General features: G+C 36.7%; 7 protein-coding genes, 2 long non-coding RNA genes and 1 pseudogene across 10 annotated transcripts in view; 7 read left to right on the forward strand and 3 right to left on the reverse strand.

The window, feature by feature from the left end:
* Positions 1 to 2428, forward strand: part of LOC18788898 (sugar transport protein 10) — a 2484-nt gene extending 56 nt beyond the window's left edge. Inside the window, exons 1-4 of the mRNA XM_007226522.2 lie at positions 1 to 80; positions 323 to 648; positions 964 to 1593; positions 1804 to 2428. The exon at positions 1 to 80 is cut by the window's left edge and continues 56 nt beyond it. Coding sequence (XP_007226584.1) covers positions 1 to 80; positions 323 to 648; positions 964 to 1593; positions 1804 to 2256 — 1489 coding nt within the window. The 3' untranslated portion in view covers positions 2257 to 2428. The remainder of the gene's footprint in view (positions 81 to 322; positions 649 to 963; positions 1594 to 1803) is intronic.
* On the forward strand, positions 3356 to 7253 carry LOC18791673 (U5 small nuclear ribonucleoprotein 40 kDa protein). The gene is made up of 2 exons (XM_007222337.2): positions 3356 to 3490; positions 6002 to 7253. Exon 2 carries the CDS (start codon positions 6056 to 6058, stop codon positions 7088 to 7090), a length of 1035 nt encoding a protein of 344 aa, XP_007222399.1. The 5' UTR covers positions 3356 to 3490; positions 6002 to 6055; the 3' UTR covers positions 7091 to 7253.
* LOC18792415 lies at positions 12501 to 16475 on the forward strand. Its single transcript, XM_007225212.2, has 5 exons — positions 12501 to 14726; positions 14859 to 15009; positions 15103 to 15250; positions 15344 to 15589; positions 15902 to 16475. Exons 1-5 carry the CDS (start codon positions 13067 to 13069, stop codon positions 16178 to 16180), a joined length of 2484 nt encoding a protein of 827 aa, XP_007225274.1. The 5' UTR covers positions 12501 to 13066; the 3' UTR covers positions 16181 to 16475.
* Positions 18506 to 23723, forward strand: LOC18793657. Of its 2 annotated transcripts, none has more exons than XM_007226001.2 (8): positions 18506 to 18695; positions 19458 to 19550; positions 19763 to 19830; positions 20783 to 20855; positions 21546 to 21658; positions 21764 to 21865; positions 22498 to 22597; positions 23408 to 23723. In XM_007226001.2, exons 2-8 carry the CDS (start codon positions 19467 to 19469, stop codon positions 23582 to 23584), a joined length of 717 nt encoding a protein of 238 aa, XP_007226063.1. In that variant the 5' UTR covers positions 18506 to 18695; positions 19458 to 19466; the 3' UTR covers positions 23585 to 23723. The 2 variants fall into 2 exon arrangements, with proteins under 2 accessions (XP_007226063.1, XP_007226062.1); XM_007226000.2 differs by having other exon boundaries at positions 18506 to 18660.
* On the reverse strand, positions 26817 to 31196 carry LOC109948544. Its single transcript, XR_002271172.1, has 2 exons — positions 31085 to 31196; positions 26817 to 30904 (listed from the first exon to the last, which is right to left on the reverse strand). It is a non-coding gene; the product is annotated as an uncharacterized LOC109948544 (long non-coding RNA).
* LOC18789894 (probable WRKY transcription factor 11) lies at positions 34882 to 36336 on the reverse strand. The gene is made up of 3 exons (XM_007222139.2): positions 35679 to 36336; positions 35461 to 35586; positions 34882 to 35339 (listed from the first exon to the last, which is right to left on the reverse strand). The coding sequence occupies exons 1-3, from the start codon at positions 36236 to 36238 to the stop codon at positions 35180 to 35182; spliced, it is 846 nt and encodes a 281-aa protein (XP_007222201.1). The 5' UTR covers positions 36239 to 36336; the 3' UTR covers positions 34882 to 35179.
* On the forward strand, positions 53243 to 54075 carry LOC109946692. The gene is made up of 2 exons (XR_002269785.1): positions 53243 to 53746; positions 53828 to 54075. It is a non-coding gene; the product is annotated as an uncharacterized LOC109946692 (long non-coding RNA).
* On the reverse strand, positions 54687 to 56677 carry LOC18793287 (protein RETICULATA, chloroplastic). Its single transcript, XM_020555657.1, has 5 exons — positions 56552 to 56677; positions 56444 to 56498; positions 55971 to 56173; positions 55555 to 55653; positions 54687 to 54865 (listed from the first exon to the last, which is right to left on the reverse strand). Exons 1-5 carry the CDS (start codon positions 56675 to 56677, stop codon positions 54848 to 54850), a joined length of 501 nt encoding a protein of 166 aa, XP_020411246.1. The 3' UTR covers positions 54687 to 54847.
* Positions 58658 to 62452, forward strand: LOC18793949 (annotated as a pseudogene).
* On the forward strand, positions 65799 to 69757 carry LOC18789692 (auxin efflux carrier component 2). The gene is made up of 6 exons (XM_007227557.2): positions 65799 to 67952; positions 68229 to 68508; positions 68732 to 68817; positions 68910 to 69067; positions 69308 to 69384; positions 69486 to 69757. Exons 1-6 carry the CDS (start codon positions 66671 to 66673, stop codon positions 69550 to 69552), a joined length of 1950 nt encoding a protein of 649 aa, XP_007227619.1. The 5' UTR covers positions 65799 to 66670; the 3' UTR covers positions 69553 to 69757.

Consider the following 71015-nt stretch of genomic DNA (forward strand, 5'->3'; position numbering starts at 1 on the left):
TGTCACCATCTTTGTGCTCTTCACTTGTATGGCAGCTGCCATGGGAGGTCTCCTCTTTGGATATGATCTTGGAATCTCAGGTAATTGGAACACCACTTCAGAAACACACAAACACATCAATTAATTGTGTTTTTTTCTCTATGTTTAAGAGAATTGAGATTACATTGCAAGGGGTTTGTATGTATCTCAAGAGATTAAGAGCAGTTACCCCGCACCTGAAGTTCTGTGTTCGAATCCCCTCTCCCCTAATATCGCTTGTATCAAAAGAAAAAAAATGAACAAGAGAATTGAGATTACATTAAAACAAGTTTTCTCTATGCAGGAGGAGTGACTTCAATGGAGTCGTTCTTGAGCAAGTTCTTCCCCTCTGTGTTCCACAAAATGAAGAATGAGTCTGCTGATCAAAACCAGTACTGCAAATTCGATAGCGAACTCCTCACGTTGTTCACCTCTTGCCTCTACATTGCAGCATTGGTGGCTTCCTTCTTTGCGTCATCAGTAACTAGGAAATTTGGCCGAAAGATCTCCATGTTTGTGGCTGGCCTTGTTTTTCTTATTGGCTCTGTCCTAAATGGTGTTGCCAATAACATTGTGCTCTTAATTATTGGTCGCCTGCTGCTTGGTATTGGTGTTGGATTTGCTAATCAGGTATACAACAAATCTTCTGTCTTTAATTAATTTTCTTTATAGCTCTCTATATATCTCGCTTACACATATGATTAAAGAATTAAACGTACAGGCCTTAAGAGATATCACATTTTTAGACCATATTCGTTTACTGCATTATGTGGCAGGTGATGTGTTGATTATCAATGCAACATAAAAATTTATGTGATAATAGGACCCCATCTACCATATACTGTAGTTCGCCAATGTGATGTGAAAATATGATCTCCCTACACTACTTGAAGTTTAGAGGTAGCTAGCTAGATAATTACTTTGTAATCTCCATTTGGTTTGTAGTCTGTTCCTGTTTATCTAGCGGAAATGGCTCCAACAAAGATTCGAGGAGCACTGAACATGGGGTTCCAAATGGCCATTACCATTGGCATTCTAGTGGCAGGTCTTGTTAACTTCGGCACTGCCAAGATCAAGGGTGGATATGGCTGGAGAGTCTCTTTGGCTCTTGCAGCCGTCCCTTCCTTGATCTTGACTGTCGCTGCAATCTTTCTCCCCGACACTCCAAATTCCATCCTAGAAAGAGGTCACCCTGAGAAGGCCAAGAAAATGTTGAAAAAGATTCGTGGCACCGATGACGTCGATGAGGAATTCCAAGACCTTCTTGATGCTACTGAGGTTGCAAAAAGAGTGGAGAACCAATGGAGCAACATCACACAACCAAGATATAGGCCTCAGCTTGTCATTTGCCTTCTTGTTCCGTTCTTCCAGCAGCTCACCGGCATCAATGTGATTATGTTTTATGCACCTGTTCTTTTCATGACGTTGGGGTTTGGAAATGAAGCTTCCCTCATGTCCACCGTCATCACCGGCAGCGTTAACGTGGTTGCTACCCTAGTGTCCATTTGCACAGTCGACAGGTTTGGAAGAAGAGCCTTATTCCTTCAAGGTGGTGTGCAAATGCTCATCTGCCAGGTACTTAATTCCATATGCTCAATTCAATGAAATTAATATAAAAAATTTCGCATCAAAGGACATAGCTTGCACAGAGGGTTGTAGCTTAAGTGGTTAAGAGCAGTTATCCATGCACTTGAAGTCCTGTGTTCGAATCCCACCTCCCCCAATATCACTGTTATGAAAGAAAAAACAAAAGAACTTGCACTAACATTTACACATACATTGCAGATTGCTGTTGGAGTTATGATAGGCATGAAGTTTGGTGTGAGTGGAGAAGGAGCATTTTCAAAAGGTGAAGCCAATTGGATCTTGTTCTTGATCTGTGCATATGTAGCAGCCTTTGCATGGTCTTGGGGGCCATTGGGGTGGCTGGTGCCCAGTGAGATCTGTCCTCTGGAGATCCGATCCGCCGGACAAGCCATCAACGTCTCGGTGAACATGCTGTTCACTTTCATCATTGCCCAAGTCTTCCTTAACATGCTTTGCCACATGAAGTTTGGCCTCTTCTTCTTCTTTGCTGGCTTTGTGGTCATTATGACCATTTTCATCACATTCTTCCTGCCTGAGACAAAGAACGTGCCCATTGAAGAGATGAACAGAGTTTGGAAGGCACACTGGTTTTGGGGCAAGTACATCCCTGATGAGGCTGTGACTCATGGCAGGCAAGACAGGGCTGTGTAGTTTGTTTGATGAGAGCAAATTGATTAAAGATAAGAGAAAGAAAAACAATTTTGATTGAGAGGCAATTAGGGGATTCGGGGATATTGAAGTTGTAACACAAGAGAATTACAGCCCTTATTTGCCTCTTCTTTCCAAACAAGAGCTTGATTTGGAGCTTAGATTGCAGGATCAGTTTAATGGATTAAGAATATTGGAATATGAACAAATTCTCGTCAAATCTAATTGAATCACACATTTTGGTAGATGCAAATGAAAAATAGAAGTTAAATGCTAAAGGAAAGTATTTTGATTCTATGGTGTATTAGACGTTGTTGCATCAAATGACTTAAATTGTTCATAATATATTCAACTCTAAATGCATATAAGAGCATCTCCAACCGATATATCAAACGTGCCACATAGACATTTAACAACTAAAAATGACATCTCACATCACTCCAACCAATATGTCAAAGCTGATGTGGAATGAAAGCTAGAGGTTGAGATGTTATTTTTGACATCCCAAAAGCAAGATGTCAGATGAATATTTTATTATTTTTTCTTTTCTTTTTAAATTAAAAATGAATCAACACTAAATGTAATAAAATAATAATTTAATTTGACATATCGGGTAGAGTGTAGAGCTGTGTAAGATGTCAAATTGCCACATCAGCCATCAAATTTAAATTTGATATTTGACATTTGACATCTCCCTTGGAGATGCTCTAAGAAGAGAAAAAAAAAAAAACATTAAACCAATTGGGCACAAGCAAATCCGTCAACTAATCCAATCATGTTGATTATTTGATTTAAGGATTCGATCATATTCACCTAACTATCTAAACCGATCAAAATTGGATTAGATCGGTCAATTTAAGCGGATTAAATTGGATCCGTCAATTTAGGCGGAGTTGATATGTATTGAGTAATATTGAAAAAAATATTCCTTATATTTTAGAATCAGCCGTTGGATTTGATTTTTAGCCTTTGAGATTGAATACAATTAATATAGGCCGTTGGATTTCAAAACTCTAAATTTGGTTTGGGCTTGGGTGGCACTTGAGCCCAATGAGCCGTAAACCGTTCGAAACGTACAGTACAGTCGTATAGTGGATCAAACAGTGGTATATTAAGTGAAGAAAACGACGACGTTGCCATTATGTCGGATGCAATTCGAATAGTTTCAGGACAGATCGAGCTCTGCTGATAGGAAGAAGAAGCAGCCTCTAGGGTTTATCAGATACAGCTCTACCAGGTTCTCTCTCTCTCTCTCTCTCTCTCTCTCTCTCTCTCTCTCTCTCTCTCTCTCATTCTGTGAGGTGCTTTGTGCAAAACCCTGTGCCCTAAGTTCCTAACTGAGCTCTGTAAAGGCATCCCTCATAAACTATAATAAGAAACTACGGAGAATTGAGGGAAAATCTGTTATGCTTTCACATAACTGTTGCAAAGAGGAATTAACAAGAAACTAGGGTTTGTTATGTTGTTCTTATTGCTCTACTCTATGGGCTTGTGCTAACTTTAATACTCCACATTATGGGCTTACATGGATTTTGGTTTCTGTATTGTGCCTTGAATTATGCGAAATGGCCATATATTGACATCAATATCTGTTAGTTTGTTAATTGGGTTTGAATTTTTGGATGGGGAAGGTTGGGTAGACTTGTAGGCTTCTTCTATTGAATAAATGGTACATTTTGTTTATGAGATAGTTCGTAGAAAATTAAAAAAAGAGTATTGGGATAGAAAATGGGACTGTCCGGGATAACTTCTCTGGATTTGCATGAACTAGCAGAGTGGATACTAAGTGGGGATGCTATAACTTAGTGTTTGTACTGACATTTGAGAATCCCTCTGTCTCAGTGAGATCAGGGGAAAAAGTTTGAGTACATTGTAAGATTCTTTACCTGTTTTTTAACCTAGGATTGTAACATTGACACACAGACACAGACACACAGAGATATATGTATGTGTATATTTTGCTATTTCTGTCAATGGGTTGATGGTTTTAGATTGTAGAGGCCGTTTAGTGCTTAGGTTTAAACTCTTAGGTTTGGGGATGGCTCAAAGTCCTAGTGGTAGAACCTATACCCTAAGCCCTAAACTTCTGTGTCTTGGTCAATTTTAAAACTCTTTAGGAGAGCTAGAGGCACAGTTCAAATGTCCTTGGTCCTGCTAAAGGGGTTCTCATTAGAAGAAGCCATCTCTGTGTATATATCCATATGATGCATATATGTATCTTGTGTTGTCAATGTAACTACCAATCCTTCGGTGTTGCTCTTTGTATTATTTTCTTTTAGCACCTTTATTTTCTTAAGGCTTCTATTTTTTTCCCAAGTTTCAAAAGGTTTCTATTTGTATTTTGTATTTTTGGTTGAATCTGTTTTGAGTTTTCAATGTGTAAACTTGGGATGGTTTCAAAAAAAAAAAAAAAGAAGAAGGAAACCAAGTAGTTTCGATTTGGTTTGGTACCAACTTCTAAATCCAGTTTTGTTAAAGGGGCACTTGTTCCAAATTGTGGAGTGATATTTAAAAGTCAGATGTAGCCACTTTCGCAATCTAGATTAAGCTTTAGCTCATGGCATCCAGTAATTTAGTGTGTGTTGTGCTGCCCTGCCTTTTATTTACTGCGTTCACCCAGTCTTTGTTTTAACTAATTTGGTTTATTTGTGGCCATGTTTGAGCTCCTGTGAATTTTATGACTAAATGGATTGATGCATTTTTCCTATATCTTGGTCATAATGAAGTTAGTGATGTTTGATTAGTTGCTTCAATCTGGTAGACGATTATCCTTTTCCCCTGGCTTATGGAATGGGGTTGTGTAGGAAAAAGAGGGGCAATATTTTCTCTCTTTTATTTGTGCTTTTCTCGACTGATTGGGTGTTTCTCTTTCTTTTTTGGACTGAAAGGTTCTCTCTTTCTATTGTGCTATTCTTGTGGAGGAAGTTTTTGCGCTGAATTGGAGGCAAATAGTTGATTCTTCTAAAAGTCCCGCCAACACCTATTTCTCCATTGCAAATATCACTTCTTTGAAACAACAAATTCTTCAGATATATACTTTCACTGATACCTAGACCAGTAATGCAACCCAAGCGTAAAAGTTTATACCTATAACCTGAAGTTGGAATACAACAGAAGCAATTCCTTTTTTCTTATTTTTTTCCCGTTGATAAATAAGATCTTCAAAACTCAGTTTACAAATTTGATAACCCGTCATTGTAGTTGAATCATGGAAATGAAAAAAGAAAGCTTCAGTTTTCTGAAGAGAATGTCAGATTTTTTAGGCTTCATTTGTCTTTTTCACTTTCTTCATAAACCTGGTTCACAATAGGTTATTTGCCTTTTCTCTTTTCAAAAGTTAATCGTAGTTCTTCTTTGAAAACACATGGTTTGGATTATAAGACAACGAGCTATACGCTCCATATGTGCATAACCTGTATGCTTAGGAGAGGAAAACTGCATATGACCTCTTCATCAATGAAAGACAGGAAAAGTAAAAGAAGTGAGTAGACGAGGGTAGTTTCTGTCTTTAATCGTGTCTATCAGGATGTGCAGTGGTTTAGATTGTTATGTGACTTGAGTTTTATAATGTTGTCAGGTGTTAGTCTATCTGTACCTGCCGTCATTTCTGTTGTCTTAATATCTTGTTAGCGAGTTCTGGTTTTTCTCACTGTGTTATAAGCTTATATCATATCATTTGACAGATGTAGGTTGTGATAAGTCATTTATGCTATGACAAATTTGCTTATTCATTTCATTTGTATTGCAGGATTTGAACTCATAGAAAATAAATCGTTTGCTATTGAAATACCAAACAGAGGCAATGATGCAATTTGCTCCAAGTGAGGGTGAAACTGCTTTGTCCGTCGTTGGTCCAAGGCCAATGGAGTTGTCTACGCATAGTGCTCGCCCAGCACCTGGGCCAAATGGAAAACAAAGGACTTCCAGTTTGGAATCACCAATCATGTTGTTGACAGGTCATCAGAGTGCTATATACACAATGAAATTTAATCCTGCTGGAACAGTTGTTGCCTCTGGGTCTCATGACAAAGAAATTTTCTTATGGAATGTTCATGGGGAATGCAAGAACTTTATGGTTCTGAAGGGGCACAAGAATGCTGTATTGGATCTTCACTGGACAACTGATGGGTCTCAGATAATATCAGCAAGTCCAGACAAGACTGTGGGGGCATGGGATGTTGAAACAGGAAAAAGAATAAAAAAGATGGCAGAACACTCATCATTTGTGAATTCTTGCCATCCTGCTCGAAGGGGACCACCTCTTATTGTCAGTGGATCTGATGATGGAACTGCCAAACTATGGGATATGCGTCTGAGGGGTGCCATCCAAACATTTCCTGATAAATATCAAATTACAGCTGTCAGCTTCTCTGATGCATCAGATAAAATCTTTACCGGAGGGATTGACAATGATATTAAAGTTTGGGATTTGCGCAAGGCTGAAGTAATGATGACGCTTCAAGGCCATCAAGATATGATAACAGGTATGTCATTGAGTCCTGATGGCTCTTATCTTCTGACTAATGGAATGGACTGCAAGCTCTGCATTTGGGATATGCGCCCGTATGCACCACAGAATCGTTGTGTGAAGATAATGGAAGGGCACCAGCACAATTTTGAAAAGAACTTGTTGAAATGTGGCTGGTCCCCTGATGGAAGCAAGGTCACGGCTGGAAGTTCTGATCGGATGGTTTACGTTTGGGATACTACTTCTCGACGCATCTTGTATATGCTTCCTGGCCACACCGGATCTGTCAATGAGTCTGTATTCCATCCCAATGAACCCATTATTGGATCTTGCGGTAGTGATAAACAGATCTATCTGGGGGAAATCTGAGTTGTACTGACATATAATGTAGCATCTTCGTATTTTTTGTGGTAGTGACTTTTGACAATAGTTGAATTTCAGAAGGGTTGTATCTTGCTGTAGTTTCCATATTGGATTTTGACGGATTTAAGTGTATAAGCATTTTGATTAGATTTGCCATTTGTAGATGCTATGCATGCCTTCCCTATTTCATGGCTCCCCATTGGCGTTGATGAGATTAAGTTCATTAAAGGGGAAGATGAATGTTTTGGAGTATTAACAGAAACTAAACTCAGAGGCATTTAGGATAAGTAGATAATTTCTGTTAATCCCATTTTTTCATTAGCCTAGCATCTGCAAAGGAGTATGCAAATGAAGTAGTTAAAATTGTACTATAATAATTTAGGTGAGATGTTGTCTACCCATTTGCCTCGTGAAAAAAATTGGTCACTCCAAAGGGCCTAGGCAATGCAAGTATACAAATTCATTATTATATTATATTATATTTATTTTTTACATTTACATTTATAATTTATAGAAATTAGGCGAGAGAGTGAAAATGATATTTTATTATAAAAAGCAAGTGGGGCCTAATATACCTCTTCACTTTGAAGTAGGCAATATTGCCTTGTTGGGGAGAGTAGGTAAATTTTGCCTACCCATTTACCTCTTCCCTTGGAGCATGAAAATGCTAATGTGGCAAGACAAATGAGGTGTGTCTACTTTTTCGCTTCTTCTATTGGAGATGCTCACGTAAAAGTAATTTTGTTTATTTTAAAAAAAAAAAAAAAAAAAAACCTATGCACAACATGAGGAAAACGAGCACTAGTGACTACGGCTAGGCATTTAGACTAACAAAATCAAAAGACGAGCTAATTAGACTGATTAGTATGGTTTTGTGAGGTTTTATTATACATTTTTTTTATTTATATAAAATTGGCAAAAAATTGGATTGGGCTAGAAATAGATCGATTTGAATTTGGTTGTAAAAGCCTTGAAGATGCAGTCACTAAATCGAATGCCTTTTGAATTTGTGCTTATAATTTTCAAAGTGACATTTACCAACCCAATGAGGTTTACCCCAATGGGAAAGGACTGCGACTTACAGATAAGTGGTCTCAGGTACTTAAATGTTGACATGTGCCACCTTCAACAACCTGCATTGCATTGATGAGTGAGTCAATTTTGACTAGTCAAGTGGTCAAACTTTGAATAATTGACCACTAAAATTTTAGGGCTAATGACAAAAGACCCCCTAATGGGGTCATTCTCAATATGGGCCCCGAGATTTCAATTTTATCAATTCACACCCGAATGTTTTCAAACCTGTCCAATTTAATCATTCCATTAAGTTGAATATGAGGTCAACCGTTAACTGCTAACATGATCATTGTGGGATCCACCCCTCAACTAACTGACCAATCCATTTACAACATCTCAAGGTATTTTCGGGTTGAAAATAAGAAGAAAAACAAAATTCATTTATAAACCTACACCAACAGACCCTTAAATACTTTTAAAAATTAGAAATCAATCAAACAACATGATAAAATAAGATCAAATAGAAAGAAAGAAAAAAAAAAAAAAAAAAAAAACCCCCCAAAACCTAGGCCCCACTTTCCCTAACCACCAACACCTACCTACCTCCATACTCACCTACTCAACCACAAGCCACCACCCATCCTTACCCATAACCCACACCTGTACCATCGACCCACACATGTAACTGCAACCCAACCCAGATCTAGTGACTACGGTTGGGCATTTAGACTGATAAAATCAAAAGACGTGCTAATTAGACTGATTAGTCTGGTTTTGTGTGGTTTTATTATACATTTTTTATTTATATAAAATTAGCAAAAAATCAGACTGGACTAGAAATAGATCCGTTTGAATTTGGTTATAAAAGCCTTGAACATGCAGTCATTGAACCGAACGCCTTTTGAATTTGTGTTTATAATTTTTGGAGTGACATTTACCAACCCAACGAGGTTTACCCTACTGGGAAGGGAAATGGCCACGACTTGCAAATCATGGGTCTCAGGTTCTTACATGTTGACATGTGCCACCTTCGACAACATGCATTGCATTGATGAGTGAGTCAATTTTGAGTAGTCAAGTGGTCAAACTTTGAATAATTGACCACCAAAATTTTAGCGCTAATGACAAAAGGCCCCCTGAAGGCTTAGGGTCATTCTCAATATAGGCCCCGGAATTTCAATTTTATCAATTTAAACCCCAATATTTTCAAACCTGTCCAATTTAGTGATTTTGTTAAGTTGATTGTAAGGTCAACTATTAACGACTAATGTGACCACTGTGGGATCCCCTTACAACATCTCAAGGGTATTTTCGGGTTGAAAAAAAAGAAAAAAAAAAGAAGCTCTATATACCTACACCAATAGACCCTTAAATACTTTTAAAAAAAAAAATCAAGTAAACAACATGATAAAATAACATAAAAAGAAAAAAGAAAAGAAAAAGAAAACCCTAAACCTAGCCCCCCACTCTCCCCAACTGCTGCACCAACACCTACCTGCCTCCATACCCACCTACCTCAGCCCCAAGCCATCACCCATCCTTACCCACAACCTACACTTGTACCAGCAACCCAACCTAGATCTTCTCTACAGCACCACTACCACTACTCCGAGCCTAACTCGTCATATCTCTAAAGAAAACCCACCCAGACCTACCCCGCACTACCACGACCAGATCCGAAGCCCTACCCTATGAGCCACTGTGTGTGTGTGTGTGTGTGAGAGAGAGAGAGAGAGAGAGAGAGAGAGAGAGAGAGATCTTCGGGGTTGGGTATCGGGTACAAATGTGCGTTGAGGCTAGAGATGGGTGGTGGCCCGTGAGGTTGGTGGGGTGGGGCTGGGTCAGAGATGGTTTGTTGGGGGGCTGGTAAGGTGGGGCTAGGCAGGAGATGATTTGTTGGGGTGAGTCGGAAAAGGTGGTTGGGGAAGAGAGAGGATGATGTGAGGTTAAAGGAAAATTGATCAAGGGATTTGTTTTTCCTATTTCCAACCCGAAAATACCCTTGAGATGTTCTAAAGGGACTGGTCAGTTAGTGGATGAGTGGGTCCCACAGTGGTCATGTACGTCAACAGTTAACGGTTGACCTCACAGTTAACTTAACAAAATGATTAAATTGGACAGGTTTGAAAACATTGGGGGTGTAAATTGAAACCCTGGGGCCCATATTGAGAATGACCCCAAGCCTTCAGAAGATCTTTTGTTGTTAGCCCAAAATTTTAATATCTACAACTCATTATCAACAAGCAAAATCATAATATCTATACAAATTATCATTAAACAATAAGTAAATGGAGCTACAAAGTATCAAACAATTCTAAAACTTTACTCAATCTTAAGCATCCAAATCAATGAAAAACTTCACAAAAGAGGTTACCCATTAAGTTAGGTTCATGTGCCATTGCCCACTTTGTTGTACTCCGTCAAAAGTGACATTGTGCAACCTGTCTAGATAGGGAAGGGAAAGTTTGTTGAAGAAAGTGAGTGAACTCACTACATTAAGAGATGCGAGTGCTTTGATCCTTTGCACCATAATTACAGGGGAAGACCAGACATATGGGGCAAAAGCACTCGCACCACATAAGACGTGAGCTTACTCACTTCCTTCAAAAAACCACCCGTCCTTGTTTTGAAGTTGGCTTCTTTGCATTATCATTCAATATCTATACAAGGTTCACCTTCTCCAAGTTATGGCTAACTACACCCACAACATGGGTTTATATACAAGGGGAGAAGTATCATTTTGATTAACAAAATTGGTAGAAAATCTAGAGTTGAATATTCCGGGATTACGGTACCTATTATTTAGTAAGACAATTAATTTTGTTCCTCGCTAAGGCGCACAGTCCATTATTATTAAATGCTAGGTGTTGAATAATATATGTGTTATATGGAAATTAGTTGTATTTTAAAGATTTAATTATAGACATTTTAACCGCATTGATCCCTGAATCCATATGGAGTTTCATTTTGGTCCTCCAACTCTCGCATGTGTTCCAATTTAGTCATTTTGTAACTTTTCCATTGGTTTTGAGCAAGGACTAAAATATCGATAATATCGACGAAATATCGAGGATATTATGGTTTTTTTGGGTCTAGGATATTTTGGAACATATCCATACACATATCGTATAAGTATCGATAATATCGAAAAATATCAATGTCGATATTATCGATACTTATACGATATGTGTATGGATATGTTCCAAAATATCGCTATAATATCGATAATATCACTATAATATCGCTATTATATAGCTATGATGTCGATAATATCGAGATGATGAAGACAATGAAAAATTTGAAGAGTTAGTTACACTAACACCCCCTGAGGTTTCTTGTGTTTTCACAAAACACCTTCAGGTCTCAAAAATTACACAAACGCCCAAGAGGTTTCAGTTTGTTTTCACAAAACCCCTTTTCGTTGATTGTTTGATGATTTCATTGAAAAAAAAATTATACAAATGACAAAATTAACCTCAATGAAGTATATGCAATTTAGTCTCAAGGGTCAACTTTGTCATTTGGAGAATGTTGTTGTATAAAATCATCAAAATTTGGATGAAAAATCAATAAAAAGAAATTCCTTATAGTAAGTGAATTATGACCCGACTTTCACCTCCAAAGAGGGAAGGGGCTTCCTGTTGATGCCAAACTCTTCCTCGAGAAGGTAACATGAAACCAATTCGATCTACAAACTAGGACATGAGGCCCTCTATGAATTAGACCATGACCAGGTATTTCGGGTTTTGTTCCGTAAATAAGGCTCACTATACCATCCATACATAATGTTTTGATCTAAGATTTCAATTCTTCTGTTCTATGAAAACAATTTAAAACCTTAGGGGGTGTTCTTGTTATTTCTAAAACCTCAAGGAGTTTTGTTAAAAAGCCGAAAACCTCAGGAGGTGTTTGTATAAATTTGAACCTTATAGGAACTCTATGTGGTACTAGATCACTTATGTATCTTACCATGTAATGTATAAAGTGTAAAATATTGTAGTAAATCATTATAAATAAATGATTATGGTGTGTTTAATCTTCCTTCATTAATTACTACATATTTTCTACACTCGTAGTGTTTGTTAGCTCGCTACATAATCAACTTAAATCAGTTAAACCCATCATGCAATGCATTTCATTCCAATTTTTTGTGATAAAGTAATAAATAATTGACTAAATAAATATCCTCCAAAGTTTCAAGAAAAATTTCCAAGTTTTTCTTATAATTTATGTAGTTTTTATTTAATTTGTATCGATATCGATAATATCCCAATATTTCCATCGAAATTTTCGTAATTTTTAACTATCGATATTTTAGACCTTGATATGTACTCCATGAGTTTTTCTCCTCTCCCATATTTCTTTCAAATATGTTGTATATTCTGACAAACCAAAAAAAGAACGAAAAGAAAAGAAAATGATTGGAGATGGGCTGACTATTATTTGTTGGGGCCTCCTTGATTCGGATGGCTACTCCTAAGGGAGCTTCTGATCTGAATCTAGAATTCGATCAAAATGAAAACAGAAAAGACACAATTTGCCCCTCAAACGGCCCAAGACTATAAAGATTAGAAACGTTCTCTCTTCTCATCTCTCTCTCTCTGCTTGAGTTTTGATAGTGAGCAAAACTGGAGCTTTGGAGGTTGCGGGTTGCTTCTGGCGGGGAAGTTAAGATTCAAGTCAACAACTCTTGTTGAAGGTATGGCTCATTTGGACTAGTGGGCTTCCACTGTTTTGATCAGAAACTAATCAACTGGGTATATGAATTTCAGTAGTTTATGCTAATTGAGCTCTTGTTCATGGAGGTTTCTGGTTCAATATGTTCATGATTGTATGCTTGTAACCTAATTTTCTATTTGAATGGCACCCCAACGATAGGGGAGTAATGCTAACTATGGCCAAAATTGATTCTTGAACTGACAAAAACATGTTGGCAAATTAGTGTTACAATTGGAAATTGGTAAAATGGCAAAAGCAGCTCCTACCCTTTTTCTTGAAGATTGGCTGAAGAGTGTCAGTGGCTTTAGCAATAGCTTCAGCTCCACAAACTATTCAGCTTCATCTGCAAGAGCCATAATTCAAGCATGGGCTGAGCTTAGAGACTGCCTCCAACACAAATCATTCCAATCCCATCATCTTCAATCTCTAAAGACCCTTGTCAACTCTCAGACTTCTCTTCATGTTGCTGAGCCTCAAGCAAAGCTTCTACTTTCCATTCTGTCCTCTCCAGACCTTTCTCTTCCTCGTGAATCCTATACTCTCTTTCTCAGGCTTCTCTATATATGGGTCAGGAAATCAGCCAGACCTTCGGTTCTCATTGATTCAGCTGTAAAGGCTCTCTCTAATGTATTCTCTACAACCCAATATAACTCAAAGAAGAGTCCTCACCTCTTTTCTGAAGGTGTTCTCCTATTGGGTTCTTTATCTTTTGCGCCTTCTGCGTCCGAAAGCTCGAAAATAGTCTTCTTAGGGTTGCTCTGTAGGCTGTTGGCAGAGGAGTACCAAGTACTTGGGTCATTTAGTGAACTAGTTCCAGATGTGCTTGCTGGAATTGGGTATGCTCTGTGTTCTTCAGTGAAGGTTCATTTTGTTACAATTTTTGATTTCATGTTGAGTATTTGGGGTAAGGAAAGTGGGCCACAGGGCAGTGTTTCTCACGGGCTCATGATTCTGCATTTGATGGAGTGGGTAATGTCTGGTTTGAGCAGTTTTCGTTCTTTAGAGAAAATTAATACTTTTTCCCAGGAGGTTTTAGAGACCACAAAAGCATATTATGTTCCCTTTGCGGTTGTCATGGCTGCAGCTGGAGTACTGAGGGCCTTAAATAGATCTGTAGTGAGTGGTCTTGGGCTGGACACTATTTCTAAACTGAGAAGATCTGCAGAAGACCGGATAGAATCTGTAGCAAGAGAATTAATTTCAAGAACAAGAGGGTTTACGAGTTCAGATAATGATCATACAGATAGTCTTCTGCTACAGTGTGTTTCAGTAGCATTGGCTCGAAGTGGTGTGGTCTCTGCTCGTTCCCCTTTGTTTATATGCCTTGCTTCTGCATTGTTGACCGAAATATTTCCTTCGAGACGTTTGTACATGAAGGTACTGAAATCAATGCCTGGCAGTTCAGCTGTGCTGAGGATTAATGAGGTCAAAGAACACCTGGAAAGTCTTACTTTTAAGGAAGCAGGGGCCATAACTGGTGTTTTCTGCAATCTGTATGTTTCAGTAGATGAACAGAGCAAACATATGGTGGAGAATCTTGTGTGGGATCACTGTCAACATATATACATGGAGCACCGACAGGTTGCTTTGGTTCTTCGTGGTAAAGAGGATGAAGTACTTGGGGATCTGGAGAAAATTGCTGAGTCTGCTTTTCTTATGGTTGTTCTTTTTGCACTGGCAGTCACAAAGCACAAGTTGAATTCAAAATTTAACCAGGAAAGTCAAATGGATACATCGGTACGAATACTTATTTCGTTTTCTTGTCTTGAGTATTTCCGGCGCATTCGATTGCCAGAATACATGGATACAATTCGAGGTATTGTTGTAAGTGTTCAGGAAAGTGATTCTGCTTGTGTGTCTTTCGTAAGATCCATACCCACTTATGTTGACTTGACGAATGGCCCAGGTATGGTTTAGTTTCCAGTTTAGCTCTAAAGTAACATTTGAATTTTCAGGAGTAAGGTCCTTAAATTTAGTTTTGTCTTCCTCTCATTTTTTTATGATATTTCCATTTGATAAGAGTTGTAATGTCTACCAGACTTTTCTTTTCTGCGGAAAATGGAATATTTATGGTCCAAGGATGAGGTTCAAACGGCTCGCATTCTGTTTTACCTACGAGTCATTCCAACTTGCATTGCACGCTTGCCTAGCCCTGTATTTGGGAAGGTGGTTGCTCCAACTATGTTCTTGTATCCTATACTGAACAACTTGATATTTTGGGAACTTTTTTATTAATATAGAACATGGTGAGCAATTTGATTCCTTCTTACAAATTTAATCAGATATATGGGACATCCTAATGGAAAAGTAGCTCGAGCCTCACATTCTATGTTTTCCGCATTCATATCTTCCGGGAAGGATTCTGATCAGGATGAAAGAGAGTCATTAAAGGAGCAGCTTGTTTTCTACTACATACAGAGATCACTAGTGGTATCTAAAGCAGATGATGACTATAATGGTTAAACTTGAGCTTCATCAATTAAAGGTACCAAATGCTAAATCTTTTCCTTGATGTGACTGCAGGAATATCCTGAGATTACTCCTTTTGAGGGAATGGCTTCTGGAGTTGCAGCCTTGGTTCGACATCTTCCTGCTGGAAGCCCAGCCATATTTTATTGTATCCATTGTCTTGTGGAGAAAGCTAATAGGCTCTGCATTGAAGACTTAGCTCACCAGGATGATATGTGGAAGAACTGGCAAGGAGAGTCGGAGCCTGGCAAGAAAATCCTAGACTTACTTTTACGGCTGATTTCCCTGGTTGATATACAGGTGAACTCATATTTTGTTTCTTTTACTTACATATGTTTGGTTTCCCTCTGAAAAGTTTACTGCTGTTTTCCTCTTCATTTTTGTTCTGCATCTGAATATCTAGCTTCAATACCCTAGTTTGTTTGCATAACACTTGGTATAGAAGTAATTTTGCGACATCGTTAATGTTTGAGAGAGAGAGACTTTGCAATTTACCATGAGCGTTGCATATATTGGCAGTGTTGATGGAATAAAGTTGTCTCAAAATGTGTTATGAGTTTCTCTCAACTTTGGTTTTTAAACTTTACTGAACATTAGCATTTATGTGTTCAGGTACTGCCAGACTTGATGAAGTTGTTGGCACAGCTAATCGCCCAACTACCAAAAGATGGCCAGAATATGATTCTAAACGAGTTATATTCACAGGTTGCAGAATCTGATGATGTTACACGCAAACCCACTTTAGTTTCTTGGCTGCAATCATTGTCTTACCTTTGTTTTCAAGAAACAAGTGGGAGTGCAGCCTCCAGAAAAGTGGGAAGTGAAGCAAACAGAACTTCTGTGAGGACTCCAGACCCATTAAATGATACTAGCCTAAATGCTCGACTATGAGATTGAGGTGCAGTAATCAAGATTACTCACTGTCCTTTTGAGTGTTTTTTTGATTGTTCTCAATATTGCAATAATTGAAAGTTCCACTCGGTAGTGTTATATTTCCATACTTCCTGATCAACTCAAAGATGCGGTTGTTGTGAAACACATACAACTTTCATTTATAGTTCCTTAATTCTGTCATAATGTTGTAATTTGTGGGATGTTTCATGAAAAGAGAATGTCTCGCTTTTTATATAAGAGACATTTCAGTCCTAGTTTTAAATCACAGCAGCTTGATCTCTCTTGCATTCAATTTTGGATCCTTCAACTGGAACTTCAGTTTGGTCTTGTAAGATTAGGCATCCATCATGAATTTCGTTATTTCAGTGAGGGCTGCTAACATATACTTGGTTGACTGTTTTAGAAGGTATGGCTTGTGCAGTTGCTACTTTGGTGCCTTCAAGAGCTCAAATTATCATCTGGCTTTCTTCACACTATCCATTCTTGTAGAAGGACTGAATGGCCAGTTGATTTCATACAAGGAATTAGATGGCAAAGAGTCATTTGTTGAATTATGTTGGATGGTATAATGGCATTGGAGATCATTTGAAAACACTTGGGGTCCAGACTATCATGACAATCTCTAATGTCAGAATTGATGTCCACATATGGGAGGTGAACTGTAAGATATTTTCTAAACAAGACTTGTGTTCCTTTTTTCAAATTTCATGGCAAAAGTTGGTAAAATGGAGAAATTATGGAAGAGTAGCATTCGAAGATCGGAGGTTGGGTAACCTAAACCTTCACTGTCTCATGATTGATTAGACTAATACTTGAAACTCAAGGTAAGAGCTATCGTGGTAATTTACCATGACAAAACAGATGGCGACTTGCGTTAATGCTAACCATATTTCCTTAGAGCTAACCACTTGCTCCTTTTTATGGACTGACTGGAAAACTGAAGATGTTTTCTTCGACATGCCTTTGAATCTGTTACTTGAGCAATAGTATGAGTTTCCAGTTTGGATATGATTGCAAACCTTCTATTTTGGATAAGACTCAATACCACAGTGACTTGCAAAAGTTTAGAACTTAGGGAAGGCCATTCAGAAGGTTTATCTTTGGTTACCTCTAAGCTTTGCTATTGATGCCCTTCTCCTTCCATGCTATCCCAATTCCTCATATAATTTGCTGCTTGTTCACTGTTTGTTTTCTCCAATCCTGCTATACTTGCTTGCATCCATCTGCAGAGTGGGGGAAATACTTATTGGTTTGAAGAACAGCCATATCTAAACAAGTGAAATCAGCTTTCAGCCTGACAGCACAGTCTGCTTCTCTTGAAGAAGCAGAAATTTCTTGGCAGGATCATCTAAATTCATTTTCCTTCTTACTGCCTCCAATTATGTCTAAGTTCCTACTTTAACATCAGTAACTAACAATACTCATGCGACAGACCTATAAAGAGAAGCAAGAATGTTGGAAATTCAAGCGATCGGATCAATCTGGAACTGATTGTACTAGAAATTAAACAACCTATGCATCAGACTCAAAAATTTGCACAAATTGCTCAGAAATTCAGAGAGCCAAACCTTGGCCAGCTCCGGTATGCAGCTGCTATTAGTACTAAGAAACTGGCAAAAGAATACGAGCATTCACCAAACCTCATCAAAATCACATGTCATAAGGGACAATAGGATCACATGAACCAATATTCTTCAACTTAAAACAACTCCAACACAAGAACTACCTCTGAACCTTCATCTGCTAAGGAATGGAAGCAAACAACAATGACAAAGGTTATAGAGTCATCATGCATGTCTTTTTGGTGTCTTATGACTAAAACAAATGAATATAAACAAGTCCTGTGAATCGACTTAAAGATTTAAAGAAATATTCATACAAGCATTTCAAACATCATATCTTCAAATAGTCACTTTTGACCTTTGATTTCTCTTACTATAGTTCATCATTCCTCAAAAATTTTATATGATTTGAAAGCTATTTACACGCTTTAAAACCCCCATAATCTTGGTTCTTGTAATTTCAATTTTGCCAATTTTATCATTGTCGTATCATAATTATAGTAATTCAAGGACAAATCACAATTTCCGTCAATTTTTTCACGGCCTAACTATGTACCCCTCACATGAGGTGTATTTTTGTCCTTTCGTCCCTTTAACCTCAAAGGCCAAAAGTATTTTCATTTTTGACCATGTGTTTTTCAATTTTGTCATTATGATTTTATAATTGTAGCAATTCGAAGACATGTTACAATTTTTGTCAATTTCTTTCACGACGTGTCTTTGAATTGCAATAATTACAAAACTACGTGAACAAACGTAAGAAAACACAGGAAGGAAAGTGACTTTTTGCCAAATAAGAAAACAAACTGCCAAAGCTTTCCCGAGTGTCATCCTTCATTTTCGAACACTATCAAAAGCTTTCATGATCAATTCTGTTCTGCTTTCCTGCGAGTGTCGCTCGATTTTTGTTGCGCTGTAAGTTGAAAGCCTGTTTCTTACTTGATCGACAGGTATTAGAATTTTCTTTTGAATGGGTTTTTTCTTTCCAGATTACTTCATTATTTTCCCAATTTGTAGAATTTAGAAAAAGAGTGAAACAGAAGAGCTGGTAACCCAATATTGCTTGCATTGAAGTGGTACCCAATTGGACGCCTTTCGATCTAATTATGTTTTACTATAGAGTTTTCAACGAATTTCCAGCTTTGGTTTCCAAATATCTTGGGGTTAATTCCCCAAAAAATGTATGATTTACATATTTGGTAAGCCTTGTAAGATTTAGATCAGCAGTTTGATGGTTTAAACTTAATTGAATTTGGGTTTCTGCAAGGTCAGGTTTAGATTCATTCGGTTTGTGGGGTTAGCTTGAATGCAAAGGAAGCAATTGGTTTTTTTTGTTTTTGTTTTTCCTTTGAATCTTTACTTGGTGCACATTTTGCTTGGTGAGAAGTACCTGGGAAATGCGTGTTCACGTTTTGGTTATGAGGGTGCTCAAGTTGAGAGGCTTAAAGAAATTCTCAAATTCTGTTCTATATGTGTTCCCAGTATGATAATGAAAACAACTTTTTTTTTTTTTGGTTGATTATTCTCTTACAAAATTAATGAGTTCTAATATTTTGCCACTTTCACGGGGCTTCTTATATACTTCTTGGCCATCAAAAGAACATGATATTTAAAAGATTTTTGTTTTTTCTTTTGGAAACAAAAGCTTAAGAGTTTTGGGTATTGGTTGATTATTGAACCTTAAGTTGTTTTATGTTTGTTCGGTGGCGTAGGATTTTGGGATGATAATCAGTAAAACAGAGGTGAACTTGAGGAGGCTGCTTGCAGCTGCTCCTCAGCAACAAAACCAGGCAAAACTTGTACATGTATGATCCTTGTCCTCTCACCTCTGATATGGATGTTGTTAATAAAATTACAGGTCACATGCTTTTATTCATTTTCTGACAATTGATTTGTCCCAAAAAATTTCTGGTTTTTCGTCTCTATACAAAGTCTAGTTTTTGTTTTTTTGGTTTTGTTTTTTGTGTTTCTGGGATGTATACCCTTTATGGATGACATAAGTGCTGCTGCTTTGCAGTATATTGCTACTTTACGAGAACAGCTAGAACAACTAGCTGAAGAGAGAACTCCAGAAGGCTTACCAAGGTTGGTATGTGTTCTACTTTACAAATCAATCAAAAGGTTTTGGTAGGCATGATTGGAAATATATAACATTCCAAACACTGTTTAGAGTGAATATTCTTTTATACTCATATTAAATTTTAGAGACATTTTCTCGTATCATTTGCGTATTTTCATTGTTTTAGGGATTTTGGATGGAAAGAGTTTGTACAAATGAATATTGTATTGTCATAAGTTATTCCCTCTCTTTAGCCATTTGTGATGTTTTGAGTTATGAACTGTATGTTCTTTTATTTGTAATGCAGAACAAACAATTTCCTGTCTTTTATTTTTTATTTTGAAACAATTTAAAATATATAAGATGAATTTTGCTTATCAACTCATACATTGGATGTATGATTTTTCATTGGGAAGTGGCAGATGTATATGGATTATTGCTGCCTCTGGTTTTGTCTTTCATTTTTTCTAATTCTTTCTAGAAGTCTCAATGCTCCATGCTTATCCTATTTAATGAAAAGCTCGTGCACCATTTTTTCTATTGAAACACAACTTCAAAGTCGGCAAAAACAACCCGCTAGGAGCAACTACAAACATAAGTGTTTGGGGCTGCATAAGTGTACCTGTGAGAGTGAGTAACCAGTGTGTTTTGTGGTGTACTCATGTAGTACGTGATCTTAGGGAGCAAGTGACACTGGGCACAGTTTTTTGTGATGAGGTGTTTTGCTATAGGTGTGAACAGTTTTTCTTTGTGCAGGCGTTACCACAATAAATTCTGAAGTATCTGTATCACTAATGTTTTGCTAAATGTAGACCGTGATTTTTTATATTTTATATTTTTAAAGGTGGGCCCTAATGGTGGCTATGTCTTAATATTTTCATCCTTTCTGTTTATATGTATTTTCCGATACTCTGCCCTTAGAGCTTGTAAGTTTCTTAATTTACTAATTGAAATTTTTATTTATGCTTCTATGTACAGAGTTTCAAAGGCTGTCTTGAGTGATTATTCAGAGAAGATTGAAGTCATTGCTTCCAAATTAGCTGCTCCACCGGTGAGTACATATGATCTAGAAATCATATTGTCGCTTTTTGATGAATTGTTGATTTTTTGTATTTTAAACCAGTTAAATTGGAAAATGTTCTTTAGATTTAGGGCTTTCTGAGTAACTTTAGTGTTATGTACAATTTAAAATTAATTTACTAATAATGGGTTTAGTATGAAGATCTGGAAATTATATATGACAAGGTGTGAGAAAGAAAAATATTGTTAGGCTGATACAAATTGGGGAGGAGACTGTTGGCACAACACCTAAATATTACTGTAATTTTTTTTTTTCTGTGATGGATGGTTGGACATTTTTAGTTTTTATGCAGGGAACAATTTCTAGAGATTGTTTTAAGTTTTGGGCCCAACCTATTTCATGCTCAATAAAATACTGAAAATTTCTCCTTTAGTGCATCAGTACATGTAATTTGTTGTGTCAGTTTATGTCATCATCTCGAGAGAAAACCTTTAATATATGGATAATGTCTCTTGCTAGATTTCTACCATGTTATATCGCAGATTTTCAATCTGGCACCATATATGGAAGCAGGAATCCACCTGATCAAGGGTCCAGATTAACAGTCTGGCAAAAGAATATTTCCATATAACATATGTATATGTTTGCAATATATGGAGTTCATTGCTCCTAACTGTGTTTTCTTTTTTTTCTTTTTTTTTTTTTGGGGCAAACTCCCAGCCTGATATTCAAGCACCCCCGGAGTCTCTTGCAAGAATTTCTGTCAAAGCAAACTCTTCTGATACAGGAGACAATCAGTTTCCCCTTTCTCCAGGCCTGAGAAGGAGATTCGTGTAAGTGAACAATAGTTAGGATCATTATGATTATGTCTAGCTGCTTGATAGTGTTCTTTCGTATGATCACATGTTTTATTTTAACTGGTGTTGTTTGTTAAATAGGCCTACCTCAAACGAAGATGGAACTCGTGAGACTCTTAGTGTTGATTCTTCAGCACCTGTCAAACTGGATGCTGCAGCCCAAGCACACATTGAAAAGCATAGGTATTTTTTTTCTACTTATTTTTGTATTTTCATACTTTCTCGATTTCTCCTATTAAATTGGAGTAACTAGACTGTGGATGAAATTGAAAACAGGAGTGCTAGAATGTTGGTCCATAAACTGACACAGTGATGTAATTACATATGAAGCTACTTTTTCCTTATAAACCAAAAAAATAAGTTTGTTCTTGTTTTAGAATAAATAAAACGTGATTATTGTACAAATGGAAATGACACCGATACCCCTTTGGGAACATCTGATAAAACTGGAACAACAGAGTCAGGTGAATACTTTGGGATTAGTTACTTTCATTTTTATAATTTATTTCTTTACATTTGTCTACCTAAAAATAGACCTTGGCCTACAAACGCCAGCCTGGCCATTATTAAGAGTGCTTATTAAGGAACTAGGTCCATGTCCAACACATGTTTTTCAAGTCAATCCGCATCGGAGTTGATCTCTATGTATGTCTGATACAACACTGCCAACAGAGGGTGGCTTGAATCAACATGACCTTGAACCAGATAACTCACCAAAGCAGAGTCTATCTTTACTGTTAAAATTTCAGATGTTAATTTTATATGCTTTTTACATTCTGTTTAGGATTCTTATAAATTTTCTTCTCTTGTGACAGAAAGCTTCAAGAGGATTTGACCGATGAAATGGTGGGATTGGCAAGGCAACTTAAAGAAAGTAGTCTCATGATGAGTCACTCCCTGAAAGACACTGAAAAGGTAAGATACTGTAGTTTATCTAATGCAAGATCTTGTAACCTCGGCCCTATTTGTATTTAGGCTGTGGTTTGATTTGTGTTTAGGGGTGATACTGACCAGGGTGAAGTCTTTATGAAGGGAAGCTAAGGTGAAAAAATATTTTAATTTTAGGTGCGAAAATCAGGAGAAATGCTTGAAAAGAGAAATGTTAAACAAAGAAACCAAGGTTGGGACTGTAAAGAGTCCTAGGCCAAAACCAATAGATTGGAAGAGGAGTTTAGGTGGTAATAGGAGAGTTGATTTAACTTTTTGTTTAGAAAGAGTTTAAAGGGAGGTCTGCAAGATGGCATCTGATCTGGTTTCCATGTTCAGGGAATTAATAGAAAGGAAGAAGTCAAAGAATAAGATGATTGGCTTAGCAATCACACCTAGGAAAAGAAGGACATGCTGCTGAGTATCTTTCATACGATCCCTCAAAAAGTTAGAACAACACATTACGTATTCTTATATAAGATGTTGATCTATGCTATTCATGATGGTAATAAAACATATGATATCTTACAAGAAGCAGAAAAAATTGAAGCTACATAAAACATACGCTAGGACTCAAATCAACCTAGATTAACTGTGCAGTGGCCCAAGAGAAAACCTTTATCATCAGACGTATCAAAATTTTGGAAAAAGGTTCCAAGCAATAATGCAACATCTTGTGTTACTTCAAAAACTGATTGTTGTGATAAATGCCTACTCTCTGGTGTCTTAGATGTCAATTTATAGCTGATGGAATAACATATCTTTTGGTCTCATAACTTAGTTATGGCTTGTGTGCAGATACTTGATTCTACAGAGAAGGCTGTTGAAAGTAGCTTGGCAAGCACTGGCCATGCCACTACACGGGCGGCGGATATATACTCGAAGACGTCCAAAACTACGTGTTTCACATGGCTTGTAATGTTTGTAATGACATGTGTATTCGTCATGGTTGTACTTTTAATTCGTGTCACTTGAGTGTATGTTGAGTTAGGAAAATTTATCTTTCCTCCCGTAATTGCTATGTATAATTTGCAATGTCGAAAAGTGACATAGTTTACAACTTATCATGGACAAATTTTCTCAGAACTGGTTAAGAAAACATTCCCTTTCCTCATTCCCATGATGTAGAAGAAATTCACGGATCCATTCATGAAGTTCTTGAGCACAAAGACAAAGGTTCCCAACTCAGACGGACCACAAATTTCTTTGGAAGTTGGTGGCAGTGATGCCGGCTTGAGTGGATCCTAAGCTTCATTCGATTGGTTTAGCTTTTACCAAACAAATTGTCAATCCCCGGTGCCAACATCTGGCTATGCATAAGACTAGAAGGCCATTCTACCAGTGCAGTTTAGCTTTAGATTAGGACAACAATGCAACGGATAAGGAAGAAAAAAATAAAAATAAAAATAAAAATCTAATGCTAGTTGATGTGTGTCGCTCTTAACTCAATAGATTATTAAATCAGCCCGATTTCAGTGAAATGTGAATAAATCCACCGTCCTTGAAAATGTATAGTTTAGTTTTGGGATGAGATTCGGATAGGTTTGCCTACTGTAGTTATTTGTTTATAATTTCCTCTCTTGCTTTTGATGCTAATTTAAAGTCATTTTTAAGAGGGTCAATATATTATTTAAATGGAGAAGCTCAGGATGTAGGAAGTATTAATTTACTGGTCATAAGAGTTTGTATTGTTTATAATTTATTATAGTTTTTCACACCAAACTAATTACAATAAAATTCAATTTGACTTATCAAAACTTTCAGACGACCTTTCATAAACGATCTCATGGAAGCTATGAGGAGGTATAAGTAATAATAAAAGACAGTCTCGATTTCAAAAAAATTCTAACAAGATATGCGGCTCGTCTTGTGACAAAATATTTTGTCTTTAGTAACTGTATGGTTGTTGATCAAATTTAGATCTTGTTAGATGTCTTCAAAATATGATTTCAAACATAAATCTTGTTTTTTTTGGTACTTTTCTTCTCCTAAATTAGTTATATTGTATCAGGTTCCTAAATCTAGCTCAGTTAAAAAGGTCATTAACTTTGTAAATTAGTAGTCTCATGTTCGAACTTCCATGATACATTGGTAGTATGTGTGTGAGAAACTCTCCTTCCCCTTATATCCTAATCCTTACTAATTATATAGAGCTTCAAGGTTTCTCTCAAATGGAAGCTTTTAGAAAATCAAGAAGATCGTGGCCTATACTTGTTTAAAATGAGCCCAACCATGTAGACTTTCCGACCATCTGATGCACGACTTGTCATTGCATATATTGAAGGAAATAGGGAAGCCAATGCCACCATGAAATCCAAAGAGACTATTTCAAAGGTGGAGCATGCACCAGCGGTGCCTTCGTTCTCTGCAAGAGGTCCGTCGAAGATTTTTAGAAACATTTTAAAGCCAGATATAATAGGACCAGGAGAAATTGTTGTGATACATGTGTACTCTCTATGGTGTGTCATAAATTAATACAAATTCAAAGTTGATGGCATGAAATTGTTAGTTTATGGGAGAAGAGGTTTAGGAAATGGTTGATTTAGTGCTTAGGACAACAGTTGGAATAGAAAACTTTTGAAAGAGTAACAAAGTAGTTTTATTTGAATGGAGTACACAAAAGGTACAAAGCTTTAGATATAGGACAGCTGGTAGTTTTCAGCTAGATTACTGAAGTGGGTTGCATGCATATTTATACAGGTGCTAAACCGACTATTTAAGTCAGCAATTTACTGGACGAGTCAGTTGTGCACAGTAACCGACTATCTAAAGCATTTTTAACCTCAAGTTAGTTCTATAATTCTAGAATTCTCTAGTTACAATTACATTAGATAATTATTAGAATGGTTCTAGTAAGAGTCAATCAACTTCTACTTAGTAATTCTCTCAATTATTCTAAAATTTTCTAGTTTTATCACACAAGTAGCACCACTGCAGTGGGCTCCCGAATTTTTTTTTACTTAATATTATAAAAACTATATATATACTTTAGCGTGCGGCATATTGACACAAAAGTGTATTTGGTGGAGCTTGTTTCTTGCGCATATCCCTTGGTACAAAGCCCAAGTTCAAGTCTTAGTTATGTAACAGTATATATCACATCCAAACAAAAAACAAGTACTTTCTTCCACTCAAAACAAAACCAAAAAAAATTCATGCCTTCTTTCTTTCTCTTCTTTCTATAGTGAGGGCATGCCCTCAAAATCTCAGAACCGGCCCTGCCCTCACTTTGTGGTTCTAGCTATAGCCTAAAGCATTTTACTGAAAGATATTTCCTTTTTTTAATAAGAGTATGTTACATCCATCAAACTCCGAAAATACTTTAAGGAAAACGATGTTTTTGTGGGAGAGTAACAATAGGAACCAGACTATTACTGAGCTATTTGGGGAGAAATTATTGTATGATACTAGAATACTACGTGACGGGTTGTTTTGGGAGAGGGATTAGGGGTAAAATGGGAAGTTTGGGATAAAATAATAATGGAATGGGTGTTTCAAAATATTCTCCTGGTGCAAATAAATAGTTTGGGCTCTGTTGTGTTTTTCTCAACCCCCTTTCATTTTCTGTTGTTTTGGGATCTTATATTTTCTATTGGGCTGGCCTTGATATGTAGCGTAAGGCCTCCCTTTCTTTTTTCTGTTTTTCGACTTCTTGTACTGTTAGACTTTTTTGTCGGGCCTCCCTCTATCTCTAATTTGTATTTCCAAAATTTATGTACAATTTGTAAGAACGTAAATTTTATTTAGGCGCAATTGGCTTTTTCAAAATATTCTCCTGGTTCAAAAAAACCCAATTTGACGAAATGCTTCACAATTTTGTTTCACACAGTCACAGATGCATAGCAGGCCACAAATTTGTGTATGTGCACTACTGAAAAAAGAAGGCAAAAGTCACGGTTTGCTTAGCCACTCGATCCTTGCCACTGCGGAAGGGAGAGGAGAGAGATAGTGGGGTTTCCTTTCGAATTTCTAAAGGAAAGTCAGGATTTAGTATTAGTCAAGACAAAAAAAGAAACTTTGATGTTTTCTCGCAACAAGTCATCAAGTGTCTCGTGAGGAAGAGAGAGTGACGTGCAATATTCAATGGTGTGTAATGGCCACGATTATTGTGCATTCGTGACTTATAAGATTTAACCACGGCCATTCTGTGCCTTGTTGGAATGGATCCAAGAGAAATGTAAAGTTAAAAGAAATAATAATGGATGTCGGGCTTAAATAGTTAACTGAAAACAAATGCATCATTAAAAACATTTTCCCTTTACAGCGGTTATATTAATTGTTGTTGCTAATAAGAATTGGGTTGAAAATTAACAAAAGGGATGAAGAAGAGGTGTAAAATGTTAATCTCAATATATATAACTACAAGCATATATATATATATCATGAATGATTGATTGATTGATCTTAACTGGCTCTCATCTTCTTCTTGGCAGGATTAGAAGAGCTAGAGATTGCCATAAACACCGAAGTAAGATCGTCTGGAACCTTAAAAAACCCTTGTGAAGGCCGTGGCCTCAGTTTTCTTCTAGCTTGGGTTGGTTTCTTCGGTGCTGGTGGACACACCGGCGGTTGCTTGAAGGTCACGTGAGCTGCAGGCGACTTGGGTGTGTGGCACTCTTCATGTTCATGGACGTCACCTTCCAAAAGCAAAAGCTCCTCGTCCTCGTCCTCATCCTCCTTTGCGTTGTTTAAAGGTCGTAGTTTTGGAACCACAACTCTTATTGGCGTAATTGGCCGGAACTGATCTTCTTCTTCTGGTGGTGTTGCAAAACCCATTTTGGGTTGGGAAAGAAATCTCATCTTCTTGGCTGTGTAGTGAGGGAAGAGCTAGGTTATTTTGATTAATAAATTGTGGGTTAGTTGTTGCTTTGGACAAAAAGGTAAAAGAAGGCGTGCTGAGGAAATCGAGAGGTGATATGATGAAGGGTGCTGAAGGAGAGGCAGATACATAAGACCATCAAAGCATCAAAGTGAGAGAGAGAGAGAGAGAGAGAGAGAGAGAGAGATGTGATGGGAGGGCAGCCAGACTTACACTAACATGTAAACAACACTGCAGATGGGAATGATGAAGAGATAGGGCAGGAACCGAAAGGTGTTGGAAGGGTGCGAAACAAGACAAACAAATATTAATTAATTAAGAAATGGGCAGTGAGTGTAGGAGAGAGATGTTTAAAGTGGCAACAACGCATCCTTTTAACCGAGGAAATTAGCAAGCGGTTTGTCGTTCAAGTAGTTAAAATGTAAATATCTAAGGTTTTGTGTTTGAATTTTCTCTTTGTCAATATCATTCGTATAATAAAAATAATGAAAAAGATTAAAACTCTTATTACCCACCAAAAAATAAACAGAAGAGAGAAGGAAAAAAGTGAGGAAATTGAGAGAGACCAATAATAATCTTGGGTGTGTGTGTGCCTCCCTTTTTTCACTCATCACTCATGCCTATCCTGCCATGTTACTTTTGCCTTTTTTTTTTTGGTGGTTCTTCTGTCTAAACCATGTTGGCCATGTTTTCTTTTTCACCCTTTCATGTTGTTTGTTGTCCCTGATATACGTCATAAGTTGCTCTTCTTGTTTTACACTTTTTTTCCGTGTAAATTATTACATTTTATACGAATTATGCTTTTTCTTTTATAGAAGCTGCCTGCCTGCCACACCCAGTTTCGTATTGTTTGATATATAATGTAGAAAAAGCGTATTAGTAAGCCATTAATGTGATTAAAAAAACAGCCATGGTAGTAATTCATAATTGGTTTTTTTTTTTAATAAATAAATAAATAATAAAAACTGGGTAGATTTGAATGAAGAATTTAGTAGCTGGCTAGATTGATTATCTTGTGTGGTGACCATGAAGTACAGTTTGCTTGCTTAAGATCCAAAACAAATAATATAGATAGGTGCAGTGCAGAGAGAGACTGCAGTGACAGGGCAAAAGCTGGTGAAATCACATGATCCATCTCATTAAAGCTACTATTTATTGGATTTTATATAGGGCAAAGCCAAAGCCAGCATCACATGTGTATGCTGCTTTCTGCTTGCTTGCTGCAGATCAACTACATATTTCATACCAACAACAACGTTGCTTTAACGAACTGAAAGCAGAATTGAAATGGAATCTTGAAGTCGCTGGCCAACAAAGTTGAAGAAATTGAACCACAGCACCGGGCCTTTGTTTGGGCCTTTGTGTTGGACGTATATTTTAGAGGCACCACTGCACTGCTTTTAGCCCTTCCAAAGAGTTGGCAAACAATGCACAACTATCATAGGCTTATAGATGCTTTTGACCCATCTAAAACCCTACCTCATTGAGGTTTGCCAAGAAGATTACTCTCAACAAGTCTCGCCTCTTGTGATTACAAATCAAAATTCATAACAAACTACAAATATAACATATTTCTTTAAAGTTGTAAAATCAAACGGGTACATGGGGCAAGGGAAGTAAACTAACTGATAGAGGCTTGCAAATGCAATATCCACAAACTGATAGATGCTTGTAAATGCAATGTCCACAGACAGAATTTCGGCCCTACACTCGTGCCTTGTAGTTTTATAGGTGTCTGTCCCCAAGATACAACTATCAACAATTTGAAATTCAGGCCCTTGAATTTTGAACTCTGTCGAACTGTATTTGTTCTCTCTCTCTCTCTCTCTCTCTCTCTCTCTCTCTCTCTCTCTCTCTCTCAATTAGTGAGTGATTTCGTGCGTGATGATTCAGTCCTACTTCTGTAATATGGTTGGCTATGACCTGTAGATAACCTTTCACTGTAAAAGGATAGGTTTAATATGATTTCTGAATGTAATCATCAAAGCCCAAAAGCCCACATTGACTCAAATTTCTGCCAATTTTGTCATGTGACCAAATCTGTAGAAATGTGAGGGCTCGAGGTTCTACCCATTTTGGCTTGAGACCAAAACTACAGAAAAATGCCTTTATTCAATTTGGGCCAAAAGTCAATGCTTGACTCAAATTTCTGCCAATTTTGTCATGTGACCAAATCTGCAGAAATATAAGGGCTCAAATTTCTGCCAGTTTTGTCATGAGACAAAATCTGTAGAAATCTGAGGGCTCGAGGTTCTGCCCATTTTGGCTTGAGACCAAAACTACAGAAAAATCCTTTTATTCAATTTGGGCCAAAAGTCAATGCTTAAGGCCCACGCTATGAGCCTAATTGCAGCCAACCCAAGTCCAATCCATTTTAATAATAGAAATGGACTAAAGCTTATAAAGTGCGTTTAGTTCTTGTGCTCACCAATGGGGGACTAAGACAAGCACTAGTTTTCTATTCAAACTCCAATAATACCCCACATTTGAATTTGAATAGAAAATAAGTATAAAGACATGAGAGAGAAAATCATATGAGAATTGCATCGGGAGAGGTGTCTTTTGGACTTGAACCTACCTGAGTGAAGACTTATCGGGTTTACAAGATGATGTAGTGAATATGTAATCTTGAACTGTTCACCCTAGGAGTAAACTAAGACAATAAGTCTCACACAAATCAAAACTGAAGCCGAGCCAACGATGCATTAAACCAACGCCTTCGAATCACTGAGAAATCGGTGTAGGTTGGTTGGGTTTCGCCAAGAAAATTGGTGGCGGCATTGATGGGGAAACTAGAGGAGAGAGAGAGAGAGAGAGAGAGAGAGTTGGGTTTCGCAGAGAAAATTGGTGGCGGCGTTGATGGGGAAACTAGAGGAGAGAGAAAATTGGTGGCGGCGTTGATGGGGAAACTAGAGGAGAGAGAGAGAGAGAGAGAGAGAGAGAGAGAGAGAGAGAGATAGAGGCCTGGAATGAACTAGCTCTAGCTAGATCTTGTCACGCCTCGAACCCGGGGGTCGGTGGAAACCTCACGCCCGATGCTTGAGAAAGTAAAATAAAATAAAAAGAAGCCGAAACATGAGTTTAAAACAAACTTCTCTTATAAAAATAGATCCAAAGTCTTTCAACTTTACGATAAATAAGTAAAGCTCTATCACTCTCATCTAATTCAGCCTCAACCGATTTAGTCCTTGTCTTACCCACTAATTCATCTGAAAAATTAAACAGGGTGAGGGATAAGCAACCACCGCTCAGTAATATGCTAGTCAAGCAACCGTTTTACATACTCTAGAAAATATCATGAAAAGATACACCAATCCAGATCATATCACATCATCCCTTCATATCTCGGTTATCCTTCATAGCATATAACCAACCACGTGACCCCTATTTGCCTTACTGCCCTATGTCCCCTCGTGGTACATCTATCCATTGGATACTCCAACATTGAAGTTCTCATGTTCCATGAATAATACATACTTCACAAAATATTCCAATCAAAAAATATATATATATAATGTTAAAGATTGCTCCAAATTAGACATGCTTGACTTGAAATAGAGAGATATTTGTAAATAGAACAAATCCACGATAATTCATGGTTTTCATATTTTATCACAAAATAAGAACTTCAAGAACACATTATATAAACCACTCACCTCGATAATGAGAGCCCTTAAAATAAATTTGCAAGACAACCCATCTACCTATCTTCATGTACTATCACCCAAACCAAGCTCCAAGAGTTTCATCACCACTCTCTCTCTCTCCTTCTTTATAATTTCTCATATTTTGAAACTATAAGGTTATGCTCCTATTTATACTGTTTATCGGGATAGGATAAACTTCAATATTAAAAGGATAAGAACATCCAAGTTTATCCAAAAAATAAATATCCTAACAAGATAAGATCATCTAAGTTTATCCAAAAGATAAATATCTTAAAAAGATAATATCGTCCAAGTTTATATAAAAGATAAATATTTTCTTTTATCCGTTTAAAATACGGGTCTTCACAGATCTGGCCATGAGGCAACGGTGGCAATGGAGGGAGGAGGAGGAGAGAGAGAGAGAGAGAGAGAGAGAGAGAGAAGAAGGAGAAACACTAAGAAGAGACGGAGGGAGAATGACACATAGAGTTATAGAGGTGTGGAGAGAGTGACGACTGATGAATGATGAAGATGAGTAGGTTAGGTTAGGATGATAAGTTTTAACCCTAACTATTTTAATATATTTTAAAAAATTTCTTTAAGAAGCCTTTTTTTTTTTTGGGGTTCGTTTGAAGAAGCTGTTAATATACTAGTTTTGTAATTATTACACAAGAACTCAAGTTGATCTAGTGTTGTGATGGGAAGTTTTAAAGGGTGGTGGAGGTCAGAGTTTAGATTCCTCTTGGCTCTCCTACCTTTAAATTTTCAGGTATTTTATGCGACTTATTTGGTTTAGGTGAATTGCCAGTCATTAGATTCTGAAATCGTGAACTGGACTAGTTAGGTAGACTTGATCGGGTTCACCACTGAAATTTATATTAAAGAAATAAAAAAACTAACCGTATTGATCGGTCTAATTTGACTGATTTACTGTTCACAAATGTCTAGCTCTAGTTTAGACTATTGCTTGTATTTTTTTTTATTATAAAAAAATCCAATAAAGTTAAGGATTCAAATTTTGAGTCTTCAAAGTTGGTGAAAAAAATTATTTTTGTCCAAATAATACATGAATATTTGTATTTTTTAGGAGAAAATTTTGAATTTGGCCCCATATGCATTGGAAATGGTCTAAGGTCGACGGGTTTTTAAACTTAAATTTATTTTAATTCCAACAAATAAGATATAGAGTCAGTATGTATAAATTAAAAAATTACTCTATTGCATCTACACAAATATATAAAACCACAACTTCATCATTATACAAAATATATATTGAAGGTTAAAATAATAAAATAAAGCAAGTTAACTTCTCAAATTTATCAAACGGTTTGGCATTATTTATTGGCATTATTTATTTCATAGAAGCTAAAGGTTGTCTAACTACAAATTTGACCCTTTTGTTGTTGTTGTGAGAATCAATACCTTCATTCAGAAACTCGAGATTTGACGCCCCTTGTGATGAGAGAGATGTAAATTAATCTAGACTTTTCGGCCTACCATAACGTTTGCTTTATATTTTCAATTTTTTCTTTCTTCTAGATACTCATCCTTATTTTCTCATATAAGTAAATCATTGTTCTCATCTCATATATGTATTTGTAAGTTTCTAATCTATTATGACCACTGCAGACACATTGGAGCGTTACTGGTTTTAAATCGGCTATTATGACCACTGCAGACACATTGGATAACACTCGTAATCCAATCCGAGCATATAGGCATGGGGATGATCATGTAAATGCGTCACCTTTTGACATGGGAGCTGGTCACATCACATCAATCTAAATAAAGCATTTGATTATGGTTTGATTTATGATGCAGCAATATAAGATTATGTTAATTTGTTATGTTCTTTGAGTTATAACCAAGATGAACTCCCAATATAATGATACACTAACATTTTTCATGTACAACCGACCCCTTTTTGAGAATATACAGTCCCCTCTAGATCCCTCCTCGTTGAGATCTTTCTTTTTCATGTACTACCGGCCTCATCTTCCAAAAGGATGTTTGTCTCTTTTACTTTTACTTTGTTATGGTTCTGCATTTTCAATGTAAGTTTTGGTTAAGAGGATTTTTGTAGTTCTGTGAATCTCTAAATGTGAAGTTTGTAATTATGTACGTTACCTGCTCGACTTATATTTCCTACTCTTTCATCTTTTCCTCAGTGAATTCAAGTATTTTTTATCCAGCAAAAAGATATATTCTAAAGTATCTATTTTTCTTGTACTCTTAAAAAATAGATGTTATCCAACTAAAGGACATGCTAGTTGTTTGTTCTACCTCGGAAAATTCATCCGCGGCGGCTTGGGGTTGGCTGCGGAATTGTTTTCGTGTTGTTTACGTAGGCGTGCCACCAGAGCACATGGGGACCAGTGCAGTCACTAGCCCCCACTGAAATTTTATTTTTAAAAAAAACTAGTACTAGTATGCATGAGTTGACATATGGGACAAACAAGAAATCCACAAGAAAGCCCAAGTCCTTGACCACATGAAGTTGCAAAGTCCAGTAGCCAAAGTAGATTTCAGCCAGAAGTAGATTTCAGCGTGGGCCCTATTGACCAGCCAAATATTCTAAAATAATACACTACTCATTCTCAAAAGGATTAGGATTGTTATTATAATTATATATTGCCTTCTTGTATAAATCAATAAACTTAAGCCCTTTTCTCTTCTCTTGGGTCAGAAACACGACCAGACCATCCAATTGTTTGTGAGGTTTTTTTCTTCTCAAATTCTAATTATACTATCAAGTTTTTTTTATTTCTATTTATTTTGATGGGTCTTTTAATTTATGTGTAGATTACCAAAGAGAAAAGGCTTTAGAGATATTTGGTAAATCGCTATTCAACTCCAAGTATGTATTTGTCTATCCCACAAACCAATGTCATTTATTCCACTCAAGAATTTAGTTGTTCATATAGTTTGGTTATTTTTGCTTTGTTCAGATCTGCTGGGGGTGGGGGGTGGGTGTGGTGGTGTTGGTGTTGTGTGGTGTGTGTTGTGGGGTGTGGTTTGGAGATAATGGAAGATGATGAGGGCAAGTGGGTGACGAGGGAGGAGAGGATGGGATGGGGTGGGGCGGCGGAAGCAAAGGCAGCGGAAATTAGAGTTTTTCAGGTCATGAAGACAATGGGGGATACATATGCAGACAATTGATCCAGTGCGTAAGTTTTTAATATAATTATGCGGACGTGGTAGAACTTTAACCATAAGATTAATTAAATGATTAAGATTATTTTAAATACGTATAAGTGCGCCAATGCTAAATATAGAGGCTCGAAATCCCTATTTTAATTTAATCTAAACTATAAATAAGAAGATTCGAACTTAAGTACAGAATAAGGAGTACAACCTCTTTAGTTAACTTAGCTACTCCCATGTCTGCATAATCAACTTCATTTATAATTTAAACAACAAACCGACCTGCCACGCATTCGCAAACATCACATTACCTACCTTAACGTTGGTCCTAAGTCATAAGTCATACACCAAACTTTGCTCACTGCTCAAATCCCCATCATTTCATAATATCATTCAACCCATTGACTTTTTGCACACCACAACACACAAACAGCAAACCCACGTCTCACAGTCAACGAACACACCCAAACATGCGTTAGCTGGCGTGGGCCCATCCACGAATAACTCCATTGACTTTCTGAGCATAAAACGACATCAAAATTAAACAAAAACAGAAGATTATTATTCTAATGCGCACCTCACCCCCCACTCTTTTTGACTTTTTGCGCGTGCAACCGAGATTTGAACCAGAAGAATCTAATTCTCCATCCACCAACAATAAATTTCGTATCAAAAGATTTGATTAAATTGAATAAATTAATTAAATATATCTAATATTCAAAAGTACCAACAAAATTATATTCCATTTCCTTCTTCCACTTTCACCCTTCTTTTCTTTCATAATTTACATCGAACCCCTCCCATTCCCATTACACCGTATATTTGATTTTGACATTGGATATTTTTTCCCTTTGACTTTGTGCTCCGACACACTAACATCCCTTGCAGTGCCACAGCCACTTTGACACGGGGCGCTTTCAACGGTCATGATGGACGCAACATGTGGACCGGATTTCAGGTTTACTGGAAAACAAGGCCCACAGAACCGGCTGTGATGGAAGGGTGACGGTGACGGTGCTCGCCTTCGTAAGTAACGACGAGCATAGTGGGGTCGTCTTGTGCTCTCTCCACGTGTTTCCTCGCTGGACACCCTCTCACGCTGCTACACTTATAATACCCTCTGCAAACAGAAAACCCAATAAAATATAATTAATAAAAGGAAAAAAGAACATTGAGATCTGTGTTTGACTTTGAAAGCTTCAACTCCATGTGCGGCTGAGATTAAAAGAGTAGAATAATACCTCGGGTAAGGCGAGCCCTTGATCGGCTTTTGACCATACTTTCTCCAGGAGAATTCATCCGAAGGTATATCGGCGATTTTTGAACTAATCGCCGGCACTCTAATCGTCCTCCTAACCTTAGTCTTCCTGCAAATAATTGAAATAAATTTAATTATTTAATATATAAAAAATTCAAAGAAGAAGAAAAATCCTGAGCTGAAAATGCAGAAAATCAGTACCTTCTTTTAGAGCAATGGCAGCGGCCGGACGACGACGTTTTAGCTGCGAAGTCGTTATCGTGGCACCGTTTCCGGTGAGATTGGGAGAGAGGAGGTTTCCCGGCTGAGAAAGCCGGCGCCGGTGGCGCGAGAATTGACGAGACGGCTTTACCGTTCGAAACGCTGCCGTCTCCGATTGTGATGGAGGACAAAAACGACGACGTCGTGGAGATTGGAGGGGATAGAGTGAGAGAGTCGTCGTTGTTGGACTTAGGGACAGAAAAAGCACTCGAAGTTGTCTGAGGCTTGGGTTGGACCGGGGTGGAGGATTGATTGGCCGGTCCGCGGCGGAACCGAGCGTGACCGGTCCGGTTCAAGACGGAGATGAGCTGCTTAAACTTGGAGACGGTGAAGTCGGTGATTTCTCGGCAGTCGAGGGGGGTTTGGGTTTGGGTTTGGGATGGGTTTTGATTCGATAGGACGCGGATCAGGTGGTCCATGCTCTGCAAGCCGGCGGAGGCTGCTTCTTCCATGGCCGTCCGATCGTCCATCCTTGAGAACCCGACGAGATCAATAGCCATTGATGCTGGCTTGGCTTTGAAGAGAGAGAGAGAGAGACTCAAGGGAGACTTAAAAGCGAGGAAGATGGGTTTGGAATTGGGGGAGAGTGAGTCGGGGAAGTAGGGGTTATAAAAGAAATGGAAAGTGCGTGTAAAAGTCAAAGGTTTGATCCAACGGTGGAGATTGGTTTGGATTTTTTTTCTTCTAAATTTAATTTTGCATGGCACATGATGACATGAAGATAAAATAGGAGCTATTAAGGTCTAAAGGAGCTGGTGATGGACCCCACAGTCGGGCAAAGGGGGTTCTGCTTGTAAACGCACTGACTGGCTTTTTAAATTTTTGGGAATATCGAATGGTCAAATCCTCAATTGCTTGAAGATTACCATATCTCTTATTTTTAATTGCAGATTGTTTCAGAATCATTTAGAGTTAAATATGTGATTTATTATTTGCTTAAGTCAAGTTTGATATAGCGGATGTATTCCTAACTCCGCATCTGAATTCAAATTTCCTTTTTTTTATAATTTAAATTAGTTTAAAATAAAATATCGTTTGTATAAGAAATAAATGTGATTTATTATGGGATTAAAGGATTTATCCGTAATGTCAAATGGGTGGTTTTGTTTGTGGAATATTAGGGTTGAAAAAGTCCAAGCCAAATTGGTTTTTGTGCAAAAGTAATCAGTAAAGATTCTTGCTCACAGTGAATAAAAGATTATTCTGGCAGTATATTTTTGTAGGTGGGCAAAGGCCAAAGGCGTTCTCAGTTGCTTATGTTGACTTGTTCATCTACTCAAATCAAGTAGATGTTTAAATATTCAACCAAAGCACATTTGAATCCAGCAGTTTTCAACCCAATAAACAATAATCATTAAGAACAAAACAATAACCATCATGCATATGTTTGCAAGTTGCAAATAAACAAAGCAAATAAAAGTAACTCCACCATCTTTTGTATTTAGCCTTTACCTAGTTGTACATTTTTATATTTGGCTATAAAATGTTGATGTGTGTAGGATCTATCATAAAACCTCTAGATTAATGATTGAAAATCATTTATGTAAGCTTAGGCGATTATGCGAAGAATTTGCGTCATTCTCTCACATGTACACTAACATTATCAGGATGTTATAAGAGTTCGAATCTAAAATTACTAATTTGTAAATAAAAACTATTTTTCATTAGACTAGACCCCCTGTTAATTATTTTAACGTATTTTTTATCATTCTAAAAGCAATGCTAAACTTGTAAACTTGTCAATGAATAAACTATTTACTTCTTTGGTTTGGTGTTGATAATTGAAGAGACCTTAATGTGAATTGACTTTATTTTTCTGTTGCAAAACTTAGAGTCAAAGGCTAGTTGGTCCACTCTCTACAATTTGATGAGCAAATGCAAACATAGAAAACGCTTATTGTTATTCTTTTTCCTCATCACGAGTATTTGACCAATTTGAGAACTTTCCTCATCCTTCCACGCAATATATAAACCCAAATTCCAAACTAAACGCTACGTTTCATGTATGAAAGAAATGTGCTGGTGGTGGCTGGTGGCGAGGGGCCCACGAATTTGAAAATCTTTGACAAACACGACGAAGTAAACGTGATAGAGCAGGAACCTAGGTGCCGGGTGGGGCCCGCTAGGTGACTGACGTTTCGTCTCCGGTTTGTTTTTCGTTTGCGGGTTTGACATTTTTTTTAAGCGAGTGAAATTCTTTGCTTTATTTTTGGTTGGGACTTGGGACTTTTGTTAAACCGTCCGATGAGTCTTCGCTCATCCAACGGCTGCGTAGCACTGTTAGTGGTTGACCAAAGAAATAATTAATTATTCTAATGAATGCGCATATGAAGTGGAGATTTTCTTTTCGGACGCGTGCTTTAGAATTTCAACCATTTGAGAGACAGGTAGAAATTTGGCGTCAAAAGAATATTATGCATGGTCGAGTAAGAAGGGGGCCGTGGGTTTCTTAATCAAATCTTAATTATTAAATAATCACAATGGTCATTGACCAAAAAAAATTAATAATCACAATGCTCGAGGCTTTCTCTTGTTCTAATCTAATCCATCATTTGTGAAATATATGATGAAGAAAAATTATTATACCTAGTGAGTGCCAAAAGAAATTATTATTCTTCAAAAAAGTTATTTACATTAACATCCTCTTGATTTTGAAGTTCTATAAACACCCCCTTAAGTTTCACTTAATCAAACTAAAAAAAAAATATCAAATTATAATTTTGCGTGTCTCCGCTCTTCCTCTTTAGATTTTAGGGAGATTCACTATTATACCCAATATGGGGGCCAAAATTATAAAAATACCATATATAAAATGGACTTTAGAAACACACCCAAAGTCCATTTACAACATAACAAAAAAGCTTTTAACTTCTTATAAATTACAAAACTGCCATCAATTTCTTAAAACAAGCCCAACCCCAAAATCTCATAAAAATACCCAAAGCACTCAATAGGGCATCAAAGTAATTTAATAATTAATATTAAATTCAATAAGGCCAGCTATCATTTTTTGGGTTTTTTTTGGATTTGTTTATAGGAATTCAATTGTGTAGGGTTTATTTATAATATTAGTGCTAGAAATGTTATATCACTAAATATCTCTAGATGTTATTCCATAGTTGTAATGTGAACATTTTCCCTCATAGTCTAAATCACAACTAAGGAAATTGAGCAATACTGGACTTGGCTGCTCACGTTCGGCTGTTGACCCAGTTTGAACATCCTCTAGACTCCAAAATTTACGAAAAATCATTCTATTTTGAAAAATTCACCAAAAAATAGTACACACTCTTTATAACATGCATTTTCATTCTATGACTTTAAATTCACAATTTGACCTCAAGGAAAAAAAAAAAAAATTTCTAAGTTCCACAATTAATGTTACTTCGTAATTTCATTTCAACTAAAGTAAGTCAAAACTGAAATTATGATATGGGACTCACCACCTTTAACAATGAAAATTGAATACTGAGAACTGAAAAATGGAATGATTATGAAATTGTGAAAACCTGTATTTTAAAAATATATGTTTGGAAAATTAAATGTTTTGCTATCTATTTAGTTTATAATATATACATATTTAAACTGATTATATATAGTTGTCTTCTTACATGTTATACTTTCATAGATATTATCATTAATAAGTATATGCCTTAAATAAATATCCGAATATGTTTTGTTAGCCTTATCTCGTTGCACCTCCTGTATGTTAATATTTGATGGCTAAGTTTAAAGGATTGTAGTGATCGACTTTGACAATATTAATGATAGACACATCTACTTTATTATAGTAAACCTAGGAGCACTATCACCTTGTGAGTTGTCACCTCTTGCTATAATTTCTTATATCTGGTAGCATTACATTCATATTCACATGCCAATTGACACCACTTACTTGATATGCCGACATTTCATTTATCTCATCTTTAGTCGACTCTTATTTGTACTATAAATAGGAGCTACTTCACTGCTAATTCAATACAACTTAGAGAGATTGCATGTGGCAAATGCAAGATAATAGAGAGATGCAAGGTAATAGAGAGATGCAAGGAAAGATGATATTGGAGGAGATAGAGAGCTTTGCTTGTGTTTTAGGAGTTATATTTTGAAATTGAGGTAGGGGATTTTTTGGGGGACTTTACACAGATTGATTTAATTAAATTTCGTGAGCATTAAATTATGCATGGTATTATAGTTTGGTTAGTATTCTTTGTTATTGGGTGTTTACATGTTGTTAATTATCATTATATTATTTTATTAATATTGACATGTTCATATGTTATCGGAGAGGGCTGGAGTTCTTGGGTTGATAAAGAAAGCATGGAAAAAAGGGTAATGAGAAAGATCTTTTGTGTAATTGAGTCTGACCATTGTAGGGACCAAGTTCAGGCGAGCCCGTATGTACAATAGAATAGGATATCGATGGTATAATTGTCGATTCAGTGATTTAGGCTTGGAGATCAATGGCTTAGACAAGACGACTAGCAAAAGGGAAATTATGGGATGATTAAGATGGGTGTTAGTTTATATACTAGGGCATTCATAATCACAGTGGTAAAGTGCATGGTATGAGACATGCAGATTTGCTTGCCCTATTATATAGATTAACGAGTTGGGTAGAATTGAAGCTCATTCATGCATTATTATATTTTATATGTTATGTGATTGCACGTCACTTAATTTAGTTATATCAATTTACTGTGGTAAGGTCTCATGTCCTTACTAAGTGGTAATTGCTCATTCCTCACTCTGTTTAATTTTTTAGATGAATTAGTGAGTAAGACAAGGACTAAACTAGTTAAGGTTGAATTAGATGAGTATGATAGAGCATGCATTTTTATAACATAAGTTAATTTTTAAATCATATTTCGGCTTATTCCTTTTATTTTATTTTCTTACATACCATGTGTGGGGTTTTCATGACCCCCGGGTCTGGGGCATGATAGAAATGGTCACTAAGAGTTTTCATATCAAACTGTTTTCCTTGTATAATACATCTTTTGCTCTTATTATTGTTAAAAAATTTCCAGTTTACATACAAAGAGCTTCAGTTAAGGAATCTATCAAATAAGTTTATTTGAGGGACACCATTATAGGGTCCACCCACATTATATTTTAATGACCTGAATCGTCTGTTTTTAAGGTATTCATTCAAAGATTATCTCTGCATACTTTACTTGAATTCGAATTCATTTGACAACTCAATCAAATGGTTGTTATTTTAATGTTTTCTTGATGCACGGTGTTCGTTGATTTTGTTGGCCACAACTAGACGTCTTAGTAGTTCCCAACTTGTCTAATTTTTTGTAAAGATAATCTATAAATGAAGACTTGAAAAATAGACAGTTTAGATCGTTGTAAAAAAAGACTTAGTGGGTCCCTATATACAACACTGGCTGATCCACAGAGGCGCAAGGAGATGCAGTTGCACCTCCCCTCGCCGGAAAAGCTTTGAAGTCACCGGAGTTTTCCCCTCAGCTCTACCTTGGAGGTGCCCACCACCTGTTTGAATAAATGCCTCAGCAACCTAGCAACCTCCTTTTCTTTGTTGCGATGCTGCGTTGGGCGCAACTTTTGTTTTTTTGTTTTTAAGTCCTGGCCAAACGACATCATTTTGGCCAGGCAAAAAATGAAAAATAAAAAGTTAAAGCGCAAACCTGAAGCCTTATTTCCACAGAACGGAAGATCGTGTTCTTGGAGTCCAAGTTGGAATTAAATGGACCAAGGGATACCTTGCGTTGAATGATTCTTCAAGAAGCTTTGCGTGCTCTTGAGTCTTGCTGCAGATCCATCCCTCTCCTCCAAGTTTGAATGTTTTATTTCTTCTGATTTTTTTTTTCCTTCTGTTTTGTATATATATTTTATAATATATATTTTAATATTGTTGTTTATTTTACAGAGATTATTTTTGTTTTCTGATTGGTTATCGTTGTATAACCATAAACCCTCTTTTGAATAATTTGGAAATTTCTTTTGACTTTTAGCCTTGTTGCCCATTCTCAGGAAAATTTCTGAATCCACCGCTATCTATATATAATTATATTCTATAAAATTATTAAAAAAATAGATGATTCTGACCGTTTGTAATAATATAAACACCAATAAGTGTTACTCAAATAAAAATATAAAAAAACAAAAGATGTAATTTTTGCTTACTGCATGCATATTGACAGAACACGAGGAAAAGAAAGACAATTCAATAACTTAAAAGAAAAGACAAATTTGTGAATCTTGACAAAGTGTAAAAAGAAGAGAAGAAGGGAAAAACATATTTTATAATGAATAAATTAACCAACACAACAAAAACAAGGCTTCCTTCCTCGCATTGCATTCTTCCACGTGCTCTCTAGTCTCTACCATGACTTGACTTATTACAAAGATGATTTGCTTGCTTGCTTAGTATGGAAGAAAATACAAAAAATCATGCTCTTGCCACGTGGCATGCTTCATGCTTTGCACTTGTGCTGTAACGTGAATTGACTTACCACGTACACATTCGCTTTGCCAATCGGGTCAAGTGGGGCCGAATCCGCCCAACCCGACCCCGTGTACACCTTACCAACTCAACCGACTTCCTAGAACGTTGTTAATAGAGTGGCATGCGGTACACACCAAACTCCATTTTCAAGGTGGAATCAAGAATTTTTGAATGAGTGGATTAGTTATATTTATTAGCTAAATATCTAATAATTATTATCTTTATATTTATAATTTCAATAGTTTTGTAGAAATAAAAGTATATATTAAATTATGTAAATCACGTTAGTTTATAGCTCAATTGAATAATTTTTAATAATTTTTTTTTAAATCTTTGGATACAAGCGATATTGTGGGAAGGAAAATCAAACCTTAGACAAGGATAAATGGTCTTAATTAGTTGAGATACAAATCCCTTTGCAATTTCGAATAAGCTTTAACTTAAAACAAATACATATTAATTGCAATCAAAAAAGCAAAATGAAAATATGTTCAACAACCGAATTGAAAGTGTACATATTTTAATGTGTATTTTTATTGTTGTCATGCAACTATATTCATAAAGAATTGATATTTTTTAGACTTTAATAGGTTAATACATACTGAACTATATTTTAAAGAAAACAAATATATAGGTTTAATATTTTTTTAACCCAAAAACCTCACTGGCCCACTGTAGCCTTTGTGGTAGTTAAACCATGCTCCTTTTTTTTTTTTTTTTGGACGAAAGGCCATGTCCCTTTCTTTTCTTTGCACAATCTAAACACTTGTGCATTTTAGACAAACAATAGAACTTTTGGTTCTTAAAAACCCTACTAATACGTACCAAAACCCAAATCGATAAATCATTTAATGTATTATCAATTAATTTTGAATTGAATGCTCACATACGAATTCCTTTGAATTTACTTTGTTGTGGTACTACACGTTTTAATTTGTAGGAGGAACCAAAGTTTTATTGAAATGAGGAAGTTGAGGCTGAAACTCTGAAAGTGACGGACATATTTAGTCAAAGAAGTAGAAAGCAGAGCAATAAACAGACGCACATTCCCATATTTAAATCAATACATTATTTTTATACATGCATGCAGAAATATATATATGTATTGAAGTCAGCTGCTGGCATGGCATGGCCCAACTGATCTATCCCATGTAGAGACACTTGGATTTTTGCTCCTCTGGATTGACAACACGTGCAGCTTTCCATATTTAAAGCTATCTTGACCACCAAATTAATCCATTGATCTTGAACGAACGAAACTGCTATGAAAACAATTGATCACTCATTGCTTTTCCCCGCATGAGAATGATGCTAATGGGGAAACGTACTTTGACTATATTAATTCCACCATTAAAAACTACCTAATAAAACTCCACCACTAAGCAAAAACCAAAATCAATGAACCTCTAAAACTAATTACAAAACCTAAAATGCGATGAGAGAAAATAATCCCATTTTCCTAAATTATAACAACATTCCTAAAGCACCTAAACTCCACCATTACGGAAGGGTTGGGTTCATAGGATGGCATCAATTTTAATTAGTAGGAGTCCATAGGTATTTAACTCATTACAAAAGTATATATATGTCATCGCATCCAAACTTAAAATTTACTTCAACAAAATAAAGATAAATATTACTAAATCAAAAGTTAGTTGGTCAATTAGATTTAGAAACGCAAATGAAGTTACAATCTAAAACCAATTCGGTTCAGGACCTAAATGATAACAGAAAAGAAGAAGAAGAGTATTTCCGAGATATCAGAAAAAGAGAAAGAGAAATGGAGAAGACTAAAGGATTTCTGAGTTTTGATTATTAACTGACTTTTACAAAGCATAGCCCACTCTTATATGTAAACATATTACAGAGAAGCTTAACTAACTAACCACACAGCTTAGCTGTCTAACTAATACACGTGCTAGATACCAAACTTGTAACAAACTTACTGACTTGCTAAACATAGTTAACATAATAACCATAGTTAACATTTTCCCTACTTAGGTAACTCTCTAACCTAAGATGAGCACAATGCTGTGAGAAGATAGGACCATGTAAACCCTTTGTAAAAACATCAGCAAGTTGTTCATCTGTTGAAACATATTGAACCAGCAAATCCTTCTTCTGCACTCGTTCCCTGACAAAATGAAAATTAATGTCCAAGTGTTTAATTCGGGAATGATATACTAGATTTGAACTAAGAGCCAACGCAGACAGATTATCACAATATGCAACTGGAGGATCTGGCAGATACAGCTTCAAGTCTTTTAAAACCTGTCGAATCCAAGCTAAATCAGCAGTAGTATTGGCTAGAGCCCTATACTCTGCCTCTGTAGAACTTCTGGAAACAGAGCCTTGTTTCTTTGATTGCCAAGATATAGGATTGCTGCCCAAAAATATCACAAAACCTGTTGTAGACCTGCGAGTGTTGATGTCCCCTGCCCAGTCGGCATCACTATATGCAGAGAGATTCATATCACCAGCTGTAAAACTCAGGCCAAATGCTAGAGTACCTTGCACATATCTGAGAATCCTTTTCACCAAATGCCAATGAAGATCAATAGGTTGATTCATGTATTGGCACACTGAGTTGACAGAATAAGCAAGATTTGGTCTAGTAAAAGTCAAATATTGGAGAGCCCCTACAATGCTCCTAAACAATGTTGGATCAGGTAATACTTCACCAGAATCTCTTAACACCTGCGTATGCGATTTACATGGAGTTGAGCAGGCTCGACAAGAGTTCATCCCAGCTTTGTGAAGCAACTCTTTAGCATATTTGAACTGATTAACAAAAATATCACCATTGGAGCCATGGGAAACTTGCAAGCCGAGAAAGAATTTAAGCTTACCCAAGTCCTTCATTTCAAATACAGAGCTTAACTCATCAACCACAAGCTGAGCCATCTTCTCATTAGAACCTGTGAGAATAATATCGTCAACATAGAGTAAGAGAATCACAACCTCAGAGTTTGAATGTCTGACAAAGAGACTAGGATCAGATTGTGAAGGTTGAAAACCTATGGCTGGTAAGTATCCGGTGAATTTGACATTCCAATCCCTTGGAGCTTGCTTCAAACCATACAATGATTTCTTAAGCTTACATACAAAATCAGGATAACGTGGATTTGCAAACCCTTGGGGCTGTTTCATAAACACATCTTCCTCCAAATCGCTATGTAAAAATGCGTTCTTAACATCAAGTTGTCTTAACTGCCATTTATTCATTGCAGCTAGACTTAGTATTAACCTGATAGTGGTATGGCGTACGACAGGGCTGAAAGTTTCACTAAAATCCAAGCCTTGCTCTTGACTATATCCCTGAGCTACCAACCGAGCTTTATGCCTAGCTATAGAACCATCCGAATTCCTCTTTAGCTTGTAAATCCACTTACTACCAACAATGTTTTTATCTCCAGGATTAGGAACTAAACTCCAAGTACCTTGCATATGCAAGGCATCAATCTCTTCTTGCATGGCCTGTTTCCATTGTGGAGAAAACGAGGCCACCTTATAGTTTGCAAGTTCATCTAATTCAATATGAGCATTCAAACATGTATAATACCCCCACATAGTCAGGAAATTGTTTCTTCTGTACTATGCCATTCCTAAGTCTAGTATGCATGGGATGAATATTAATAGGATTAAGAGGTAAAGAATCAGACAAGGAAGTACTTGAAGAAGAATGCTCATGAGGAGATGAAAGTGGCAGATGATGATCACCTAAAGGGGAAGGGGAAGAATGCACCTCTGGAACAAGAACTGATTCAGAACCACCTAATGGTTGCATAGAAGGAGAAGATGATGTTGAATGAGCAGATGGTGTGACTGTGGTAACCTGAGGTGTAACTTCTTGCAAAGGCAAAGAAAAAAGAATATGTGGTACCGCTGCCTGAGGTTCAGAAACAGCAGTCGGTGAACTGAGCAGTAATGACTTGAAAGGCCAAACCAATTCATCATGAATCACATGTCTGGAGATGACAAACTTGTTAGTGACGATATCATAACACAAAACACCTTTATACCCTGAAGAATAACCCAAAAATACACATTGAGTGGTTCGAGGTTGAAACTTATGCACATTATAAGGTCTGAGATATGGATATACAGCAGTGTCAAATATTCTCAAAGATTGTAACTCTGGTTGCTTGCCATACAATCGAAAATAAGGAGCATGATGCTTTAAGGCCTGACTTGGCATTCTATTTATTAAGTAGACAACATGTGCAAGAGAATGATACCAGAACTGTCCAGGCATATTAGCAGCAGTCAGAAGAGTTAGAGCAGTCTCCACAACATGTCTGTTTTTCCTCTCAGCCATACCATTTTGCTGTGGGGTGTATGGACATGTAAACTGATGCAAAATACCATGATTGACAAGAAAGTCAGTAAATGGTTTGCTAATATACTCGCCACCACCATCACTCTGAAAATGCTGAATTTTAGCATTAAACTGAGTCTGAATCAAAGCAAAGAATTTGAGAAATTTGGAGAACACCTCAGATTTATTAAAAAGGGGATATATCCATACAAAGCTAGTACACTCATCTAAGAAGAGTACAAAATATCGAAAGCCATGAATGGACTTAAAATGGGAAGGCCCCCAGACATCACTATGTATCTTAGAAAAAGGAATTTCTGCCTTAACATGACTACTTGAAAAAGGCAGCATGTGCATCTTTCCTTGAAGACATGAAGGACACAAATCAAACTGTGCATCTTCTGAAACAACCATGTTGGACTCTTTAAGCATAAGCTTAACCACCTCATTTGTTGGATGACCCAATCTCTGATGCCATGTAGTAGAACCCACACGCTGACCAAGATAAGCTGTTGGACTGGAAGACGAGAACCGGGCCGACAGAACTTTACATGGCATGGGATATAAGCCATTATGGCTAGAGCCCTTTAGAAGAATTGCCTTTGTTATCTTGTCCTGTATACAGAAACCAGTAGAATCAAAGCTTATGATACAATGATTATCTCTGCATAACTAATTCACAGATAAAAGATTGGCAGAGAGCTTTGGAACATGAAAAACAGAAGGCATTTTAAGAGAAGTAGAAGCACAAGACAAAGCAGTAGTGCCAATATTTGTTATATTCAAACCTTCCCTATTCCCCACAGTCACTTGATCAATGGACTCACAAGGGGTAACATCATGTAGAGTGGAGACATCAGCAACTATATGATGGGAAGCTCCACTGTCTGCAATCCAAACATAGTCTGTCATTTCTTGTCTCGAATGAGTTAGCATTGGAGCATAACCATGTGTAGGCATATAAGAACTGTGAGCTGCCATAGCAGAGATAGTGGATGGAGGAGCTTGACCTTGATAGACACAATTTAAGCGATGGAAGCAATCCAAAGCACCATGACCCTTCTTACCACAAATTTGACAAGCAATGATTGACCTAGAAAGTTTAGAACTGTCATCACTATGACGATGATAACAATTCACAGCAATGTGGCCACGTTTGCCGCAAATCTGGCATTCCGGAACAACAGAGAATTTAGAAGTTGAACCACCAAAAAACCCGCCATGAAAATCGGAACTTGGATGCCGAGTCTGTGAAAAACGACCACGTCCAAAGGCAAAACCTCTACCATTACCAGAGGAAAAACCTCGACCATTGCCAAAGAAGGATTGAGAACCAGATACTCTATTATGAAAACCAGAAGCATCATGAGAACCCATATAGGCAACAGAAGGAGTGGGAAGTAAACCCATACCAGTAGAAGAAGAATAAGGATGCTGCAACACCTGACCGGGAGAAGAGGTAGAAGACATATACAGAGCATGGTGAGTGTGAATCCGAGCATCCGCAGTCTGTTTCGCAGCAAGCAATTGAGCACGAAAATCTTTTAGGGAGATCACCGAGTCACGAGCAATGAGAACTGTCTTGATCTGTCATACTCCGAAGGCAACCCATTTAAGACGGTGATCATAAAATCATCATCTGAAATTGGCACCCCAGCAGAAGACAACTTATCACGAATGTGTTTAAGGCGAAGAAGAAACCGCTAAATGGAGTCGGCACCTTTCTGAGCAGTCTGCAGCTCAGTCTTGAGATGATTAATCCGAGCCCGCGATACAGTAGCATAGCGGTCAGAAAGTTGAAGCCATGCCTCGTGAGCAGTCTTGCTGCCAATGACATATTCCAATGCCTCATCAGAGAGAGTGGCAATCAGAAAACTCAAGAGAGACTTGTCAGTACGCAACCAATCCCTATAAGCAGCCGTGACCTCAGAAGTAACGCTAATTTCATCAAGAATCGCAAATTTGGGGGGAGGCACAAGCGAGCCATCAAAATGGCCAAAGAGATCATAGCCTTGGAGCAGAGATTCAATCTGAAAACTCCACTTAAAAAAATTATCATTACCAAGATGAATAGTAACCATACCCAAGAGACCTTCAACTTTGATGGACGGAGACGACGACATGAGAAGTAAGAAATCCCGAAGTGCAGCAAATCCCTAAAGGCAAGAAATCCCTAAACAAAGACCGAAAGAAGATGTGAAGAACAAATTGAAGAAATTTGAAGAAAGAAAGAACGAATTGAAGAGTTGAAGAACAAACTGAAGAATTGAATAATGGAAGAACAAACGAAAGAATTGAAGTAGAATGTGACGAAGGGAAGAGCGGAAGCAAAAGGATCAAGAAAGAGCGTGAGCGATGCTGGCTCTTGATACCATGATAACAGAAAAGAAGAAGAAGAGTATTTCAGAGATATCAGAAAAAGAGAAAGAGAAATGGAGAAGACTAAAGGATTTCTGAGTTTTGATTATTAACTGACTTTTACAAAGCATAGTCCACTCTTATATGTAAACAGATTACAGAGAAGCTTAACTAACTAACCACACAGCTTAGCTGTCTAACTAATACACGTGCTAGATACCAGACTTGTAACAAACTTACTGACTTGCTAACCATAGTTAACATAATAACCATAGTTAACACTAAACTCTATTGCCCTTAAACACAAGTGAGATTATGATTAGTAATCAACTTGAGTCAAATATATGTCTTAGGAACTTGATACAGGTTAAGAAACTCAGAGATTTTCTCTTCCTTTTTGATGGGAAATCCTTCTTCTTCTTGTTCCTTTTCTTGCTCTATTCTTTACTTATTAGTTTCATTTTCTTTAATTTAAGCTGATACGGAGCATCTAAGGCTATATACAGAAAACTTCTGCAACACTCAACAGGCACACTGCCTCTACAATCCAACCCATCCAGTCATATTTAGCATAAAATCTCTCACCCGTAATTATAGAAAATGTGTCCAATTTGCAAGATTACTTTATTTTTCACAAATTATAGATGTCTTTTATGTACTAAACAAAAAGAAAAAGGAAAAAGAAAGATATATAGCAGCTAGCTAGCAAGCCTTCTCTCTCTCTCTCTCTCTCTCTCTCTCTCTCTCTCTCTCTCTCTCTCTCTCTCTCTAGTCTCAAAACAATTTTGCTCTTGGTCTCGTGACGACATTGTTCGTCCATCAACCAACCCCACCGTTTCTCTATTACCACTATTAATCCAATCTCTTGCTTCGTTTATTTTTGGGCTTGTCCAATATAGGTCCCTAAAATTTCTATTTCCTAGACATATACTCATCATTATATAAATCTATGTGTAAAACTCAATTTCAAACTTAAATAACCAGTAGGATATAAGAGGTCATAGTATTCCTATGTTTTTGCATCCTTGCCATCAGACTTCATATTTTATTTATAATTTATTTCAAGCATTTCATTAACTGTCATAATTGTAATTAAAACTCCCCCTACGCCCCATAGAAACTGTCTACCTGAGACTGTCCCTTGGCCCGTAGGTCCTGACACAAGGTTAGAATTCCCCTACTAATAGCATATCAATTACCCCATTTCTTTTGGTTGCCATTCCCTCTAACATATGGCCCTTTAAAATTGCAAAAAAAAAAAAAAAATTGTAAATTACATATCCAATAATGTACATATGAAAAATATAAATATAAATATCTACCTTTAAAAATATAGGTAAATTATTTACCAAAACAAATTAGTAAAAATAGGTCAATTACTTTGTAATTGAAATTTCTGTATATTTTTCATAAATTAAAAATAGGTACACAATAATTTATAGAAACCACTATATATCCTAGAAAGTCAGGATTAAGTGAGCACCTTGATACATCTTACTCGCTAGATAGAAATTAAGTAATAGATTAGAGCTTACAAATCTTGTTAAAATAGAGCTTATATATCTTATTGACAAGGGTTAAATTATTATTTTTACTTTTTTTTTTCTTTGGGTGCAAATTTTACTTATTTAATATTTGTTACTGTTAGAAAAAATAATAAAAATAATATATTATAGGATTACTATATTAATGCACGATTATGAAATGTAGACGGTAGCGAAATACAAAAATTGTATAAATTAAATACAGAATACTGACTTGTGGCTTAGGACTTGTGGTTTTATAACACAATTGCACCCCTTCAAAATAGCAGTTAATATCAGTTATACCTGTTCAAATTCAAACGAAAAGATAAGACTTTTGGTTTGAATTTAATTTCTGCTAAAAGAAATCCAAAAAATAAAATAAGATAATTTATTTTATTTTCGGGCTGGGTGTATTTCTTTAATTTTTCAGAGACCCAAGAGCCCAAGTCTTGATTATTTAAATATTATTATTAATCAGGCAAGCCAACTATGTATAGCCTTCGCTACCAAGCCCATCAGCCCACCAATCTTATTTAATTGGTATTAAGGTTTCATGCTTATAAATCATGTAGAACCTTTTGTTTCCTCTAATGTGGGACATTTGCTTTCAAACTTTCAATAGTTACACCAATGTCTCTTTGCTTAACCTCGATGCAAAATCCATGCAATATATGCTTTGATATAACTTCATCTGGTTTAAATGGGGTTTGGATTGGATGAGCAAATAGACGAGACACCGTTTGAAGTTTATGAGAAAAATCCATGCAATATATGCTTTGATATAACTTCATCTGGTTTAAATGGGGTTTGGATTGGATGAGCAAATAGACGAGACACCGTTTGAAGTTTATGAGAAATACCGTTGACTTTAAAATATATATATATATATATGAAAAAACATTACATATGAGATCCTTAGGGATCTTAGTTCTATACATATTGTGGGAATAATTTTCCTCCTTAGAGAATATTCGTCTCGTGATCCCTTCTTTCTCTTTGTTCCTCTTTCTCCTTGTAAAATAACACGAAGTGAAAAGAACACACTCGTGGGGTGTTGGTCAAAGGCCCTCGATGCCTAAGTCAATTAATGATTATGAGAAGAATGCATAAATAATTGAAATGTATGAGGTCTTTTCTCACGGTGAGAACTAGGTGGCCGAAGTCAGGTGTGAAGGCTGGAGCCTTGTGAGAAAGAGGGAGAGAGTGGTGGCAGCAAGAAGGGTGGGAGAGAATTTTTGCAGGATTTTTAGACGTACCTCATGCCTTGGGCATGGCCACATATTTACAGGGACCTTGGTGATTAGGGTTTCAGAAGAATAATCCCTCACATGTAAAGGAATTATTTTTCCCTAATCTGGAGAGATTGAATCAATTGGGGATTTGATTCCCAATCATGGCAAGAATCCCCAATTTAATCAAATAATCCCAAAATTGATGGGATTAATTATTTGACATAGGATTTTCAAATATTTGCTTCCACAAATGCCTCCCCAGTTTCTGCATGGCGCATGGTGGCATGGAAAATGTGTGAATTAATTGTTTGGTTGTCCCATTATATCTAGGCTTCCTTATGTGACTTGGGCTCCTGATTGGAGGAGGCTTTTGACTTACTAATTTTTTTGAAATTGGGTTCCCAATTGAAATGGGCTTGAGTCTCCTTGTTGGTCAAGGACTCTCAATTTCTATAAATACAAGAGTTCTCTTCACTTCTTTTTGAATTGCAAACTCGCTTCCTCTATTTTCTGTTAGTGACAGAGATCTTGAAGGATTGTACTGCTTGTCAAGGAGAGTAGTTGCCGTGCACCCCAAGGTAGGTCCACTCCGGTTTTATTTTTTCCTTTCATTCCTATTTTTGGTGGTATGGTGAGGAGGGCTAGATGGAGGATTGGTTGATTGCCAAAATTTGGTGGTCACATGGTGCCGACAGTTGGCAATGGTGCCGAAATTTGGTGGTCATTTCTTCCTCTTTGTTCCTCTTTCTCCTTGCCAAATAACATGGAGTGAAAAGACCACACCCATGAGGTGTTGGCCAAAGGTCCTCTAATGCCTAAGTCAATTAAATGATTTTGAGAAGAATGCGGAAATAATTGAAAGGTAGGAGGTCTTAAGAACTGGATGACTTGAGCCTTGTGAGAGAGAGGGAGAGAGTGTGCCAGCAAGGAGGGTGAGAGGGAATTTTTACAAGGTTTTTAGACGTACCTCATGCCTTGTGTGTGACCACATATTTATAGGGGTCCTAGTGGTTAGAGTTTCGGAAAAATAATCCCTCGCATGAAAAAGAATTATTTTTCTCTAATTTAAAGAGATTGAATTAATTAGGAATTTGATTAGAATCAAATCCCCAATTATGACAAGAATTCCTAATTTAATCAAATAATTCACAAATTAATGAAATTAATTAATTAACCAAGAATCTTCCACGGGAAATTGTACCGTTGACTTACTGCTGGGGTTCTAACCCTCCTCACCATACCACCAAAAATAGGAATGAAAGGAAAAAACTTATTTATAGTATATATGGTTGGGAAGATGTGGTCCTCAAACTTATTTATATAAGAAAGAAAAAATAGAAATAAAACGTTTGTGTTAATCACAAATTTTTGCCATGAGGTTGTAGCAAAGCTGAAGAAACTTTTTTTTTTTTGTTATGGATCATATAAGCAACTGAATTATTTTTCACAATTTGCATCTCTATATTTTTATTTTACCACAAGGTCAAATTTATCTAAATATTGTCGGTGCTTGAATTTGTATGTAACAAAAATACATAGAATAAAATAAAATAGTCAAAATCAACAATCAGTTTCGTTTTAAAATATTTAATCCCAATTGCCGATTGACGACTCTACATAAGAAAAGTCTTACAAGACTAAATAAATTTGAAGACTCATGAGTCATACCTAAAAGCAGAGCCGGCCCTTGGGGAGTGCAACTGGGGCCTGGGCCCGGGGCCCATAATTGAAAGGGGCACCAAAAAAATAAAGTTAAGCCATATATTATATACGTATAGAACAAAATAAATAAAATAAATAAATAAAAAACCAAGCGTGCATTTTTGTTTAATCCTCCCTTCCCAAAAGCGCGTGCTCACCCATATATGCTAGCAAATATATTATTTTTTAATCCTATTTCAAAAAAAAACAAAACAAAACAAAACAAAACCAGACCACATTAGGGTTTAGATTCTTGTTGTCTCAATTTTCTTATATATGTACCTATCATCCCTCACTCACAGTCACACCGCGGCCTCTCTCCTCTCCATTGCCTCTCTCTTTCGTCTTTCCTATCATTTCCCCTCCACGACAGAAGAGACGAAGCCAACAGAGCTGTAAGTCCTTTCTCTTTGTCTATTTATTTCCTATGTTACTGCTATTTTCCAAATAATCACTTTATATAGGCATTCTTGCAGATTCAAGATCGCCAATTGAGAACTTATTCATTGAGAATTGAGATGGGTTTCAGGTGCAAACCCAGATAAACAACAAAGATGATTTTTCTTGGGTCTTAATCAGTTTTGCAGGGAGAACGTGAGTTTTGTAATGGATTACTTGGTTTAAACATGAAAATTTATCTGAAGATTTACCAAATGAATTGTTCATATTCATTTGGAAGAATAAGCAGAAAATGAAAATGAATTGAAAGTTTATGATGCAAAAATGGCAGATTTACTTTTAGAAAAGTTTCATGTGAGAGAAACTAACTGCAAATTCCCTATGGATGAACACGATGACATTTTTCCTCAAATTATTATCATAAAAAAATAACAAACGGGAAGGCTTATGTTCTAAAAACAATGAATGCTATAATTTTAATAAAATAAATTACTTGATAAAAAATTATAATTTTAATGTTTACATTATTTTGGGCACACTTTAGATTTTTGCCCTGGGCCTCAGATTACCCAAGGCCGGCTCTGCCTAAAAGGTACGAGTGTGGTTTTTTTTTTGGGAGCTTTAGTAATACACCCAAAATAGGAGCTGAAATTATAAAAAAACCCAACATGAAATTCAATTTAGAAACACACCCAAAAATCCATTTATTATATATGAAATGAGTGTTGAAGTTACTATAAATTACATTTTTGCCATTGATTAACTTAAAACAAGCCCAACACAAAAAAAAACTCAAAAAAATCCAAAACAAACCCTGCAAGCTCTAAGTACATTGTTAATACCATGACATAAAAGTACAGTGTTAATACGATGTCATAGAAGTACATTGTTAATACCATTTTATAGAAGTACATTGTTAATACCATGTCATAGAAGTACATGTCATAAAAGTACATTGTTAATACCATTCCATAGAAGTACATTGTTAATACCATTCCATAGAAGTACATTGTTTATACTTTGTCATAGAACTATCTTGTTATTACTATGTCATAGAACCATGTTGAGTCCTTTCCAAAGGCATAAACTTCCCAGCATCACTGATCAACATTGTCATGCCAGCTCCAACAATGAAGAATATTATTAATAACAAGATACCTCTACAACAAAAAAAAAAGTACACTATTAATACTACGTCATAGAAGTACATTGTTAATACTATATCGTAGAACCATCTTCCTAGTAAAAATCACATTCTGCATATCATAAACTTCAAGTGAATGGTATGGAGTTGTACACTTTTATCTTACCTATTATGCAAATGAAATGATGTAGTTGTTAACTTCTAAATAATCCTCATGATACTGATGGCTTTCCAATTCGAGCATAGGGTGCTAACATGCCAACCAAAGCAATGTCAACAGCTATTCCAACTAAAAGATCAGCAGCGTACAACTCAAACTCAGCCTAGAAATCCTTTCCCATTTTCTGAAAATGTTGCACAACAAGAATCTATGACTATCTACATTACAAAAGAGTCAAGGAAGAGAAATTTCTTCAATATTCAACAAGATCAACAACTATCAAATGTAACGGTCCAATTTGAAGGCAAGGTATATTTAATGGAATTCATAGGACTATCATCAATCCAAACAATGACCCACAAACTCAATTACTGATATTTACAGTGAAAAATGCAGAGCTACAATTCTTTCAAGAGCACTATTAATTTACAGTCCCTTGACTTGAAACACAAATTACTCAAAAACATTATTTACCAAAAAGAAAGATCACGAAAACAAACCTCTGTCCCAACTTTAAAAAGAAAGGAAGGATAAGCCAGCATACGATTTCGTAGCATAGAGCAATCCTTCATCAAAAAGCCCAGTGGCCAAATTGACCCCTGAAATTCAAAAAAAAAAAAAAATATATATATATATAAATTAGAAACCCAATAAGCAACTTAGCAAAAACCATATATCTGAAGATTTTTCAATAGAAATGGAGACCAACATACAAACAATAATTGGACAATACTAGAAAAAACCATGAATATGGAACCATAACAGGAAACCCAAAGTCGTATCAATACCTGATATGTCTTTCAGGAACTTGACTCAATAAAGCATTAATAACTAGAGAGTTATCGAGGTACAAAGGCAAAAGCTTGCAAACAAATAAATAGTACCAACAACAACAAAAAAGTAAACATTTCCTTACTAGAACCATTGCATCAAAAGGCAACCCTGCACCAGCGGAAGGAGCAACAAAAGATGTGCTAATTCCAATTTTCTCATATGGGGAATGAAGAGATACTCCCAAAAAACCAGCAGGAGGTCCAGTACCAGAAGCATTTGTGGAATTCTCATTCACTTCCCCATTAGTTGTAGGCCTGAGCTGAGTATGGACTTTCACATCATTATCTGTTGCCCAGAAGATTATGAAAACAAATCAATCAGGATGAAGCACTTGGTTAGGGGTGCATGTCCCAATTTAGGACCATTACAGAATTCCTTGTCCTTCATTCAAGTAAGTCGGAAACTATCCCCTTTTCTTTACAAAATTGATAGATGAGGGATGGGCAACAAAAACAAGCCACAAAATTGTTCCCTCCCACAACGAAACTCAGAAATCCTGATTAAAAATTCTCACACTACAAACGCAAAGTATCTAATGAGAAATAGGTACCATACCAGCAAATTGCATGCTTCCAGACCCATTGTTCCTTTGAGTGTGGTGGTTGTCTTCCTAATAGATGAAATCCAAGATTACTTTAACTTCATGCATAAATATCATCTAACCATCACATACAACAAAGGGCCAAAATTCATCACATATGAGCAGACATAATGAAAGGAAATTCTTGCTTTAGTGTTGCCATCACTGCCATCTATCAAACCATCAATATTTTGTTCCAAACTGCACATGGTCATAGAATCAAAATTTAGATTGGCTACATCCAGAGACAACATCATAAAACTTACTGGAAGCCACTGCTTGACAATTAGTATGGTCTAGGGCAGATGACAAATAGTTTTTCTATTTTTCTATTTTGAAAAAGCCCATCTTTCACAGCAATGTAGCTGCAAAGTAAGTCTACCCTGCTACACATGTTTAGATGCACAAAAAAGTATAGATATATGACCTATGAGAAACAGGTACACACACATGCTGTAAAACGCAGGCAACATATATCAGGGATAACTCCCTTAATATAGTTGTCATAATTTAAAGTGAAGTTAAACTTCCCGGGAAAGAGACCTATCTAACTAAAATTAGATCTAAATAACATCAATGAGACCTCACAATCAAGCTAGATAAAAAAAATCTTCAAAAATTATTGAATTAACAATCCTTTAAAAGACGTGTACGATATCCATCTAATCCTTGCTAGTGACAAAGCTCTGAACCCAGAGTAGGCAAAGGGTTCACAAAAACAAGAGATACCCAGTGAGTCAACTCGAAACACAGCTTCAATTATGAATTACCAAGGTCCTGAGCAAATCTAAACCAATCCAATCTTCCATTAAATTGGTGAGATGATGGAATAAGACCAAACCGATGAATAATTTAACACTCAATTCAATAACTGGGGAGCTAATAAAGAACAAAATCACAAAACAGAGGCCAAATTTCAGACCATCAATTGAACTTTCACTCAATTTTCTCTTCATCCAAACAGATGGTGGTATCTAATTTGTTCAAATCCGCACTTCACCAAATAGATCCGCACAAAAAATCAACATAGTTACAACAGTTCATCACAAATCTATACGTACAATCGTGTGATCTATATATTAGTTCCGACACAGAAACATCAAATTCTAACAGTATTAACCACTTCCATAAAAATCAAATCCAAAAACCCACATTAATCTAGAAACATAAATCGAAACCAAATATCAACAATTAAATGCAAATATAGATATACGAAATTAAAGATTATGAGTCGGAGAGAGAGAGAGAGAGAGAGAGAGAGAGAGAGAGAGAGAGAGAGAGAGAGAGAGAGAGAGAGAGCAAACCAAATTAGAATGAGAGCTAGAGGAAAGGGCCTCGAGCTTTGTAAGTCATCCGTGGAAAGCAGAAACCGAAAGAAATTGGAAGCATTTGGATCCAGAGAAACAGAGTTGTGTAAGAAACGAAAGTGAAAATTTCATAACGGAGAGAAATAACCGAAAGGTCAAAACCGTAATCTAACATAGTAAATAAATCCAAAAATTGACAGCTGTCGATTTTTGGGTTTATTTTGGGTGTGTTTCTATGTATTAAATAGTGTAAGGTATATTTATAGTTTCATGTCTAGGAATGAGTTTTTCACTAATTTTGTATTTTTTTTCCCTCTCATTTTTAATAATTAATTCAGGGGGCTCATAGAAAAATAATTAATTAAGTGGTGCCGGTAATTGGAGATTACTTTATTTTCCACAAGTTATATATATATGCCTTTTATGTATTAAACTAAATAGCGGCTAGCTAGCACATATGCGTACACAAACTTGCATGTAAAAACTATTCCGTTTTCATTTCACAACCAGAAGAAACAAACAAAACCTCTCTCTCACACACACGCACAAACGCTCGACAGTCTCTGATTTAAAAACCACCTCTCTCTCACACATACGCACAAACGCTCGACAGTATCTGATTAAAAAACAATCTTCCTCCTGGTCTCTTGTCGACATTGTTCCAGCATCAACCCCACCATTTCTCTGTTACCATAATTCATCCAAGTTCTTGCATGTTTTTTATTTTTATTTTTTAATATTTATCAACAAAAACAAACAAAACCTTTCTCTCCATCTCATTCTTCATTTCCATCTCTCTCTCTCTAACCTCCTCATGAAAAAACCACAAATTAAGCCTTCCTCCACTCAATTCTCACTCTAAACAACAAAACCCTTCTCCTCATTTTTGAGAAAACAAAGCCAGAAAACCAGTAACCATGATCACTGGCAAGGACATATACGATGTTTTTGCAGCCATAGTCCCTTTATACTTGGCTAGCTATGATCTTAGCCTACGGTTCCGTCCGGTGGTGGAAAATCTTCACTCCGGACCAATGCTCCGGCATAAACCGCTTCGTGGCGGTTTTCGCCGTCCCATTGCTCTCCTTCCACCTCATCTCCTCCAACGACCCTTACGCCATGAACTACAAGTTTATCCTCGCCGACTCCCTCCAAAAAGTTGTCATTTTGGTCGCCTTGTTTCTCTGGCGAGCCTTCTCCAAACGTAACAACCTCGAGTGGATGATCACGCTCTTCTCCCTCTCCACCCTCCCCAACACCCTCGTCATGGGCATCCCGCTGCTCAAAGCCATGTACGGCGACTTCTCCGGCACCTTGATGGTTCAGATTGTTGTTTTGCAGAGCGTGATGTGGTACACTCTCATACTCTTCATGTACGAGTACCGCGACGCCAAGCTCTGGGTCTCCGAGCATTTCCCGGAGACTGCAGCTTCGATCACGTCGTTCAGAGTTGACTCTGATGTCGTTTCGCTCAGCGGCAGAGAGCCTCTGCAAACAGACTCGGAGATCGGCGACGACGGGAAGCTTCACGTGGTGGTGAAACGATCCAATGCGTTGTCTTTCAACAGGTCACACAGGTTAAACTCGTTGAATTCGATGACCTCGCGGGTTTCCAATCTGACTGGAGTCGAGTTTTACTCTGTACAGTCTTCCCTTGAGACGACCACACGGGCCTCCAGCTTCAACCAGACGGATTTTTACGCCATGTTTAGTGCCAGCAAGGCGCCGAGCAGCAAACACGGCTATACAAACAGTTTCCAAGGCGGATTCGGGGATAATGAGGAGGCGTTGAAGATGAGCACTACTAATAAGAAGAGGAGGGGGAGAAGCATGAGTTGTGAGGTCTTCAATGATGGTATGGTCTCTTCGTATCCGCCTGCGAACCCAATGTTTGAGAGGTCTACCAGTGGCGTTCCGAAGAAAAAAGATAGTGGTGGTGGTGATGGTGAGGCAGTGCGTAATAAGGACCTCCATATGTTTGTTTGGAATTCCAGTGCATCGCCAGATCCCGAAGGGAATCTTAGACATGCAGTAAATCGAGCTGCTTCCACTGACTTTGGGGTAATTGATCCTTCCAAGGCTGCAGCTCTTCAACAACATGAAACTGCTGCTTCAAAAGGTGAGTAGCAAATAATTTTTGGCTTAATTGTTTTGTTATCATTTTAGTTATAGTCAAATCTGACTTCCCCTGAAAGTCAAGTGACACTTTAGTCCATTGACCAATGCTTGGTGTTTCATGTTGCCTCTACCGACAACTTCATTCAATAATATATTATTTTTGATGACGTGACCGGAGTATTTTATTAATTTCATACATGTTTTGGTCATTTACTCGCTATTCTGAATATGTTATGTGACAAAGTAGATTAAAATTTGAATAAAAAATTATAACATTTTAAAAAGTATTTAATAGTAAAATATATATCAATTAAAAATTATAACACCTCTACCACATCATAAAAATTAACAGGGTTTTGGATGTATTTTTTTAAGAAAGAAAATTCATTCACAGAATCAAAGACGTACACAGAAATAACAGTTAAAAAACCCCTAAGAAGCACTTCACTTCAACTCAGAACCTTACAAACAAAACCTCCTATGACTAAGCATAGTTCTTCGGTCGGTGCAAAGTAGAAAAGAACACCACATCCCTACAACTATCATTAGCATCGCTACTGCCACCGTCATTGAAACAGAAACAAAACATTAGCCACCAGGTCTCACAACTCTCCCAATGAGAGACACAATCCAGTGTCACTACTGTCACTGCCACCGAGACATAGACAATAGTACTCATTTAGAACACTGCAAAAACAACCAAACAAACCTAGACAATCTGGGGAGGAGAAGGGGAGGAGAAGAGATGATAAGAGGAAGGGAAAAGATGGGAGAAAAAGAAGGGGAGATGAGGAGAGGAAGGAGAAGATGGGCAGTGGGAAGGAGGGGCAACGTGGAACATCAAAAACCTTAATAAAAGGGGCAAAGTGAGTCACTTTAACTTCCAGGCTGAAAAATGAGATTTGATCATAATTTTAGAGGGCAACATAAAGCAGTTAAGCCACAATTTTATGATCCCATCCCCAAACATATTTGTCTTTTGTGTAAATTGCTAGGCAAGTACTTACGTGAGTCATTTCAGTCAATTGACGCCTTATCTACTGGACACAAATTTCATTTTTCTATAGCAAAAACAATAGAGAAATCCTTTCACATGGATTTGATTTTTTGCTTTTCTTTCTGTATTCTCATTTAATTTGTTCACAAAATAATGTCACTATTTTACTTGTTAGAAATAAAGAAGAAGCATAAAGATTCATATTTGAGTTTGGTGAATAAATTTGGTGATCCCGTTTCAAAAATCGTGATATTTTTTTGGTTCTAAATGAAGGGCTCAATCTTGATTGGTATTTGATTTATATCCTAATTCCTTAAATTAAATGTGCAGGTATGCATGATTTAATTGCAAATATGAGTCCCGGGAGGAAAACGAGTGCAGATAGAGAGCTTGAGATAGAAGAAGGGTCCAAGTTTCCAGCAAGTGAGTCTCCGTACGGTAGTTTCCGGAAGAAGGTGGACATGGAAGACGGAGGTGTAGCCAAGAATCACCAAATGCCTCGTGCCAGTATCATGATTAGACTTATACTTATTATGATCTGGAGGAAGCTTATTAGAAACCCCAACACCTACGCCAGCCTTCTTGGCTTGGCCTGGTCTCTCATATCATACAAGTAAATCTCTCTCTCTCTCTCTCTCTCTAGAATGCACCCATCATGCATTGTGTAGAAACCACTCAAAATATTACCATAAGCGTATCACTCACAAAAATATTTTGTGAGCAGTCCAATTTCATTTTTGACGAGAAATGTGATCAACAATGTTACATATATCTCCTCTCTTTACATAGCAGAAGAGACTAAGAAATTCCTGAAACTGATACACCTAAATTAATATTTCAATCATTCGCAGGTGGCACATCAAAATGCCGACAATTGTAAGTGGATCCATATCGATATTATCTGATGCTGGCTTCGGAATGGCTATGTTCAGTCTCGGTATTTATTTTCAATTGACTCCAGTATATATTGACCTAAATGAACCATATAAAAGTATACTTTTTTAACCACTCTTTTTTTTTTCTTTCCAGGATTATTCATGGCTTTACAACCAAAGATCATAGCTTGTGGAAAATCTGTTGCAACATTTGCAATGGCTATCAGGTTTTTAGCAGGCCCGGCAGTGATTGCTGGAACCTCTATTGCTGTTGGTCTTCGGGGAGTTCTTTTACATGTTGCAATAGTTCAGGTTCACAATCTCAATCTCCCAGCAATACCCACTTTTCTTAAAACTTAAGTTAAGAATTTAAAACTGCATATGTAATTAAATGCTTAAATACTTTTGTTTTCAGGCTGCTCTTCCTCAAGGCATTGTTCCTTTTGTATTTGCCAAGGAATACAATGTCCATGCAGACGTACTTAGCACTGCGTAAGTTTATTTACTTATTTAAGGAGCTCTTCTTGAATTTTAAGGAGCCATGCTTTCGTCGGAACAAAATTGATGATGAAAAAAAGGACTTTGACTTGAATATATTATGGTGTTGGAATTATTTGCAGGGTCATTTTTGGAATGCTGCTAAACGTGGCCGTAACAATAATCTACTATATTCTTCTTGGGCTCTAGTTTCTGAAAAACTAAATGCAGAAGAAAAATATATACTACTGTATATCCTAGAAGTCAGGCTTAAGTGAGCACCTTGATACATCTTACTCGCTAGATAGAAATTAAGTAATAGATTTAGAGCTTAGAGATCTTGTTATACATCTTACTGACAAGGGTTAAATTATTATTTACTTTAATTTTTTTTCTTCGGGTGCAAAATTTTCTTTTTAAATATTTTTCACTGTTAGAAAAAATCAATAACATATACATCAATTAAACTCAAATTAAACTAAAATAGCATACCTCAATTCAAGTAAAATCCAAACAGAGTTCAGAGCGAGGTTCAACTTTTAGAGCCAATAAAAAGCACAAATCTATGCAGTACAAAAACAGAGAAACACGAACCCAAAACAAGAATAAAAAATAAGATCAGAAAACAAAAATTCAAAGGAATCCAAAAAAACTCACTTACTTGATAATAAATAATTTCATAGCACAACATATATATATAATCACAATCAACGATTGAAGCTCTCAAAAGAAGCACAATCTCCATTTTAGCGGAAGAATTTCCAAATAAATAGAAGCAGAGCTTTGAAGCCCGATCCAAAACCAATACGAAGCCAATCAAATACTCAAAGCTTGTGCAAAATAAAAAACAAGCACATATTGAGAACATGATTTCGATCTCAAATCAAGCTTCAAAACCAAAATCGCAATCCAAATTCGAAGAAATCAACTTATCCAATTACTTGATCCGCACTGTACATAGAGCACAATGAATTTAAACAAATAATCAAATGAGAAAATAGAAGCAATTATCTATAAATCGGAGACTCGAACGATAATTCACAAAGAGAAAAAGAGTAGTTTATGTTGGCGTGACTGTGGACCATTACACTACTACAAAAAACACTTTGCGTAACGAAAATTTCGCCACGCATGATTCGTTGCGCAAAACTTGTGAAGAAAGGGTTTGCATGACGAACCTTAACGTCGTGCAAATCTACTTTGAGCAACGAAAAATATTGGTAGCACAAAGGCAAAAAAAATTTTAAAATAAAATAAAATATCCCGCGTCCCATTTTTGGTACCCGCCCAAAATTTTAAAGTTTTGTGCGACGAATAATAATGTTGCGCAAATATTTGCGCAACGAAATATTTTTTATGTTTTAAAATTTTTTAATTAAAATAAACTAATTTAATAGTTTGCTCGATGAAATATTTTGTCACGCAAGGTTTTTGACTTTTTGTTTTAATATTAATTTTTTCAAATTTTGAATTTTTAAATTTAATTTAATGGTATGATTTTTTTTTTAAAAATTACTTTAATTTAAATTGACATATTCAAAATAAAATTACATATGGAAAATAGTGATCAAATTATCCAATAAATAAATAAATATATAATATTCAAAATGTACACATAAATTAACAAAGTACAATAATAAAATCCTAATATAAGCCTATTGTGGTGGTAGTGGCAGAGGATATATTTCGATAGCGTCATAATCGTCAACTTTAGCCGTCAACGTCTCGACAGTTCCCTACAAAAAAAACAAATATGGTCAAATAAGAAAAAGAAAAAAAAGAAAAAGAAAAAAAAGGGCATAATCTCCCCTAAAATTGTTATACCATAAATCCAACCCAAACTCCAATCCTCACCCTATACTCAACCCCAAACCCCACACAAACTCAAAACTAACTCCAAAAACACATATTAATGAAAAAAATTTAAAATTTGGAGAGAATATACCTTTTGGCAAGATTGAGAGTGAGTGAGAATAAGAGGGAGAAGTGAGTGTGAGAGAATTAGAGAAGATAGTGAGAGAGAGATGAGAGAGTGAGAGATAGTGAAAAGAGAGATGAGAGAGTGAGTGAGAGTGAAGAGAGAGATGAGAGATTAAGTGAGAGGAGTGAGTGCGAGAGAAAGGGTGGGTTTTGGGGAGAGAAAAAGAGAGAGGAGAGGTAAGAGTAGAAAAAGACATTGAGAAAATGGTGGAGGAGTTATTTTGGTTTTAAAAACCGTATCACTTTGCGAGACAAAAAATATATATTGGATTATTGGTTGCGCAAATTTTGCGCGATGAAAAATATTGTTTGCGCAAACTCCAAAAAAAATTTTAATTTTTTTTTCCCATGTCTCATTTTTGGTACCTGCCCAAAATTTTAAAGTTTTGCGTGACGAAAAATATTGGTCGCGTAAAGTCTAAATTTTTTTTCCCAAGTCTCATTTTTGGTATCCGCCCAAAATTTTAAAGTTTTGCGCGACGAAAAATATTCGAATATCGGTCGCGCAAAGTTTTGCGTGACGAAAAAAATTGGTTGTGCAAAGTAAAAAAAAAATGTTTAAAAAAAAAATTTTCCCAAGTCCCATTTTTGGTACCCACCCGACGAAAAATATTCGAATATTGGTCGTGCAAAGTTTTGTGTGACGAAAGAAATTGGTCGTGCAAAGTCTAAAAAGAATTTTCCACCATCCCTTTTTTTGTGCCCGGCCAAATTTTTAAAGTTTTGCGCGACGAAAAGTATTGGTCGCGCAAAGTCTTAAAAAAAATAAAAAAATCCCAAGTCCCATTTTTGGTACCATCCCAAATTTTTAGAGTTTGGCGCGACGAACTGTTGTCACGCATACTTTTGAGAGACGAAAAATTGGTTCGTAGCGCAATATTTATAAAAATAATTGTTATGAATAATAAAAAATATTTTATTTTATGATTTAAAATATTAATAAGGTTAAAGCTACTTAATAAATATGTATACTATTCAATTTCTTAAGTGTTATACATACAAAATAAATACATTTAAAGCTACTTAATAAATAAATAAATATATATATATATTATACACACACACCATTCAACGATCCAACTGTCAAACTTGTTTGTATATACTTCAAGATCGTATACCCCAAAAAATTGCAAATAACAAACATTCAGATATCTCGTAACAGGACAAAATTTTTCGATGGTTATAAATGAAAAATCACGATTTAACGGTTATTTTAACTTCGATTTTGATGATTTTTTTACAGCTATATGAATATAATGACTGAATTTGATCTTCAATTTAAAATATTTACACTAGTGAATACCACAAAATTTTATGTTATATTTAACAAAAGTATAAATAAACTTTTAATGCTATGCTTTATCTGACTTTAATTACTTTGCATGTGAATGTTTGAGTTGAAAATTAGTACAATGGTAGCAAAGAGAAGGTCTAAGTGTAACTAGCTTCAATGCATAGCTCCAACGTTGCCTTTTCTAAAAAAAACCATTGCTTTGTGCAGTCTTGCTCTTTTTCTTTACCTATTAGTTTAATTTTCTTTAATTTAAGCTGTATCTAATGTTATTAGATACCGAAACTTCAAACATGGTAAATGCAGATGAGCAAAATCCAGCTGACAGATCTTTATTGCTACCGCGGATCACTGAAACTTGCTCAAAACATGTGCACCAACGTCTGCAGTGGCGCTTGCTAAGCTTTCTCTCTTCTGCAACACTGCAACACTGCAACACGCACACAATGCCTCTATAATCTCTCACTCGTTTTTATTGACAATGTTTCCAATTTGCATTACTTTATTTTCCACAAGTTATATAGATGCCTTTTTATGTATTAAACAAAAAAGAAAGAAAAAAGAAAAAAGAAAGATATATATATATATATATATATTAGCAGCTAGCTATGTATATATAATATATATGTACACAAACTTGCATGTAAAAACTATTCCCTTTTTATTTTGTGGTCAGAATAATCTGCCCCAGCCACCGTTTTCATTACAAGAAGATACTCACTCTCACTCACTCTCTCTCTCTCTCTCTCTCTCTCTCTCTCTCTCTCTCTCTCACACACACACACACACACACACAAACGCTCGACAGTCTCTGATTAAAAAACAATTTTCCTCTTGATCTCTTGTCGACATTGTTCGAGCATCAACCCCACCATTTCTCTGTTACTATAATTAATCCAAGTTCTTGCATGTTTTTTATTATTATTTTTTAATTTTTATGAAAAAAACAAACAAAACCTTTCTCTATAAGAGCACACAAACAACCATATCATTCTTCCTCTCCATCTCTCTCTCTCTCTCTCTCTCTCTCTCTCTCTCTCTCTCTAACCTCCCCATGAAAAAACCACAAATTAAGCCTTCCTCCACCCAATTCTCACTATAAACAACAAAACCCATCTCCTCATTTTGGAGAAAATAAAGCCAGAAAACCAGTAACCATGATCACTGGCAAGGACATATACGATGTTTTTGCAGCCATAGTCCCTTTATACGTGGCTATGATCTTAGCCTACGGTTCCGTCCGGTGGTGGAAAATCTTCACCCCGGACCAATGCTCCGGCATAAATCGCTTCGTGGCCGTTTTCGCCGTCCCATTGCTCTCCTTCCACTTCATCTCCTCCAACGACCCTTACGCCATGAACTACCAGTTTATCCTCGCCGACTCCCTCCAAAAAGTCGTCATCCTCACCGCCCTCTTCCTTTGGCAAGCCTTCTCCAAACGCGGCAACCTCGAGTGGATGATCACGCTTTTCTCCCTCTCCACCCTCCCCAACACCCTCGTCATGGGCATCCCGCTGCTCAAAGCCATGTACGGCGACTTCTCCGGCACCTTGATGGTTCAGATTGTTGTTTTGCAGAGCGTGATCTGGTACACTCTCATGCTCTTCATGTTCGAGTACCGCGGCGCCAAGCTCTTGATCTCCGAGCAGTTCCCGGAGACTGCAGCTTCGATCACGTCGTTCAGAGTTGACTCCGACGTTGTTTCACTCAACGGCCGAGAGCCGCTGCAAACAGACGCGGAGATCGGCGACGACGGGAAGCTTCACGTGGTGGTGAAGCGGTCCAGTGCTTCGTCTATGGTGTCGTCCTTCAACAAGTCACACGGGTTGAACTCGCTGACTTCGATGACCCCGCGGGCTTCGAATCTCACGGGAGTGGAGATTTACTCGGTGCAGTCCTCCCGTGAACCGACGCCGCGGGCGTCCAGCTTCAACCAAACGGATTTTTACGCCATGTTTAATGCCAGCAAGGCCCCGAGCCCCAAGCACGGCTACACAAACAGTTTCCAAGGTGGATTCGGGGACGTTTATTCAGTGCAGTCTTCGAAAGGGGTGACGCCGAGGACTTCAAATTTTGATGAGGAGGCGTTGAAGATGAGTACTAGTAATAAGAAGAGGGGGGCGAGGAGTATGAGCGGTGAGATCTTCAATGGTGGTATGGTCTCTTCGTACCCTCCTCCAAACCCGATGTTTTCCGGGTCTACCAGTGGTGGGCCGAAGAAGAAAGACAGTGGAGGTGGCGGTGGAGGCGGTGGTGGTGGTAGTGGTGGGGCAGCGCCTAATAAAGAGCTTCACATGTTTGTTTGGAGTTCGAGTGCATCGCCAGTTTCTGAAGGGAATCTTAGACATGCAGTAAATCGAGCTGCTTCCACTGACTTTGGGGTAATTGATCCTTCCAAGGCTGCAGCTCTTCATCAACATGAAACTGCTGCTTCAAAAGGTGAGCACCAAATAATTTTATGATCCCACTCCCAACGATATTTGTCTTTTCTGTGAATTGCTTGCCAAGTACTTACATCAGCTACTGGACAATTGACACCTTATCTACCGGACAAAAACAATAGGGAGCTTCATTAATTTCTTTTGACATAGATCTGGTTTTTTATTTATTTTTTCTAGTCTCTCATTTAATTTGTTCACAAAATAATAAATCAAGGGTTGAATCTTGATTATTTTTATTTGGTTTATATCCTAATTACTTATATTAAATCTGCAGGTATGCATGAGTTAATTGAGAATATGAGTCCTGGGAGGAAAATGAGTGGAGATAGGGAGCTTGAGACAGAAGAAGGATCCAAGTTTCCACCAAGTGCTTCGCCGTACAGTAGTTGCCAGAAGAAGGTGGACATGGAAGGAGGTGTAGCCAAGAAGCACCAAATGCCTCCTGCCAGTGTCATGACTAGACTTATACTCATCATGGTCTGGAGAAAGCTCATTAGAAACCCCAACACCTACTCCAGCCTTCTTGGCGTGGCCTGGTCTCTCATATCATACAAGTAAATCTCTCTCTCTCTCTCTCTCTCTCTCTCTCTCTCTCTCTACAGTGCACCCATCATGCATTGTGTAGAAATCACTCAAAATATTACTAATTAATGTTATATCTCTCACGAAAATAAATTTCATGTGGAGTTTTTGGATCTTATTTTGCGAGAGATGTGATGAACAATGAGACATGTATGCCCTCTTGTCCACTCAAATTAATCTTTCAATCATTGGCAGGTGGCACATCAAAATGCCAACAATTGTAAGTGGATCCATATCAATCTTATCTGATGCTGGTTTGGGAATGGCTATGTTCAGTCTCGGTATTTATCTTCAATTGACTCCATTATATATTGACCTAAATGAACCATATAAAAGTATACTTTTTTAACCACTCTTTTTTTTTTCTTTCCAGGATTATTCATGGCTTTACAACCAAAGATCATAGCTTGTGGAAAATCTGTTGCAACATTTGCAATGGCTGTTAGGTTTTTAACAGGCCCAGCAGTGATTGCTGCAACCTCTATTGCTGTTGGTCTTCGGGGAGTTCTTTTACATGTTGCAATAGTTCAGGTTCACAATCTCAATCTCCCCGCTATTTATACCCACTTTTTTAAAACTTAAGTCAATTAAGAATTCAATGTGCATGAGGGTTAGTTCAGTTAGTCAGGACAGTGAGTCCGTCCCATTACATTCAAGTTTAAATTCCTCTCTCTTCATAAATTATATTAATTTGGAGTAATTTAAGTGATTTTATTTAAAAAAATTGCTTAAGTAATTAAATGATTAAACATTGTTTTTTTTTTTTTCCAGGCTGCTCTTCCTCAAGGCATTGTTCCCTTTGTATTTGCCAAGGAATACAATGTCCACGCAGACATACTTAGCACTGCGTAAGTTCATTTACTTACTTAATTTTGTTTTAACCCACGAATAAAATGGTGATGAAAAAGGGTCTCTGACTTGTATTATGTTCGTCCAATTATTATTGCAGGGTCATTTTTGGAATGCTGGTTGCCTTGCCCATAACAATTCTCTATTATTTTCTTCTTGGGCTTTAGTTTCTATATTTCCAAGTCAGGCTTAGGTGGATGATCAAATGCATGCCATTGGATTCAGTGTTCAACAAATTATTTAATTTTGCTCCTTCATGTTAGTATTATATTATTTTGTTATCTTACTGATTAGATAGAAATTCAGCAATAGATTAGAGCTTATAAATCTAGAGAAGGATTTTTATTTTCATTTTTATAACTTTCTTTTTTCTTCTTTGGGTGCAAATTTTCACGAGTTTCTTTTATAATATTTGTTACACCAATGTCAATGACTTTTTTATTTGTTGGGGTTTGGATCACAAAATTCAAGAGACACCGTTTGAAGTTTCTCAGAAATACCGTTGACTTGCTGGTAGGTCCTACAATATTACTTGGGAACAGATGTGGCCCTCAAACTTATACATAAAAAGCAAATAAATAAATAAAAAGGTTCACGAGTTTTTGCCATGAAGTTCTAGCAAAGAAGAAAGGAAGTTTTTGTTATGGATTATATTCAGTCTTTGCCGTAAACGGGTTTAAATTGTATATCATTTTGAGAAATGAAAATATAAAAAGATGTAGTTAGTTGTCTCAGAAAATGAATACGGAGATATTATGTATAGATCATTGTATATAAAAACTATAGTTTAGGACGTCTTCATCCTTTATTCTCCTAATATAAGTCTTGCAAGGTATTAGTAGCTTAAATGGTTAAGAATAGCCTTGAAGTTTTGTGTTTGAGTCTCTCCCTCCCTGTCTTTTACAATCTTCTTTTTAAAACATGCTCACATTATTGTCACAAAAATAATGCCATCTCGGGTATTTTATCGTAGTTTCATCGATTTTTTCTTGCAAATTTATCGAGGTGATATTTCCAATCACTCAAACGTTGAATTTTGGTCAGCCCAAAAAAAAAGGCCAAATTTGGTCAACTTCTCATCGAGATTATTAAAATTTCGACAATATCTCGTAGAAACTATGTAAAATTTTCCAATTTTCGTGTATCAGCAATCAACAACGGTCTAAAAATTCCAACATTTTGACATAAGCTGAAGGTGGTTGTTGTTGTTGGGTAAGATTTAGTGTTAATGCTATGCTTTATCTGACTTTACTTACCTTCCATGTAAATATTTGAAATGAAATTAGTAATCTGTGGTAGGAAAGAGAAGGTCTAGCTAGCAGAGTATATTAGTGGCTGAACCATGTGACCCTAAGCAAAGTGAAAATTAAAATTTAGTTTCACATTACATTGTTCTTGAAGTTCCATTTAGAATTGCATTCGAAGACAAATTTGATGTTTGTTTATAATATTACGGTAGACAAAAAGCATTTTGTATTGCTTGTCAGCATAATCTGCATCCATGTGTCTTGAATTGTGCATTAATATTATCTTATTTGACATGCAATCATAATATGCATCATCTACATTGACTATGTTCCAAAACCTTCATTTATTTTATTTTATTTTTGATGCGGAACCTTCATGCTTT

Source organism: Prunus persica, chromosome G1 (genome assembly GCF_000346465.2).
Source record: "Prunus persica cultivar Lovell chromosome G1, Prunus_persica_NCBIv2, whole genome shotgun sequence".
Lineage (NCBI taxonomy): Eukaryota > Viridiplantae > Streptophyta > Magnoliopsida > Rosales > Rosaceae > Prunus > Prunus persica.

Bases quoted from the DNA above. Each gene is read 5' to 3' on its own strand.
- LOC18791673 (XM_007222337.2), top strand. From the start codon at position 6,056: ATGATGCAATTTGCTCCAAGTGAGGGTGAAACTGCTTTGTCCGTCGTT.
- LOC18792415 (XM_007225212.2), top strand. From the start codon at position 13,067: ATGGCAAAAGCAGCTCCTACCCTTTTTCTTGAAGATTGGCTGAAGAGT. The intron at 15,251-15,343 runs GTATCTAAAGCA...ATGTGACTGCAG, and splicing joins ACATACAGAGATCACTAGTG to GAATATCCTGAGATTACTCC. The intron at 15,590-15,901 runs GTGAACTCATAT...TTATGTGTTCAG, and splicing joins TTTCCCTGGTTGATATACAG to GTACTGCCAGACTTGATGAA.
- LOC18793657 (XM_007226001.2), top strand. From the start codon at position 19,467: ATGATAATCAGTAAAACAGAGGTGAACTTGAGGAGGCTGCTTGCAGCT. The intron at 20,856-21,545 runs GTGAGTACATAT...GCAAACTCCCAG, and splicing joins CCAAATTAGCTGCTCCACCG to CCTGATATTCAAGCACCCCC. The intron at 22,598-23,407 runs GTAAGATACTGT...GCTTGTGTGCAG, and splicing joins CCCTGAAAGACACTGAAAAG to ATACTTGATTCTACAGAGAA.
- LOC18789894 (XM_007222139.2), bottom strand. From the start codon at position 36,238: ATGGCTATTGATCTCGTCGGGTTCTCAAGGATGGACGATCGGACGGCC. The intron at 35,587-35,678 runs GTACTGATTTTC...AATTATTTGCAG, and splicing joins TGCCATTGCTCTAAAAGAAG to GAAGACTAAGGTTAGGAGGA. The intron at 35,340-35,460 runs GTATTATTCTAC...TTCTGTTTGCAG, and splicing joins AAGGGCTCGCCTTACCCGAG to AGGGTATTATAAGTGTAGCA.
- LOC18793287 (XM_020555657.1), bottom strand. From the start codon at position 56,677: ATGTGCAGTTTGGAACAAAATATTGATGGTTTGATAGATGGCAGTGAT. The intron at 56,499-56,551 runs GTTAGATGATAT...TTCATCTATTAG, and splicing joins GCCCTTTGTTGTATGTGATG to GAAGACAACCACCACACTCA. The intron at 55,654-55,970 runs GTAAGGAAATGT...TTTGAATTTCAG, and splicing joins CTTTTGATGCAATGGTTCTA to GGGTCAATTTGGCCACTGGG.
- LOC18789692 (XM_007227557.2), top strand. From the start codon at position 66,671: ATGATCACTGGCAAGGACATATACGATGTTTTTGCAGCCATAGTCCCT. The intron at 67,953-68,228 runs GTGAGCACCAAA...TTAAATCTGCAG, and splicing joins TGAAACTGCTGCTTCAAAAG to GTATGCATGAGTTAATTGAG. The intron at 68,818-68,909 runs GTATTTATCTTC...TTTTCTTTCCAG, and splicing joins AATGGCTATGTTCAGTCTCG to GATTATTCATGGCTTTACAA.